General features: G+C 33.2%; 3 protein-coding genes across 3 annotated transcripts in view; 2 read left to right on the forward strand and 1 right to left on the reverse strand.

Moving 5' to 3' along the window:
• Window positions 1-2,969: 2,969 nt before the first annotated feature.
• Window positions 2,970-29,325, forward strand: LOC119835685 (fatty acid synthase-like). Its single transcript, XM_038360658.1, has 37 exons — window positions 2,970-3,050; window positions 4,721-4,913; window positions 5,602-5,722; window positions 6,223-6,426; window positions 6,683-6,799; window positions 6,988-7,166; window positions 7,683-7,825; window positions 9,259-9,462; window positions 9,625-9,811; window positions 9,992-10,154; window positions 10,447-10,616; window positions 10,716-10,867; window positions 11,200-11,383; window positions 12,876-13,024; window positions 13,420-13,601; window positions 13,776-13,895; window positions 14,347-14,456; window positions 16,109-16,299; window positions 17,912-18,072; window positions 18,316-18,558; window positions 19,624-19,741; window positions 19,824-19,920; window positions 20,322-20,581; window positions 21,040-21,189; window positions 21,516-21,631; window positions 21,729-21,879; window positions 22,136-22,307; window positions 23,366-23,478; window positions 23,732-23,896; window positions 24,402-24,574; window positions 25,560-25,668; window positions 26,017-26,167; window positions 26,347-26,497; window positions 26,612-26,759; window positions 26,952-27,131; window positions 27,919-28,021; window positions 28,739-29,325. The coding sequence occupies exons 1-37, from the start codon at window positions 2,988-2,990 to the stop codon at window positions 29,323-29,325; spliced, it is 6,180 nt and encodes a 2,059-aa protein (XP_038216586.1). The 5' UTR covers window positions 2,970-2,987.
• Window positions 29,326-32,628: 3,303 nt separating this feature from the next.
• LOC119835691 lies at window positions 32,629-36,110 on the reverse strand. Its single transcript, XM_038360669.1, has 2 exons — window positions 36,019-36,110; window positions 32,629-35,902 (listed from the first exon to the last, which is right to left on the reverse strand). The coding sequence occupies exons 1-2, from the start codon at window positions 36,108-36,110 to the stop codon at window positions 32,629-32,631; spliced, it is 3,366 nt and encodes a 1,121-aa protein (XP_038216597.1).
• A 16,778-nt stretch (window positions 36,111-52,888) lies between these two features.
• The window catches only part of LOC119835701 (fatty acid synthase-like), a 21,718-nt gene continuing 2,517 nt past the window's right edge, over window positions 52,889-72,089 (forward strand). The window contains exons 1-35 of the mRNA XM_038360680.1: window positions 52,889-52,969; window positions 53,454-53,640; window positions 53,961-54,081; window positions 54,442-54,645; window positions 54,944-55,060; window positions 55,761-55,939; window positions 56,754-56,896; window positions 57,406-57,609; window positions 57,818-58,004; window positions 58,274-58,436; window positions 58,605-58,774; window positions 58,893-59,044; window positions 59,379-59,562; window positions 59,701-59,849; window positions 60,755-60,936; window positions 61,065-61,184; window positions 61,558-61,667; window positions 62,456-62,646; window positions 62,924-63,084; window positions 64,138-64,380; window positions 64,484-64,601; window positions 64,675-64,926; window positions 65,339-65,440; window positions 66,383-66,532; window positions 67,330-67,445; window positions 67,810-67,960; window positions 68,581-68,685; window positions 69,430-69,594; window positions 69,790-69,962; window positions 70,263-70,412; window positions 70,608-70,817; window positions 70,937-71,045; window positions 71,283-71,427; window positions 71,600-71,750; window positions 71,871-72,018. Coding sequence (XP_038216608.1) covers window positions 52,907-52,969; window positions 53,454-53,640; window positions 53,961-54,081; window positions 54,442-54,645; window positions 54,944-55,060; window positions 55,761-55,939; window positions 56,754-56,896; window positions 57,406-57,609; window positions 57,818-58,004; window positions 58,274-58,436; window positions 58,605-58,774; window positions 58,893-59,044; window positions 59,379-59,562; window positions 59,701-59,849; window positions 60,755-60,936; window positions 61,065-61,184; window positions 61,558-61,667; window positions 62,456-62,646; window positions 62,924-63,084; window positions 64,138-64,380; window positions 64,484-64,601; window positions 64,675-64,926; window positions 65,339-65,440; window positions 66,383-66,532; window positions 67,330-67,445; window positions 67,810-67,960; window positions 68,581-68,685; window positions 69,430-69,594; window positions 69,790-69,962; window positions 70,263-70,412; window positions 70,608-70,817; window positions 70,937-71,045; window positions 71,283-71,427; window positions 71,600-71,750; window positions 71,871-72,018 — 5,475 coding nt within the window. The 5' untranslated portion in view covers window positions 52,889-52,906. The remainder of the gene's footprint in view (window positions 52,970-53,453; window positions 53,641-53,960; window positions 54,082-54,441; window positions 54,646-54,943; window positions 55,061-55,760; window positions 55,940-56,753; window positions 56,897-57,405; window positions 57,610-57,817; window positions 58,005-58,273; window positions 58,437-58,604; window positions 58,775-58,892; window positions 59,045-59,378; window positions 59,563-59,700; window positions 59,850-60,754; window positions 60,937-61,064; window positions 61,185-61,557; window positions 61,668-62,455; window positions 62,647-62,923; window positions 63,085-64,137; window positions 64,381-64,483; window positions 64,602-64,674; window positions 64,927-65,338; window positions 65,441-66,382; window positions 66,533-67,329; window positions 67,446-67,809; window positions 67,961-68,580; window positions 68,686-69,429; window positions 69,595-69,789; window positions 69,963-70,262; window positions 70,413-70,607; window positions 70,818-70,936; window positions 71,046-71,282; window positions 71,428-71,599; window positions 71,751-71,870; window positions 72,019-72,089) is intronic.

A 72,089-nucleotide genomic window follows, 5' to 3' on the forward strand; every position in this document is an offset into this window, starting at 1 on the left:
TCTACACTAATATTATAAAGCTTTTATTAGATCCGATTTCCGTTTGTTTGTTCGGACAAGGTAATCTCAAACTGCGACCACATCATAGCATTATTATTTATTTTCCTTTTATTTTTATCCGCCCAAGGTAGAGGATAAAAAATAAAATACTACATAAATATAGAAGTATTTATCTCTTCTAGGGTGTAAGGTAGATAACTTTCGGGAGCGGCAGCGGATTGATATAAGAGAAACTTTTTAATTCGGATTTTACGAATATTTATTATAAGTGTAGATTTTGATACACTGTTCTCTTAAGACTAACTAGATCTAATTCTATTGTCCACCGTTCCAGCGACAGGCGCGATAAAGCATTGCTGACGATGTGTCTCGGACGGTGGCATGATTTTAGGGTTAGACATATATTCATAGGAGGAGCGGTTATGAGAACATAACTAGGTACCCTAGAATATTTGTAAATGTTGTTTATTTGTTTTTAATAAAAATATTTAAATTTACTAAAATCAATTTCTTTAGTCAATTTGTTCAAAGTTAGAGTCCGCTATGGGCCAAAATCGGTATTGGGACTCGGATTTGTATCTTTATAACTAGGCTTGAAAGTAAATTATTCAACATATTTCATAAAACTTTCTCGAACTTAATTATTAATGCACATTAAAAATTCGTTATAGTTCTTACTAATCCCTACTAATATAATAAATGTAAAAGGAACTCTGCCTCTCTCTTCTACACGCCTAAACCTCTAAACCGATTTGACTAAGAAGACTTGAATAAGATTTCGTTTATCTTTAAACCTATTTTCTTCAGAAAATATTATGAATAAAGATGAATAATCGATATAATTATTTATTTTAGTCAATTCATCCATTCATCCTCATTTAAGATCATCAATCATCATCTTCTTCCTTTCTTTCAAAAATCATATGTTAATATCATTGAAGTTTTTTTTTTATCATGTCAACGTCGACTTCGAATTGGAAAGGGATTAAGGAAGGATTGAAGAGAAGACTAAAGGCAGCAATTACAGTTTACAGATTTATGACCTATTGAAAATAACGTAACGTTTGTTGGTCTCTGTCAAATCCATTTTTCAGTAGAAGCTTAAATAGTATAATGTATATTATGGGTTTTATCTTACCAATATGTTGAATGGTATTGGATGAACTGTTACATCGTCTACATAAATCCAGTCGGTACATTATAAATTTTCATTATGTATTTTTGACTATTTCTCGTTTAGACCCTCAGTCTCTGGAAACATATCGCCTCGAGTTAACTACGCGTTCGACGCAACTTTGTTTACTGACGACGTTTGATTGACAACGGTTCGTTTATTGGGAACATTCATTTAATAATCTGATTCATGAAATAATCTGAAACATGACCACGTCTCTCAATTTCGTAAGAAGCTCAAGTGGCTCCCATTCTGTCTTCGCCGGAATGTTCTATGTTATAATTCTAAACCTACGGGTTCAAATTCAATGAAATTTGAAATACACCTTGATTGTATAATATGATTTGTGTATATGATAATTATGTATCGAAAGTAGTCAATATTGGTTTAAATTTTAAACGCATGGATATGGGATACTTAGAGAAATTATTCACTAATAGACGAACATATGGACAGCTAAAAATATTACAATTATTTCTAATTTCCTTAAAAAAAAAGATATAATTCACTCATCTTTGAAAACGAGTCCACGGAAAAGAGCTTGTTAATAGGGTCAAAATTAAAACAACGACCTTTAATCATATTAAATATGTTAATCTATTTTTTTCAATTAGATGGAGTTACTATATAAAAAAGTAGCAATCAATTAATAGATAACAGTTGTATTTGTGATTTTGCGTAATATAGTTTAAACGCGTTACCTCTACAACCTGCAGGTAATAAGAAACATATATCTACGTTAACATCATTTCTATTGTATGCAGCATAGCTAGCAGTAGCTATGTAATTTTGTAACTAAATAATCCTTTGTTTGTTAACTCATGTTCAATTTGTATATTAAAAAAGTAGTGTTTGTTATACTTATTATAACACACGAGAAACTGAACCGATTTGAATAAAATTTGGTACAGAGATAGATTGGGACCCGAGAAAGGAGATAGAATAGCTTCCGATAGATCCCGGGAAACTAACGGAAACTGGAAAACCCCGGGCCGGTCTCTCTCTTCCTTCAACTACGCGGCGAAGCTCAAAATAAGTAATATTACCAAATTATGTCAAAATCCTATCAAACATAAAAACAAATCCTGCCTATCGGCTGAAAGACCACGGAGATATCAGGCGTCAAATATTATTAGGCAAAAGTTATTTAACAAATGATTCGCGGAATTTAAAATTTGAAACGGTTATATGTTTTGTTATTCAAAATATATTATGTTAACACAAGTTTCAATCTCGAACTAAATTATAAACGTATGGGTGTCGTTTTATCCTCACTATAACAGTTCTTAAAATCGTCCATTTACCTGATATTAGTGTTTGTATTGATTAAAATATAATTTTTGTTATTAGTTTCTTGTTTATATAATGGATTAGTTAGATTGATTTAGTTTTTAGTTTTTAGGGATGGATAGATTGTTATTCTGTGGATTTTTGTTAATTATTGATAGAATGATTTATAAATTGCTAAAATATAACTGATCATTTTTAAATAAATTTAGAACGCAGTCCCTTTGTCTATTGTTAGAGGAGTAAAAAAACATGGCTTTTTTGGGACGACACACTGCACTGCACTGCCGTGTAAAAATCTTTCTTTTTTAATATAATACTTACTAAATCAAAATCTTAACATAGAATACTCATTTTTTTCAATATTTAAATATCAAATAGTCTGCCAGAAATTCGAATATTAGTTTCGATTACAAATATTCAAACATATAATAGATATTTAGCAGACAACATGGCACCAAAACCGCAAGTTGTATCCAGCTCAGAACGCCCCGAAAATTCTGGAGACAGGGTTGTGATCTCCGGAATGGCGGGCCTCTACCCTGACTCGCATAATGTTAAAGAGTACCGCGATATTCTTTACAACAAGGTTGGTTGGATTCTTGTTCATATCGTTTATCTTCTTTTCAAATTTATAGAAATAGAAGCTGACCCAGCGAGCATCGTACAATAATAAGTTAACTAATATATTTTTTAGTGAATATTTTCTTTGAAGTTGTCCTGCTAGCTAAACATCTACTTTTTGTTTTGTTTTCATTTTTCATCTCTAACCATAAAAATTGATGAAATTTAATTGATTTGATTTACATCTTAGTATACATATATACAATACCCGGCATACCCTGCTCTACCTTTCTCTTTCTCTTCTTAAATTTCATGAGAATCGGTCTAGCCGTTTCCGAGGAGTATGGTAAATAACATTGTGCCACGGGAATTTGATATATATATATATATATATATATATATATATAGAGAAGATAAATATATAATTCGTGAAAGTTACATTAAGACGATTTCACGTAAATGTGAGGGAGTCGATGACGAATGCGGTGAAACACTATATTTTTCGCTTAGAACTCTTAATTAATGAAGGGCAGGAGCTGATGAGTTGGAATTGGTGAATTTTTATTTTTTTATGCGACTCACCCTTCCTAGTCCAGTTCCTTTATTCCCGTCCTTAATTATTTAAATATCCTTATCCAGCGGCTCTACACCTGCAAAAGTTCACAAGCAGTGGTGATCGCTCACACTGTCGCTATAACATAATATAAAAAAGTGCTTTAAACTAGCGAGAAGCGGTGAATAATTTTTTAACGCCGTCGTAACTCAGGATAGGTAGATGGGTATTCTCAAATAAACATTCGTATGAGTTTTTACTTACGTTGCGTCCGATAAGTTGATATGTTTAGTTCTTAAATGTTTATTTGCCTTAAGGTATTTCAATTTATTGAATTTAGTGTAACTTGATAATTATTGATTGTTCTTTCTTAAAATGCGATATTGCTATTCTATGCATAGAGGACCAATTTTCGATTTCGGGTTTTTCTTATAATGAGGTAGTTCTATCTGAGTCATGAACGACTGCATAATCGGTTTAGGGCTGAATCAGAATTATATTGCATTGTAACATTTGGTCTATTAAGAAACACAATTTTTTTTTCTATGTTGCAAAGTTTAAAAAATTAGGGCTTGTACAGTTAATCCGGAGAGCCAATGTTAAAAAAACAAAGTTTTTTCATCCAGGTATTATTTCTGAACAGCCATAGTAAATATTGCAACAACAAACAGTAACAGTCCTTTTAAATGTAATAAATACAACCTTTTTAAACAATAGCGACGAAAAATGCTGAAATAAATGAATGTTGAGATTTTTTTTTGAAAGAATAGAAAAAATTCGATCACGGAGTGGGATTCAAACCCGCGTTTCATGCCTTACCGTAGCAACGGTTGGAATTTTTTCTATTCTTTTAAAAAATTTCTCATTTATAAAAGCATTTCAATGCTATAAAACTAAAAATTAAATAAATGAATGTTTTAAAGCGATCCTCTCACTCCTGCTCCGATAAGGTTATTCCGGGTACAAACAGAAAAAAATAGTTCTATGTCTTAGAAGATTGGTAGTAATGAAACAAACATGAAAAACCAAAAAAAAAAATGTTTAAACGGAAGTTTGACTTTACATATTCCTTTTAAATCAAATTACTATTTCAAAAAGTAAGTCAGGGGGAAGTAATAGTATAACCTTTTTACAATTAATAGGTAAACCCAACGGCTACGAAAAGTGCTCGTTGGGAGTACAATCACCCGGAGGTCGCTCAATACACAGGAAAAGTACCAGAGCTGCAGTATTTCGATGCGCAATTCTTCAAAGTGCACAATCGCCTCGGAAACTCAATGGACTCCATGGGGAGGAAGATTCTTGAACAAGCATTCGATGCTATTTACGATGCAGGTAAATGAAGTGTTTAATATGATTCTAAACCATGTGTAAGTATATTATATAAATTGAAGAGCATTCGCATGAAGAGGGTATTGATTTTTTTTTAAATAGTTTAAAAGGCACGAAAACACTATTTGTATTGATGTGAAACATCTGTAGCCGCACGTAAAACAGATTTCTGGCGTGGCGACGCATGCCGTGGCGAAGCTTCGCCACGCTAAATGATAGTGTATAATATATACAGTCTATATACAGTAGTGTGTACGGTGTAATATTTTATTTTATCATTATGACATATTTTTAGCGCGTGAGCTTAGAACCGAGGGGTACTGGGTTCTATTGACGGTGGGGACGCAAAAAAAGGCTCGGTCTGGACACAGAAGGCTGATCACCTACTTGTCCATAAAGAAAATCGATCAGTGAAACAGATGTACATCATCTGCCCCATACCCCACTAGGGGACACGGGACTTCACTTTATGACATATTTAGTTCCTATCACAGTCTATTCTTTGCATATTAATTTTATAAAATAATGTTGATGTTTCACATCTACCAGGCGTCCCGTGACAGCTCACATTTTTTTTTAAGTATATACGGTTATATCAGTATTATGCTTTAACGTGTCAAAAGGCTCGTGGGTCCGAAGTAAAAATAAATGAATTTCACAAAAAATGTGTATACATATTATCTGCTTTTAGGTTTAAGCCCAGAGCAATTGTCTGGCACAAAAGTTGGAGTTTACGTTGGTACTTGCTTCTCAGAAACCGAAAAAGCTTGCTTCTATGTAGTTACCTCAAGAACAGGTTTTGGTATACCAGGGTAAGTTTCCTGATTAACCAACATCATCAGAATTGGGCAGGTTTGCACCGGGGAAAGTACCACATAAATCATTTCCTAATTCCTTATCCATAAAAGTTGACAATCCACATCAATTACACAGGCCTCTACAAATGTTTATAATTGGTGCTGTTCGCTTACCATCAGGCGACCCTATGCCAACTATCACATGAAAAATAGATGGTGAAAGCAAGATAAGAAGCACCTTTACTTATTAACTTATACTTATACATGCAACTAGCTGCGCCCCGCGGTTTCACCCGCGTAAGTCCGTATCCCGTAGGAATATCGGGATAAAAAGTTACCTATATATTTTTCCAGGGTATACTACATACTAGGATAGAAAGAAGTAGAATAGGATATGAGTATTCATATTATTTTCGGTCTTATGAAAAAAAAATAGCAATAAGAAAACCAACAAAATTCGAATAACAATGTTATTTTTCTATAAATTATTTTAATAAATATCATATATCTTTCAGATGCAGTAAAACAATGTTTGCCAATCGAATTTCCTACTGGTTGAACGCTAAGGGACCCTCAATGTCTGTTGACCAGGCCTGTTGCAGTTCTACAGTCGCTTTGGATCTGGCCTACCAAGCTATCATGCACGGAGAAATTGATTGTGCTATCGTTGGTGGAGCCAATCTTTGTTTGCATCCACACTCTTCTGTGCATTATGGACGGTAAAAAGTCAAAGTTTCAAATTAAAGAGCCTCTATTTACTTACTTGTGCCGTTTAGGTTGCCGGATTACAAACAGAAAAAAAAATGGTCCAAATCAGTCATTATTAGTGAAAGACTTTTTAAATCGGCTTCGTAGATTGTATGTTGTATTGGATGTGTAATAAAAACAAGCTAATGAGAAAATCTTTATTTGAATCTGCATTCAGATATAGATAAAATAAAATATAACATTAATTTTCCCTGCATGTCTTTTCAGAATCATGCCCATAAGTAAAGATGGAAAAACAAAATCGTTCGATAAGGACGCAAGTGGATGTACAAGATCTGAAGCTATCAATGTTTTGTTCCTACAAAAGGCAAAAGATGCACTGAGGTATATATTAGTGTATATTTATTATTGTTCTGTCGTTGTAGCTTATCTTATCTTAGCCACAGTATAATTGCCTCCTCCATATCTCCCGCCTTCAACATTATAAAGATGTTGATACTTGTTTTGTTCCTTTTAGTTAAAAAAAATTAGCCGTCGTATTTTTTTATCATAAAAGTTCGTTCATTCACTAGGGTATATGCTGAAGTTATTCACATAAAATCCGAATTCAGCGGTTTAATTGAAGGAAAAAACGGACCTAAATATGGTTTTTATCGAGAACCAAATGACTTAGCGGTATTTTTGAATAACTTTTACAAAGAAGCTAATGTGCCTCCTCAAGCTGTCAAATACGTGGAAGCGGTTGGATCTGGTAAGTCCTATTGTGGTTGCAAATCTTTTTTTATTTTTTTTTACAGAAATATTTTCCAAATGCAGTAGCCCTAATTCTATTCATAGCATTAATTTATACATTAAATTAAAAAGTCAAATTATTATATATTAAATATATTTTTAATTGCTGTACAACACGGACAATGTGGATGTTTTATACTTTATTTTATTTATTTATTATCAAATTGTCGGCAGTTTTTCTTTTTTCTGTTTGTCTGTTTTTGACACTCTATTGGGTTTGACTAATATTTGATAAAAATATTCATATTAAGGGATCGACTTTCCATATATGTAACAGGGGTATAACAAATAAATTCGCTAATATAAAATTAAAAAGGCTTTTTGTTAAAATAATAGTTAGTGATACATATGCATCTATAGTAGAAAAAAAAATCATACTGCCTCTACTTTGAAAATCTACGAAGTACAAATGTATCATATAACATTGTTAATGTTGTAAATTTGTATGTATCTATATTTTTTTCTTTTCTACTAGCTACTCCGGAAGCAGACAAGGCAGAATTAGATGCTTTAGATAAAGTGTTTTGCGAAAATCGAGACGATCCCCTATTTGTTGGCAGCGTGATGTCTAACATTGGCTATGGAGAAGCGGCATCTGGAGTGTCTGCTATAACTAAAGTACTAGCTTATTTCATTATTGGTATTAAATGGACATGCAATATGAATTATGCAGAATTTTTTAAACTTTTATTCAAATTTTATACATAACTAACTCAACCGTGCGAAAGCTTGGTTTTGAGAGAATTTTGTGTAAAACTTTAATCAATAATAGCACGATCACCCAAAAAAATACCTTAAGGTAAATAACAGTGCACTTGACACAACAAACTAAACACGCCTCATACCCAGTGTATAATTAATCTATGCGTCATACTGTCGCAGTGTGTCATTAAGAGTTGCATTGTAACGCCTGAAAAAGCAATTTAAGAATGTTGCATTACTCTATTACCAAAAACACCATAAATCCATAAATCCAGTGGTTCGATAACCTTGGGGTACTCAGGAAATTGGTATAAATTATATTGATTACTTTTTATTTCAAAAGGCCCCAAACAGAAAAAGTATGCTAATCAGGTGCAAAAGCACATTTAGTTAAATTGTCTTGAAAACGAAGAAGAATTATATTGTACTAGTTGTTGACCGCAGCTTCGCTCGCGTGATATACTTTCAACTGTACAACTATCGCGTTTTCTGAGATACAACTTAGTGACAGACGGATGAACAGACAGATAGACAGAGGGATAGCGAAAGCCTTTTAAGCGGACGTCTATAACTATCAACTGTCTTAATTTTCAGATTCTAGCAAAAAATGTTGATCTTACATACATTGTTGTGTCAGCCTTTGTATTATTAATTTTTTCAAATTTAACGATAGTAAAGAGCTATCGCTAAATAACCAAGAAAACAAAAAATAATATTCTGCATTCTTCTCTTCTCAAATAATAGTATAAAGAGGCAAGATTTGATTTTTTTTGTTTGTTTATTTGTTTGAAATGAATAGGCTTCTAAACTTGACTATAGTCATTGTAAGCTGTGATATAAGGTACTAGCTGTTGCCAGCAATTTCCCCCGCGCGGTCTATCTTCAATTGATTTAAGATGTTTTATAAAGATACGGAATTAAGGTCAATTTTTTTTATTTGAGACATTCTGAAATATCTAGCTATTTGACAGCAATCGATAATTAATACATTTGAAAGCAAGAGGCTTACATTTTTGTGTACGTTGCATAAAAAAAGCCAACCAAACGCACGTAGCAACGCAATGTAGGAATCAAATGTAGATATTGTATAAATGTATAATCACACGAACAAGATTTAGCTGTGATTTTGTATGTGACCCGTTTAGTGTTATTGTTTTTCGAAGATGTAAAACCTACCTAATTGATGACGCCACGTATAATTTACTTAAAATTTGTTTAATTTATACATGTTAAGATATCATCGCGCTAATGGTTCATTATTAGCATTTTTATAATATGATAACTTCGAAATGAAGTTATAATACCAGTTTCGTTTAATTAACGATATAAATAGGTTTTCACTATTCCAGGTACTTTTGGGTTATGAGAATGGTAAACTTGCAGCTAATCTAAACTGTGAGAATCCAAGAAATGACGTTGATGCATTGCGCAATGGAAAAATTCGCATTGTAACTGAGCACCAGCCCTTTGGAGGTGGTTATGCCGCTGTCAATGGACTCTCAGTTACTGGTGTGAATGCGCATGTATTGCTACGTGGTCTCAATAAACCAAAGGTAAAAACTTTTTTATTGTGTCATAAAATAATTTTTCGTTCATTATACCTACTACATTTCGATCTCATAAAATTACTCCAAATATATTTCATTACCCTTTTCAATAGAAACACATTGAAAAAACCTTAAGAAAAAACGTAAAATTTTGTATTTTGATAATAGGATTTAAATCGTTACAAGAGCAATATCCCTCATCTGGTAACGATATCGGGCAGACAACAATCTGGTGTTGAAAAGATATTAGAGGACTTGAAGAGCCGCCCGATCGATCCAGAAGAACTTGCCCTTTTTCATAACATTCACCAAACTAGAATCAGCGGGCATTTGGGAAGAGGATTCATAATATTAGGTTAGTATATTATAATCAGAAGGAATGCTTCACAATAAAAAAACAATAATAAAAAACTCTCTTTTGACTAAATAAAGACACCCAAATACAAAATAATCAAAGATATACATAATTTCTTTAAAAGACATTTCATTTGATAAAACAGTTAATTTGTAGTACCACAACAATTTGATATTTCAGACACAAATGAGAACAATGAAACAGTAAGCATTAGCCAAAAAGCTAACTACTTCGATGATGCAGCTCGCCCCTTATGGTTCGTGTATAGTGGGATGGGCTCGCAGTGGGCCGGGATGGGTGCACAACTTATGCGCATACCTGTCTTTGCTACAGCTATAAAACGGTATTTTTTACTTTATGCGATTTATGTAACATTGTAATATTACATTTTTCAATAACGAAATTCTTATTTACTATGATACTACTTCAGTGTATTTTTATCAATAGACAAAAACACGTTGCTTCGTTTGTGCTAAGTTAACTTCAAGATACTATAAAATCCTAATTTGAAAGACATTTATAACCATGAAACGTAAATGTAAACGATATTTACGTTTCATGGCAAATTCTAATAAATATAAAATCTACCAACCGTGAATCTATTACGAATTATTTAGGAAGAAATCTTTTTACAGCTGCCATAAGGTGCTTGAGCCGAAAGGAGTGGATTTAATTAACATCATCACTTCATCAGACAAGAAAATCTTCGACAATATCCTACACTCATTTGTTGGAATTGCTGCAACACAAATTGGACTTACCGATGTACTTACAGAATTAGGAATTGTACCTGATAAAATTATTGGTAACTAAAATATTATTTTATCTCTGTTTTCGGTTGTTTTATTATGAATTCTTTATAATAAACATTTTCAATTTTAAAATAACTTCATTTAAAACTCAGGTCACAGTGTGGGTGAGCTAGGTTGTGCATATGCAGACGGCTGCCTTACAGCAGAAGAGACGATCCTCTCTGCCTACAGCCGCGGGCTCGTGTCTGTACAGACTCCATTCATTAAGGGATCTATGGCTGCAGTTGGAATTGGGTACCAACAGGTGCGATATATTGTTGCGTTATGTATAATCTCTCATATCAATCAATTAAATTGCTGAAATTAACGAAAATTATTGGAAATAAACTCTCAAATATTAATTTCCCTTACAAAGATTAAATTTATTCCTCGCTATGTAACTATCACTAGTTCTCCTTAATTTATTCATTCACATAAAAGCTGAGTACATGTACGTGAACTCTCATTATATTATGACCATTTATTCCTAAACCGATTTTTACAACAGATTATATTTCTTATGGTAAAAAAATTGAAAAGGTTTGCCCAGATGGTCTGAGGAGGAGGCTACAATTTTTTTTTTCTTTTTTTTTTTAGATTTCAAAAATGTGTCCACCTGAAATTGAAGTAGCGTGTCACAACAGTTCTGAATCGTGTACTATCTCTGGGCCAGCGGATATTATGAACGAGTTTGTTGAGTCTCTGACCGCTAAGGGCATATTTGCTAAGGAAGTTCCGTGTTCCAATATTGCCTATCACTCAAAATATATTGCTGATGCAGGTAATAACCATGATGCGTTTATAATTTTTGCATGATGTCACGTGAGAACTTTGTTGAAATTCGAAAAAAAAGGTTCTTTAAACGTGACGGTTATTTATTTATTTAACACTTTATTGTAATGAACATTCCGGCGAAGACGGATTGGGAGCTAACCCCGGTAATTAACTGTTATTCAACAATACTAAACAACAAACAGTTAATTTCAGATAAGTGTTTGTTGTTTAGTATTATAATTAAGGTTGGACGATGATGAACAATGCGCGTATAAAGCGACAGTATTAAATTTACTCAAAGAGCAAATATAAGAGGATTTAACAACTCCTAAGGATTTTAAAAACTTCCAGGAAGGGTCACCGTTCTCAACCGAGTTATAGATATAGCGTCTTTGTGAATCTCTAAACAATATTTTGCAGTAATTACGGATGTTTCTTTATTTTTCACGCACTTGATCCGTTATTGTCTTCATTTTATCCTTTGCACGATTTTTCCTAATAATAAGAGACTTAAAGTCCGGTGAAGTAAGTTAAGAGGTATTTGTTTGTCATATAGCGCAATGACAAGATGGTTAATAACACTTACTTTCAAGTTGATTGACTCTACATTTATAACAGTCTTCCAGTCAAAATATAGAAAAAAAATAATAATAATACCAAATTTACCTTTAAACAGTTGTTACTTTATACCGTACCCTCCGGATTACATTTCTTAGTATTAATAAATAATTCAATAATACAAAGAAACAAGAGAAATGTAATAAAATAAACTCCTTGTGTGGCATTGACTAATACCATCCCCAGAGAGTATGTTAAGTGCGGTAGTGGTAGGATTATCATCCTTGGATTCCTGACCATCACACAGCAGTAGAATTGTTCTCCGGTTCCTCATCTCTAGATTGCCGTATAGCTTATAAAGGTAGTCATCTGAGTTTGCAAGCATTGTGAAGAAAGTAATGACAAAAGAGCGGAATGTCCTGAAATCTAATGCTAGCAGAGATGGTGGACTTGCTAATGCAGAAGTTTTCTAAAGCTCTTGTTGGAACTCCAACTCTCCTTTAGTGATAACAAATCTATATTTCTCAAGTGTAATATACGGTTGTATGACAGCCAAACCAATCAGTCACAAAAAAAAAAAATAGTTTGCAGTTCAAGAATTACAAGTTAATTTATAGTTTGTTATAGTTTAATTATAGAATATGCAATGGAATGTGATCCAGTGAGTATATAGGTGCTTTATAGCATTAAATACTTTAATAACTATGATTAAAATAATTATTTACTGAAGAGTAAAAATAAATGCGTGTTGCACTTTTCGACATCTACCCGTGAAGAAAGATCATGGTTATTATGTGTTCTGTTGGATCACCGAAGTTCATTCTTGTCTCTCATGATCAGAACCTTGTTTTCTTATCATGGTGTAAGATAACAAACGCCTGGATGTCAAGGTCGATGCCCCTTGTAATCATTATTTATGAAAATGTATGTGTTTTATTTAGGACCTGGCCTGTTAAAATACTTGAGTGAAGTTATAAAGACACCTCGCCTACGTACCGAGCGCTGGGTATCGACATCCATTCCTGAAGAACGATGGGGCGAACCTCTTGCAAAGTATTCCTCAGCAGAATATCACACGAATAATTTACTCGTGAGTTTTGTTTACCTTTAAACTTAGACACGTTTCATATCATATTTATGTATCTTAACTGCTCTATAATAGCTATTATTTAGAGAAAATTCATACACACAGACTTATACCTAAGGTAAGACTCAAATAACAATTAATTTTGTACCAAAACAAAAACACATTAAGATTTTCTTAGGACAAATTGTGTTTTGTAACGTTTTGTAACGTTTCGTCATAGGTATTGTCATGATGTGTATATTATATATAAAACAATTCAGTGAAACAGGTGTATATCACCTGCCTCATACGCTACTAAGGGACACTTTTATTTTTACTTTTATTGAATATAAAAAAAATACAAATACAAAATCACTTATTGAAATAATTGATTGGATAAATATGTTTGTGTACTCCAGAATCCAGTTCTATTCGAAGAGACATCTCACCACATACCAAAGAATGCGGTGCTCGTAGAAGTAGCTCCGCATGGACTCCTGCAAGCGATTCTGAAACGCTCTTTACCTAACTGTACAAATATTCCTCTCACTCGCCGAGGTCATGCCGATAATGTTGTGCATTTGTTGGAAGCTATTGGAAAGTAAGTTACAATAAACAGTTATATTTGATGATAAAATCTGTAAAGTAATCATAGCATTTTTACTCACACCAGGCAGCCATAATATATTCAGAAGTATATTTTTTAGCAATTTTAGAAATAAGGAAATTTGAATTTTTCATTATCTATATTCATTTTTGTTTATATTATTTTTAGTTTGTACATGGAAGGATACAACCCAAAAGTTCAAGCGCTGTACCCTAAAGTAGAATTCCCAGTATCTACTGGCACACCGATGCTCGGACACTTGATAGAATGGGCGCATGTGGAAAAATGGTATAGAAATGAATATCATAAAATTGTGTATTATGAAATTTTGTATTTTTAATTTTTAGCATCTTTTTCGATAAGAATGTGCTGAGAGCATAAATTTCAAGATCTAGAACACCTGACATGGAACTCCAATAAGCTACACTATAACATACATATCTCTAAAACTTTAGTTTTTTTTTCTTATGTTTGTATGTTTGTAACGTTTTGTCTTAACCTAGTGACATGCCTATATATGTATGACGGGCGAAGAGCTAGTATATTATACTTAATTATACTTATTACTTGATATTTGATTGACTTTGTAACCCTTCATATTTTTATTTCGCCCAATACCTACGCTGGTCACCTCTCTATGAAAGTCATGGGTTTCTGATTCGAAAGGTTTTATCACAAATGCAATTAGTGCTTTAAATAAATTAATTTAGTCTCTGATCCTTGCCATATTTATTTATAGGAATCTACCCTTGTACGTATCTGCTCATAGAAAGATGGCATCAGCCTGCAATTTTGTTCTATCCGTACATGATGATGATCACAGTTATTTGAGTGGGCACATCATCAAAGGTAAGTCTATAACTCGATCTACTCGAGAAAAGCACGTTTTCTTGTCTTAAAGTAAAAAACCGAAGAAATTATCAAATGCATACAATATGTTCATTATAATAATTCTCTCTATACTATAATAAACATAAAAGTGAAGATATTAAGAAAACCAATTTAAATGGGACTGTGTAACCGATACTGTATCTATTACAAAAAAAAAAGAAATTGTCTATTTGTCTGTCTATCGATCTGGTAACATCATAACAGCGTATCAAGCCGAAGCTTATTGTAGCTTATCAATAATGTATACTCGGATTTCATCAATTTCTTTTTTTAATCAAATTTGATTTTAATACGTTTTATTTCGGACATCGTTTTTGTAATTTAAATGTAACTAGCTGCGCCCTGCGGTTTCACCCGCGTAAGTATGTAGTCTGTAGGAATATCTGGATAAAAAGTTGCCTATATGTTATTCCAGTTGTCTAGCTATCTACGTTCCAAATTTCATTGCAATCTGTTGAGTAGTTTTTGCGTGAAACAATAACAACGTACATCCTACAAACTTTCCCAATTGTAATATTAGTAGGTCGGATAAACATCGTAATCAAGGTGATGACTATTTTTTTTGCAGTTTTAGTCAAGTTAGTAAAAAAAGTCAAAAAAAGGAATTTGTATTTTTCGAGTGTGGGACGCTCTAGGAGAAATGCTTAATGTCATTATTTGCCTGAATGTTTTATTATAAAATTTCAATATTTTTTTTTATCAAAGAATAGGGCTGGCTCGGCACTAACACAAAAAACGATACACTAAAAACTATACTAAATTATAATTACAAGAAAATTACATACGACATTTTTTGATTAGCTTTCGCGCGACATATGAAGATCTGTGAAATATCTAGTTCATATATAATGTTGGTTTTATCGTCACCCATTTCATTCTTTTAAAATCCTACTAACTATATTGTAGCCTATGTGATAATGCAGACTGTAATATATTCTTTGTATTAAACTTGATATTTTTTTTTTATGTCATAGCGGGCAACTGAGCTGGTGGTTCGCCTGATGGTAAACGATCACCACCGCCCATGAACATTCGCAAAAGCTCAGACCTGTGAGAATGTGCTGCCCGCATTTAAGGGATAAGGGATAAGGGATGAGGAAAGGATTGATGAATGGAAAAAAAGAAATGGACTGGGAAGGGCTAGGAGAAGGTAATAGGCCTCCGGCTCCCCCACTCACCGTACGAAACACAATAGCAAGCTATTATTTCACGCCGGTTTTCTGTGGAGGTGTGGTACTTCCCCGGTGCGAGCTGGCCCAATTCGTGCCGAAGCATGCTGGACTCCCACAATAGATATAGATCTCAGAGGTTTTTGCGCGATACAGTAACAAACATTTATACATTCTTATTTCTTACATATTTTCGCGTTTATAATTATTAGTAATTTCAAATGTGTAACACAAAAACTAGGCTTTCAAATCGATTGTAGCCCTAGAAGTGTAGAAGTCTCATCGCAAAATTCTTTTGTAGCGGAAGGTGCAGTGGTTTTTGTGATTTCGTAAAAAAATAACGTTTTGAACTCTGAATGAGATCAAAAATTTAAATTTGTTAAGATAAGGAGTTTTAGATATATTAATGGGCATTTAGTTTAACAATCATATTACTGTCAGGTAAAAACTACTATCCCTTCTCTGCTGCCCTGGTAGCAGTGTGGGACACTCTAGCGATGAGTTTGGGGATGAAGAAGAAGAGTATTTCTGTTCAGTTCCAAAACGTGCTGTTTCAAGCTCAGCCTCTGTTACACAACAGAAGACAGCTGCGCCTAAGTGTAGCACTACACAGAGGCAATGGACAGTTTGAGGTAATTTTATGACAGATTATGTTTTTATAACTTTTAGTTGCAGTAATATAAATGGAATTTCTTAAATAGTTCTTATACTTATTTGAGTTACTCGTAACAACGGACGGATGAATGTCTCCTATAACACAGGTCTAGCATGACATATATAGTTCAAAATGTCGCAGTTAAATGTACATGAGTTTTTGTTTCCAGATAAAAATTATCACTTCTTATTTCTTATATCTTACACACATCACACATAATAAAACAATAGAAACTGTGTCTGTACATTGAATATGTTAAAAAATAGTAATTGAAGGGTGTTGAAAAACAATTTAATTGTGGGAGTCGAGCCCGATTTGGCACCTACTGGGCCAGCTCGTTTCGGGGAAGTACACCCTCATAGAAGACCTGCGTGAAATAACATGCTACTGTGTTTCTTAGAGCAAGTGGGGGAGCCGGAGGCCCGTTTCTTTTTCTACACCCTTCCCAATCCATTCAAATTCAAATTATATATCCCTACTAATATTATAAATGTGAAAGTAACTCTGTCTATCTGTCTGTCTGTCAGTCTGTCTGTTACGCTTTCACGCCTAATCCACTGAAACAATTTTGACAAAATTTTGGTATGAAGATAGAACTTAACTTGGGAAAGGACATAGGATACTTTTTATCGCGAAAAAAGGGTAGAAAACGTAGAGAGGGGATGAAAGTTTGTATGAAAGTTCTTTATTGTTAAACCAATTTTGATAAAACTTGGTATGAAGATGGAGCTAAACGTGGGAAAGAACAAACCATACTTTTTAATGCGAAGAAAATACTCCTTACCATGTCGCGCTATATAAGCGAATTCTACGCGGGCGAAGCCGCGGGCGAAAAACTAGTTTTTCTATAAATTATGGCCTAAATCGGAACACCTGATACAGAACTCCAAGAGCGTAGCTAAACTATAAAATGTACGAGGTCGTAGCAAACATTGTTGTATGTACAAACAGTATGAAAAGCATTGTCCGTTGAAATTAAAATGGAAGATTTGGAGCACCTGCTATTGGAATCAAAGCCACTTCACTTATGATTATAATATAACGTATGCTGGGAGTACATACACGCGGTGAAGGCGGTGAAGAGTTTTCTGAATTTCGATGATGATGATTGTATATCATTGAATTTTTGACTACTCTGACCTACACTTCCACTTATTTTGGTTTAACTTCCTCTTTCATTTATCTGCGTGATATGGAAGCCTACCCGCTTACGCAACCCGTCTCATCGTCAACGCTTTGTAATGTGGCTGTTATACATACTGGGTGTGGTGCCGGTGTGGACGGTACATCCGCTCATGCCACTCATCCCTAAGAATTCCCCCTTTCTGTTTAAGCGCACACAGTTCCTTTTGGTTACACGATTTGCTATGATAATAAGCGAGTCACAGGGAAAATCCCTAATGGTGCTGGTGTTGACCATTGGCCCGTGAAGAAAAAACCTAATTAATTGAAATCCTCCAGTTTTTCGCGAATGTTGAGCGATGTTAGCATGAACGAAGGCGCGGGCACCAGCTATAATAATACCAGTTAAGCATTGAATTTTAAAAAATATCGAATATATATTCACTAATAAAAATTAATATTAACAGGTTACTAATGAAAGCATTGCCGTTGCTACTGGGAGTATCAAAATATTTGATAAGGGCAATGACCAACGTTTATACAAGCTTCCAGTTGAAAATAAAGAACCAATGACGCTCCAGGCTGAAGATATCTACAAATTACTTTACACCCGTGATTATCACTACAGGTAAAAGAGAGTAGAGATTCAATAAGTAAATAAATGAAACATAATATAATTAGAAAGTTGTTTACCGGATAATATTCTCGTTATTTTTAACCAAAGGTTCTAAAAACGAAAGGGGTTCCCAATTTGATCGTAATTTTTATCGTGAGTCAACTCGGGCGAAGTCGGGGTAGGCGGCTAGTGAAATATAATGCAATTAGGAAATCAGAGAATGTAACTAAATCATTAATGCGATTTTAATTTTAGGGATGACTTCCGGAGTATTATTGCGGCGAACCAGTCACTAACCAAGGCTAATATTCATTGGAAAAAAAATTGGGTGACCTTTATTGATGGCCTGTTACAATTAAATGCACTGCGGGTAACAAATACATCCGTGTCTCAACTGGACTCTATGAGAAATATGACAATAAATATTGAACAACATAAGATACATGTCGACGCCAACGTTCTAACAGCTGATGTTCTGGAAGTTTTTGACTGTACTAGGTACGTACATAATAAAAGTGCCTTATTTTTACATACTTATAATTCAGAAGTATTAACTGCCTGGAAGAGATTACTGTCTAGCAAAATGACGCCTTTTGTACGAAATATCATTGTGCTATTATTTTGTATAAGGTTAACTTTCTGTTTTGTACCATAAAGTATTGAAAACAAATTTCATCTTGAGAGGTACTAAGTGAAGTAAATATAAATAGCGATACCGATATGATGCCGGAGGGACATGATGCCGGAGCCACAGGGAGCGCAGTTTTGGCCTGAGATGCCTCTCCACCCTTAACTACTCACAATATTATGTTGTCCGCTCATTGGTATTTTACAGTGACTAATTATAGGGCCCTTTGGTGAGGCAAGTCACTGTCCTGCAATAAATGTTTACTAACTTATATGTCGTAGAAAGGCAGACGCAACAGTTCCCATGCATTGCATTTCCAATGCATTTAACAGCTCCGTTTCATAGCCTAGTTTTATTCCATTTCGATTTGTAATATCTCTACATCGACCGACTGCCTATAAAATTTTCTAAAGGGCATCTACGTGTTGCATTCCTGTCCCCACGAATGCCTTCCAAAAGACCGGGCATTATCCTTCTGGTGGTATCTGCGCATTATGTAATATAATATATTAATTTCCGAACCAATAGATGCCATCTACATATAAATATCTCACAAGAATTTGAATCATTATATTTACAATCAATATTAAAAATTGTTGGTGGTGGTTAAAATGCTGAGTCATTATTAACATAACGTTTAGGATTTCGTTCGGTTCAACCGAATTGGGTCAAAATCTAATTTAAAGGGGTGAATTCCATACACACACTTACGAGAATACAAACACACAGGTGAAGCTAATAGAAGCATGTTAATAATTTGACTATTGATGAAGACGGAGATGTCGAAGACCCACGTGAACAAGGTCGCGGGTAACCGTGTAAATAAAATAATAAAACATAATAGTGAATTATTTTATGCTTTTTGATCTTATATACTTTGACCTTTAATGACTGCAGTTAATTTTTGAGATATGAAGTAACAATATTTCTTACAGGTGTGGTGGGATCATTATAGAAAATCTAAGATTCTTTGATTTGCCTATGGTAAAAACGGACGGTAGTGTCATCAATCACTTAAAATTTATACCGCATATTACAAATAACCAGTTAGATGTAAGTGTCAATAGACCAATGAATATTTGAAAGGTTTAAATATGTGTATATGTATATATGTATTTATACTTAATATTTTCAGGAAACATCTGCATTAAGTGTACTCCTTCAAATAGTCCGTGAAAATGTAAATAATGATAAAATTACCGCCATTAAAATATACAACAATTCTATTAACGGTGAAAATTTTGACTGGCTTAATGAATTCTTACAAAAAAAATTTGGCATTGAAATTAACGTCGTAGATCAGGAACATTTATCATTGCAAGAAAGAGAAAAGCTATTGTATAACGTGGACGTTATTTTTGTTAACGACCTATCTACTAGCGATAAGGTAAAGAATTTTCGAAATTTGGATTTTTGTGATTAATTATTGGTTCAAGAATTTACTAAATAATTCTTTTGTGATTACAGAAATGCCAAGAACTATATAAAATACTCCGTCCAAATACGTTTATCATCAATAAAGAATATTGCGCTGAATCTATAACGCGACCTTCCTCATTATACACAGTAATTTGCGACCACGAAATTGGAAACAAGAAAATACAATTAATCAAATGGCATCCAAAAAATTTAGCATCAGGAACATGTGCTGTTACTGTCAAAACAGAATCCGATTTGTCACATCTACGATGCTTAGTGGATTCTTTACCTTTACATCAAAGACTTCTCGTGTTTGCTCAATATCCACCTCTTCCTCATTTGAAAAGTTTGGTTAACCTGTTTAGAATACAGGGGCGCATATTTAATTTATATATGATTAACGAGGAATTGAATGGAGATAATTTAATAGAAGATTTACCTGCATCTGACTTGGCCATTTATGTTTTGGATCACGTACGTATTCTATAGTGTTCGTATTCTATAGTAGTGGAAGATTAATAAATATGGATGTACTAAAACTTTTGTCTGAATAATGAACAAAAATACAAGTACTTCTAATAAAGAAAAATAAGCATAGAGAAAATCTATGTCATAAATTTTATCTAAATATATATAACATAATGTTAAATGATAGTACATTTTCATTTAATTTGAATTTAATGGAATATTGCTATGTATTAAGTGATGCAAAATTACTTTTTTTAAGTATATCTCCCAATACAAGTGCGGAAAATTGTTTGTATGTGTTTTGTCTTTGTTTGAAAATTGTTTGTCCCTTGTCAGAATTCTTGAGTTGGACTCTCATGCGGTTTACATATGTCGTTTGATTTATAAATAGAATAAATATGCTTTCATAAAAGAATTCTTTCGTTTTGTTTATTACTAATCTCATTTACCTATTTTTGTTTTAGGGAGTTTGGGGGGGTAAGTACTATGTTCCAAGAAGAAAACTGTATTGCACGGGCCAGAGCGCTATGTTGCAAAGTTCAATAGTTGGACGTGTCGAGTCATTAAAATGGTTCGAAACACCTAAAGTGTTTGACTCTGGAATGTGTGTTCAGGTGAGAGAAAATCAAAAACTGTTACAATCCGTTTTGTTATGTACAAATTTGGATCAAAAACTTGATTATGTTTGCCGGAATTCTAGAAAAAGAAAGGGTTTTCTAAATTTGCCTCTAAATCTTATATTTTTCTTCTTCCAATTTTTCAAAGTTTCATTTCAGTAAATGTTCTATGTTTCAAAACTTATCTACCCTGGTGAATATTAAACTCAAACTCAAACATTTATCTATTCAATTAAACTTCAATTAATAAGATAAAAAGTATAATGTAACAAGATAAAGCATTTTCCCATATTCTAACATTGTGATGATAAATAATTTCCTAGGTTCATTATGCTGGAATTAATGATCTGGATGTTAAGAGGGCTTTTGGTGTAATTTCATTTGGTGAAAACAATATGAAAAGTTATTATGGAATGGACTTCAGTGGAGTGACACAAAAGTATGTAAAAAATACCACAATAATAATCAAATTAAGTTTTAAAATAAGACAGTGTGATTTAAAAAACATGCGAAATATAAATCTAATTATATTGCAGTGGTACAAAAGTTATGGGCTTGATCAAAGGCGGTTCAGTGAGCAGTCAAATTAAAGCTAATCCAAACCTCTTGTGGCCAGTGCCAGAACATTGGACACTCGAAGACGCAGCAACGGTACCTTTGGCATACTGCATGGCATTTTACGCGCTGGTAAGATATTTGTGTTATTATAATCTTAATTGCAATAAGATAAATCAATATCGTTTTTATTCTATTTCATTACTATTGTAAGAGCCTTGCTTTTTAAACATATATTTTTTTATGTCTGTTAAAGAACAAACAATTTTATTCTTTTTTATTTCGTTTTGATTGATTGGAACAAAATCGACATTATTAAGTAATTGTTTTCTCTCTTTATCATTCACTTTTGTTGCCTAAGTTACTTATTTTAATTATTTGATCGTAGAATAACAGAGCAAGATTCTACCCAGGCATCAGAGTTTTGATTCACTGTGGTACCGGCGCTTTAGGACAAGCTGCTATATCCATATGTTTAGCCCACAATTGTGAGGTTTATACTACAGTTAGCGATTGTAGCAAGAAACACTTCCTTAAGAAGCTGTTTCCACAACTGAAAGGTACTGTACTGTACATGTGTTTTTAGCTAGAGAATCATAGACCTATATATTACATCTTATATATTTTAAACGTCATCATATTGTGCTTAACATTTTTTAATCGCTTACTTAGCATAACATGAAACAGTGAGTACCGTACGAACTAAAACGAAATGTTAGGATTGTTTTTTTTATGTTAGAACGGAGCTAGCGACTATCGAGCTGGTAGATCGCCTGATGGTAAACGATCACTATTCACTACCACCCATGAATATTTGCATAGGCCATTTTGAGGGTTAAGGAATAGAAAATGAATTGATGACATGAATCAAGGAAAGGGCTGGATAGGGTGAGGAATAGGATACGGACCTTTATAATTTATCGTTACGCAACGTAACGCAATTGATGTCATTTTTTAACCCCCGACGCAAAAAGTGGTATAAGTGGTAACAAGGTGTTATTAGTTTGACGTGTCTGTCTGTCTGTGGCATCATAACTCTCGAACGGATGCAGTGAATAAAAGGAGATTAATTTAGATGGGGTCTCAAATAGCTTCGTATGATGAGAAAGTTGTTGGCGGGAATATTAGAATGGCAATCCAATTGTCAAGTGGGAGTATCAATTACTAGATCTCAGTCATTTTGGTCATGGGTGCATTTTCTATCCATCACAGCATGTGCAAACCAAACCTAAATTACATATACAAACTAATAAATAAAAAAATTTAATAAAAAATTTGAAGAACCCCCGAAACAATAACTTAATTGCTCTTAAAAGAGTAAAAAATAATAAAACAAACTTAAGTTATTTTCTAAAAAATACGTACTTACCTTACTTTCTAAAAAAATACGTCACGTTTACACAGCTTCTAAACTAACAATTTAAATCCAAGTCTAATTAAGCAACAAACATAAACTTAAAAACCAATTTTTAGTGCTAGTGTCAGGGGGTTTTTTAAATTTTTAATTTAATTTTTTTATTTCATACTTAATTTGATACCTGAATGATTTGGTATATCCAAATTAATCAGATATACGGAAATGTAATATTATTAAAAAGGTATTTTTTACGATTCGCAGAAGAAAACATTGGAAATTCGAGAGATGTGACATTTGGAGACATGATTCTGTCGAATACTAAAGGCCTTGGCTGCGAAATAGTTCTTGGCGGCCTAAAGGGTGAACTGAAAAATGTTAATATATTTTTTTTATTTTTGTTACATTAATTTGTCTACGTATTGGTTTATATTTATTTACAATAAAGTCAAAACTTTTATAAATAATATGATTAATTTAAATATAAAATAAACCGCTTTCAAATGGACTACTGGAAGGCAGGCTACGAGTAACAAACATATACATCCATCCATTCATACATACAAACTTTTGCGTTTATAGTGTTAGTAGGAAATAGGATTTTCGATAATTATGTTTAAATAATTGTAGGTAAGTTTGAAATGCTGCGCATCATCTGGAATAACAATAGATACAACTTTAATCACTAATCGCGAGGAATTCAATTTTGGAATGCAAATGCTTACAAAAGACAGATCGTTTAAAACAATAAACTTTTCATCAATATTTGAACATGGAGCGGAGCAAGAAATGAAGGTAAATCTAATATATAAAATTCTCGTGTCACAGTTTTCGTTGCCATACTCCTCCGAAACGGCTTGACCGATTCTTATGATATTTTGTGTGCATATTGAGTATGTCTGAGAATCGGCCAACATCTATTTTTTATGCCTCTAAATGAAAAGAGTAAGGCAGAACAGCGTTTGCCGGGTCAGCTAGTCTAATATATAAAATTCTCGTGTCACAGTTTTTGTTGCCAAACTCCTCCGAAACGGCTGGACCGATTCTTATGAAATTTTGTGTGCATATTGGGCATGTGTGAGAATCGGCCAACATCTATTTTTCATACCCCTAAAGGATAAGAGTAAGGCAGAACAGCGTTTGCCGGGTCAGCTAGTAAATCCATAAATTAATGTAATAGCTATGTTTAAAATATGTTTCTTTATGCGATTTTAAGTAACTGTATTCGACATATTTTACTAAAAGAATATAGTTCTCCTGAGCAAATTGTACTGATTACTAAACGTATTAATTGTTTCAGCAACTCCAATTGCAACTAAGTGAAGGTATAAGCCGAGGCTACGTTCGTCCTTTGACTCGTATAGTGTACGCTCCTGACGAAGTGACAAGGGCGTTTAATTTGGTCGCAAATAGTAAACACCGCGGCCGAGTGCTGATTGACATGAAACAGGACATTTGTGTGGAAAAAGCAAGGTAGCATTCCAGAACTCAATAAGTGCAGAATAATGATAAGCATAGAATATATTCTATTTATATTGTATAAATCAATTGAGCTGTCTAGCTGGTAACATAACAAATTTCAAAATCTTTAAGCGAATTTTTGGAACAAGTTTAGTTTGACCGTTAATAAGCGATTTAATTTCAGTTTAATTTACTCTCCAAACAATGGTCACATAGTGTTATCGGATAATGATGTACTAGCCATACAACTTGTTGACCGACTAGTCGACCGAGGAATCCGTAAATTGAATCTTATTTGCGAAGGTCGATCTGAAAGCTTGCAATTTAAAACGAGGTAATGTATTATTAGGTTCGGTTTCGTTTGTGATTTCACTTTCTAATACTTCCTTATGTTATGTTTCTATTAATGCACTCAAAAAACTGTGTTTAACAACGTAAGTTTTTAATTTTATTGTACTGTAGTATTATGTCTGTAAGAACACTTAAACATTATCAGATCGTGGCGAAATGCTGGGGTTGAAGTGAACTTACAAGAAAAAGACGATATTTTCAACAAAAATGAAATTCTTAATATTCTAAAAGACGTAGTAAATAAAAACACAGAAGGAATATATACTATCATAACGAAAGACAGCAGATTTGACAGAATAAACGAGTTTTTGGAAGAAGTGGATTCACAAACGAGAGATTTGTGTCCTGAGCTAAGGTAAAGATATCAATCACGTTGGGTATTGAAATGGTAAATATTATAAAATAAGAAAAATGTTTAAAGCAAAACAACAATCATTAAATAAAGTTTTTAGATTTGTAGTATTGCAATGATTTATAAAAAAATAGAAATTTGTAAAGAATGAAATAAAATTGATCACAAAACGGGGTTTTTGGAAGCCTCAGCAATCTAATTCGGGGCTAGGCGTTGCTACGGCTTGAATAGCTCCTCGTCATATTTTTTTTTCTATTTTACAAAATTTTATGAACAATTATTAAATTATTTCAGGTACTTTGCCGTTATAAACAACGATAATGTAATTGGAGAACAGGTAATATCGACAAGAGAAAGAGATGGTAAACCGGCTACTCTTATAAAACTTCCGTCGCTGTTAAAGGTATTTCAAATTTGCGGTTTTATCATGATTAACTTGATACTAATACAGTAATAACACTAGCACAATGTTTCAACTGTAAACTTTCTTTATTTCTTTTTACCTTTAGTTATTGGATATGGTTAGCATAAAATTCCTCAAATATATATATTTTTTGAATAATTTCTAATTTGTGTGTACATGACATAATATCTCTGACTTAATTTAGTTTTTAGTTTTCTAGCATTGAATGCTTTATAAATAAGACATTTTTATACATATTAATAATGTACATTTCCTACGCTGTGATAAAATGACGGGAATGCGATCCCGCCTCGTTTTCTCTGACAAGCACAATTTGGTATTAATCAGGATAAATATTACGACGGAGAGCATCAAATGTCAATAAGGAGTGCTATTGATGCCGTTGAAGAGGCATTGTTGTCTCAAGAAGCAGTCAGCCAAGCACAACTTGTATCAGCAGATAACAAATCTTTGTTAGACGAAATTACTAAATGGGCTGGTAGGTTAAATTAATTTACATTTATTAAAGCAGTGGAATACGATTGCATAAAAATTCCTTGTAAAATTAAAATAAAAATGTATTCAGTCTTTGTTTGACGTTAAAATATTCTATAGATTGGACCGAAGAGGGTGATCTTATACATCGAACTTGTATATATAAATTATGTATATTTTCAGGAGTAAAACTTCCAACAATACTAGATGAGAACCTTACATTGTCAGACTTTGACATGGATTTAGCCCGAGCACAGCTTGTGCAAGCTGGTTTGAGAAATGAGTACAACATATCCTTCCGTGAAGGTGAAATACCCAATCTTACCATAAAAAGGTAAATTTATTTATACGTAAATTACAAAAATACAGCTTTTAACATAACGAATGTCAGAATCTTGCGGATTCAAAGGTCTTCCACATTACTAAAAATCTTTTGTTATTGTTATAGAATTAGAAAAATAGAAGAAATGCTGTATGCATCAGAGTTTAAGGACACTACGGGTTTGGACACGTTTTATTCTTACGTGGATTCGGATGAACTCCTTGCCACAACTGAGATGGCATTTTTGTCCACATTGACCAACAGTTCATCTATGGTATTTTCTCATCCAATTACTGATTTAATTCAATTTCCACTTTTTATTTTGTTTTTTTCTATAAAATAGTGATATTTTATATAACTTATATTGCTGTAAATTAAAGAAAAGTGTAATTGTCAAAAATAAAAGATATAAAGAATACAAGATATACATGTGAGTCTTTCAACCTAATTATAAATACAATTTTAGCGTCACGAGGAATTCGACTCAAGCCAAAAGTTCCTGTGTATTATTCCCGGTGTGGAAGGACATTACAAGCGCTTCTCAGAAATGTGTGAGACACTGAAATTACCAGCTTTGGTGTTACAACCAGGTTTATCAATGGCTCCAAAAGAAACATTACAAGATATTGCAGTACGCTTTGCTGAGGTATTTAGAATATAATATCAAGATAAATTAGTGTTTCTTATTCATTAATTTTATTTACTTCTTCATTTAATTATATATACTAATGTAATATAATATTTGTATCATGTCATATGCAAAAAATAAGTGCTTTTTCTTTCTTTCATATTGTAACATTCATAGCACTCTGTGAGTTATTTTGTCTTGAAAATAAAATAAAATTGTAAACTCTTTTTATTTAAACTCTTATTTAACAATAAAATTACTGCATCTAAACGTTTATTAAAATTTAGCTGCGCCCCGCGGTTTCACCCGCGTAAGTCCGTATCCCGTAGGAATATCGGGATAAAAAGTTGCCATGCCAAGTTGTTATTCCGGTTGTCAGGCTATCTACGTACCAAATTTCATTTCAATTGGTTCAGTAGTTTTTGCGTAAAAGAGTAACATACACACACACATCCTTAAAAACTTTCGTATTTATAATATTAGTAGGACTAGCCGCGCCCCGCGATTTCACCCGCGTTAATCCGTATCCCGTAGAAATATCGGGATAAAAATTTGTCTATATGTTATTCTAGCTGTTCAGCTACCTACGTACCAAAATTCATTGCAATCGGTTGAGTAGTTTTTGCATGAAAGAGCAACAAACACATACACATCCTTACAAACTTTCGCATTTAATATATTAATATATATATATAGTAGGAAGTAGGAATTAGTAGGATAGTAGGACTAGTAGGATGTTAATTTTAATATCATTTAAATAAGGTATGCAAAAATATTTACAAAATGTGTTACTTCTTCATTCTAGACTCTACTAAAACAGACTGAACTGAAAGATAACTTCTATCTACTGGGTTACGAGTCGGGAGTCATCATAGCTTTAGAAATGGCAGCCATCTTGGAGGAACACGGTAAGATAAAAGAATTAACAATTATAGTATGCCTATTTATTAAACTAAAATAAGGATAGCATTAGGTTCTATCGTGATAATGGTCCCCATTCATTTCATTTACTTTATATTAGGACAAGTTTTCCACAGGCGGTATAACCAACTATTTATAAAAAAAAAAAAAAACAATTTAAATAACCCAATTTTTATTTCTATAGACCTATTAATAAAAAATCCATATAAAATGGAGCCTATAAGTTAGAGGTATTCCTCATATTGGGTTAAAATCATATAAAATTTTGTCAAATTCGTATAAAACTTCCTAGTGCAACTTATAGAAAAAGAAACACATGATTTGTTTACGTTTTAACGAAGTCGTATAGATAAGTTACAACGAATTGATACAAATAAAAGCAGTCACGTTATTTTTCATTATAGGTAGACAAAATATCATATTTCTTTTTTTTATGCTATGACGGGTAACTGAGCTGGTGGCTCTCCTGATGGTAAGCGATCACCACCGCCCATGAACATTCGCAGAGGTAGTGCCTCTGTGAAGACGATTTCAAAGAAGAAATTTACTGGGAATGGTAAGGGAAAAGAAACGGGCATTTATTTATTTAATATAAATACATTATGTAAATATTGCGTATTTTGTAAAATGACACATGGCCATCTAAATATAAGTCCTAAATATTTTTAAGGCCTATTTAAAATGTAATCTATTTTCATACCCAGGTCTGACTGGTGTAGTATATTGCATTGGAGGTGCGCCTAAAGAGATTCAAATGCAATTCACCTCGAAACTCCAACAATTTCAAGACGAGACTTCACTTCAAGAAGCCGTGGGCAGACACATGGTGGAGGTTATGTTGGGACAATGTAGTGCTTCACTAGAAAAATCCTTTGAGAAGGCTCAAACTTGGAAGGAAAAAGTAGACATCTGTGTAAGAGATTTGAGAGGACGAGTCAATCATTCGGCCCAATATGCTAGAGAGCTCATAGAGACGGCATATTCGCGTATTGTACAAGTCAGAAATTATTCATCGAAGCCTCAGAAATTGCGCTCGCTGCTTATTCTGATGAAACCTGATGACTGGTCTACAAAGTTCTCGGATAAATCCTCTTTACGGGATTATTCTTTGCAACCAATTGTTGAATATCAACTGAAGGCACCATTAGCTTACGCAACTCAAGATCTGCGCTGTGCTGGAATAATAAACAGACATCTTGATGAAGAAATACTGAAAGCATTTGAGCACAAGAACACCTGTGAGACATATTTACTTAATGCGGACACTTTTATGACAATAGCAGATGTTTAGCTGTTTATATAACTATATCATGTAAAACAAATAAATGATTTGAGTGTGTTATTTTTAGTTTTATTATTGCTTGCGGTTGCAACAGCGACAGCGTAGTGAAAGAAAATTCCTATTGGAATATTTATTTCACCGCGATAAAAACATCCTATATCTCTCCTCTTCAGCCTCTATTCTAACTATCTCAAGATACAAAAGTCATATCATAAAGGTGCTTCGTTGTAAATTCAAAGACATAAAAAACATGCATATCTATATCTATATTATAATAATTATAATAAGTCCGCAGGGAACCTTAGGCGTAGGAATGTGACGACCCCACCGCCCACAGATAGGATATCTACGTGATATCCCATCTGTGCAATCAGTCAACACCCATCCCCAATAAGTGTTTAACCTTGCTTAATTGGGGATGTCATAGGGTGCTTAAATATATATGATTTACTGACGGTTCCTCGGCAGAAATGGGCAACCCCCGATGGTACAAAGTACAAGGATGTAGGCCTTCGGCTCCTCCACAGCGTACGAAACACAATAAAATAGCATGCTATTATTTCACGCCGGTTTTCTGTGGGGGTGTGGTACTTCGGGTGCGAGCCGGCCCAATTCGTGCCGAAGCGTGCTTGACTACCACATACATATTTGGTATTAAAATGACTTGACCTGTTGTATAGCATTGTTCGACTTACTCCGGATCTTTTACAATTTGATTAAATAATTTAGCTATATATTTATGTGTGTTTGTAAGGGTTTTTATCAATATTAGAACAGAATGGAATAGATTACTCAATGTATGGAACTGGTACAAGCTTATGACATGTAGTCCATTGAAATGTTACATTTTTTAGGCCTAACCTTGCGTTTTTTAGAGGACGCAATTTTATTTTTTTGATGTGTAGAGGGGGTCAGTGTAAAGCTAAAACCAAGTTTGTGGGGTCGTATTCTTATTTTATTTTCACCTAAAGGTTTTTAAACTGTGAAGGCAAAAGGTGTAAAAACTTTACTAGACCGAGCGGTCGAATTTCTGAAGATTTTCGCTTATATCTTTTTTATTTATCGTTCTACGATAAAAAGTTACTGGACCAAAGTTGTAGAGAATTTAATTTGCAATAACATTTGTTAACAATTTTTTTTTATCAAATAAATAGTTTAAGAGATATATCATAAAAACCGTTTCAACCCCTATTTTCAAGATGGCGGCCGTGGGACAAGGGGGCGACCCCACAAACTTGGTTTTAGCTTTACACTGACCCCCCCTACAAATAAAAAAAATAAAATTGCGTCCTCTAAAAAACGCAACCCCAAATGTAACTTTTCAATGGACTAATGTAATAACGTCAGCGTATCGTATGCAAACTTAGTAGCCAAATGTCAATTTGTTCTATTCCATGAAATAAAATTAGACTGTTAGTGTTTGCTAGGGGGCGTTAAATGGAAGCATTTAATATATAATGATTTAGTATTTAGTAGATTAGTAAGGAAATGTGCTTCTTGAATGATGTTATTAATAATGTTAAAGTCGACTGGACCAGATGGTGGTTGGATGGTTCAAGATCCGCCAAAAAATTAGCGACGAGGTGAGTGTTCTAATTTTCTCGTGTTTTAAGTGCAATAAAATATTCCCACTATTTTAAAACTCCACTCTCACTTTGGTATATCCTAAAAGCGAGATTGTTATAAAAAAAGAAAGCTTATCTTTCTTCTTGATGTGACTTCAAAAACGAAAAACGTTCTTAATTCGAATGCTTTTTTGGTTTTGTTAACTTTGGATTGGACGATACGATTATGATGATTCTTTTTTTATTTAAAAGCTGGTACCTCTCGTGATAGTCCTATTTAAATTTGGGCTAGTTCTGACACCACAAAGGTGGTTTAGTTTTTTGTCAAAAGCTATTATAATGATTTTTGTAATGTATATTGAAATTAACTTTATATTTTTAAATAGTGACTCTGAAGAATCTTCTTTTTAAGCTGGCGTACAAATGCATGATGATCGGCGATGAACTGCTACTAGATTTGAACATTTTTATGAGCGGACTGTTAGTGGAGCAAAGCTTTTCACCATTGGGAATTTATACCTTTACTAGGTTTCTTATGATCGCGGTAAATATAATTTTCGTAATTTTTAAGAACTGTCTAAAAACTTGTTCGGGTATTTGTACCATTGTTTTTAAATATCGAATTTTATAAATGTAGCTTCCTATGTATGAATGAAATAATTACATCTTTACTAATTTTATAAGGCTGAAGTGTTTGTCATTTCAAACGTGCTAATCTCATGATCTACCGGACCGATTAAAAAAAAAAATTTCATAGCATTTTCTTGTGTTTGATTTTACGCGAGTATTATACATTTAGAAATTAAAAACTTTTTAACGGATTTTAAACGCGATTTATTCATTATATTATTAACCCGACGTTTCGAACACTTTACAGCGAGCGTGGTCACGGGGAGTCTCTCCGTGACGTAATATAATGAATAAATCGCGTTTAAAATCCGTTAAAAAGTTTTTAATTTCTAAAAAAAATTCATGTTTGCATATGTACATCATCCCTGAATTCTCTCTCGTGTGCTCGTGTATATATATAGTGGGCCCGTGTATATATATAGTGGTTATATGTTTTCTTTCCAGATAACCGGCATTATCATCACGTTTTGCTCAGGGCCCCAAAACCATTCTGTGAGTAGTACGTATTCGCGTATATTAATTTATTTTATTTATTTATTTATTTTAACACTTATATTACACATTAATTATAGAAAGAAGAAAAAAAAGAAAATATAAACAATAGTTAAAGATAATGTATAACGGGGCGGCCTTACCACTTTAGAGTGATTTCTTCACTTTAGAGTGGTGAGGAAGTATTGGAGGCAACAACGTCATATTGGTGGTGAATCTTTATTTATTGGGTGCTCGTCCTGGTCTTTATGTGAATTGTAAATGAAAAGTAATTATTCCAATAGAGGCGGTATGATGACCACATCATTGAAATTTCTAAAAGCTTTGAAATTGTTCAAGTAGTTGCTGAGTCAATTCATCAAATTTCGGAAAAAATCATAAATTTTTTATTAGTCTCTTTTACGCACGGCAGATGCACTTTTCAATTTCCATACAAATAGCTCTCCTTGACGGTATGAATAGTTTGACGATAGTTTTTGTGCTCGCGCTACAGATTATAAAATAAAACGAAATAAATACCGATTTCTATATTTAGTAGGAGTTTTATTAAGATCGATTAAATATAAAATATTTACAACTTATACAAAAATTATTAAATCATCTTTCATTCTATCTTTGCTTGTTTTCAATTCTTTGAGCATACCATTTTGCAATCAAATGTTATTCCATTCGATGGTTCTATATTTATTCTTTGGACTTCTGTAGGAGAAGGTATAACATAATCGTTAGAAGTTGTATCATAATTATTGTTCCTTGAAAGTGGGCGCGATAAATGTTTCGGGGTCACGGTTTCTTTGACCTTGGATAAGAATGTATTTTCAGCTAGATTAGGCAGGATAGTCTTTTTGTTCGACCTTTCTGGACTTGTTTCTGTAGTTGATTCTGAATTTCTACCTCGTGAAGATTCACCTAATGTTTGTGCATTATTTTCGTCGCAATTAGATGTTTTAGGTAATGTTTTCGTGTAGGAAATGTCACTGGGAGAAGTCTTTGGCTCCCTATTTATTTGTTTTCTTGCTGATGCATTAGATTCCGGTAAAATCCACCTGGGTTGATTTGGTATGTTATCTTTTTTCGGTAATGCTATGGAATTTCGAGCAGACAAAGGTTTTAGTTTCGACAACGATTCAACTATTGGTGGTTTTTTTGTAGTAGTAATTGAAATAATACCTTTGTTCTCTCTTGCTAACTTCAATCTTTCACGTAAAGGAAGTGGTCGTTTTGTATTAACTTTTTGACCGGGACGCACCGAGTCAGTCCTCTTGTTTGTCGTAATAGATTTATGCGATGAAAGAGGATTTGGAGCACGGGAATTAAGAGGTGGAAGTGCTGGATTTTGTGTTAAAATAGATCCTCTCGACTTACTATCTTTATCTATTACAGAGCTCAATGATGATTCGGGTCTATTGTCTCTTGGATTAGCAAATAGTGATGTATTTGGGTTGTTTTTTCTATTTACTCTGTTTGGCTGAAGGTCACGGCTCGGCGTGCGTTCGCGTTGTTGTAAGATTGACGGTGACGAAGTTCTTGACTGACTTATTAAACTTTGATGGATTTTTTTTAGTCTATCATTTAAATCTAATTGGAAATTACGCAATTTATCATTAGCATTTCCATGTGCTTCAGCGATTGTTTCAATGACATCAGTAGGATTTAGAACTGTATCTCTTATCAGGGGATAAGGTCTGCTGTTGGCTCCTTTAGCTTCTTTGAAAGTTTTACCTAAACTTTCTTGGACATTTGTGATTGCCTCTTCTGCAAATGATCTCACATTACCGATCATATTATCTGATCTCATGCCTGATCCACAATTATCATCGGAACCAACACCCAGGAATGGTAAATTCAAAATGTTTTGAGCATTACTTTCTAAAAATGATCGAATATCTTCAATGTCTGGAATTCCTAAACCGTTGGGTCCATTTTGTGATGTTCTCATTTTATTGTTTGATCCAAATGACCTTTGTGTTGCATGTGGTTTCATTGTTAATGTGGCACCTAAAATATCACTGCCTTTTCTAATTGCCTTCTGTAATTTGACAGGTTTTAAATCTAATGAATTTGGAATGGGTAACTGCGTTTTATAGGATTTCATGTTAAATTTAGGTAATTGAAGTTTCTTTACACCCTTAACATCTTTAAAATGTGGTTGATACTGAAATATGTCAAGATTTATATCTTCTAAAGGGTCCTCTACCATGGGACTTCTATTAATATTTTTTCTATTTGGAATATTATACAAATATTGATTTGCTCTAAAACGTGTATTGATAGGTTCACTTGCTGCTACATTCATTTCATTATTATCTTTGTAAAACCGCTGTGGATGATTATTTGCACTATCGCGTATGATACATTCAACATTCGTCGATTCTCTTTCAAGATCAAGATTGCTATTTTCAACATTTACGGGCGCTGTGTTTTGGTTGTGATTCATGTTGTCAAAGATCTTATATGATTTTCCATTTGATTTTTGAATACTTTCTTTATTGTTATTTTTAGAGAGAATTTTGTCTGACATTTGCTGTAAGTCTTCTATGCTTAGATTGTATTTGAATGATTTACTTGAACGGTCCTCTTTAAAATGTTTATCCATTGTATTACTAGAAGAATATTCATCGTTCAAAGATTCTTTTTTATCCAAGCTTAATACATCATCTAAGCTAGATCGTAAATTTTCATGTATCATGGCATTGGCTTGCCTAAAATCTTCTAATGTTTTTATCACATTATTTTTCATGGATGCTATACCATTGAAATGCTGTGTATTAGTGCCATCTAATGATGCAGAAGGATCTTCTCTGATATTATCCTGTTGAGAAAGATAACTTTCCGGCTTCACATGGTATGCCTTATTTGCCTCATTTTGTAATGTTAGTATACTTAAACTGTTACGATTTTCTTCAGTCAAGGGATCATGCTCCTCAGGAGAATTTCGACTGAAAGACGGGTTCCCATTAAAACATTCAGGTGATGGTACTAAATTTTTATGGTTGTGGGGTAGTGTGTGTCGATGATTATCATTATCTTCCAGTTTATCAAAATTACTTTGTACTATATTCGGTTCTTGTGATGATGGAACACTGCTCAAAATTTTGGTATGAATATTATTCTTTTGCCTCGATTGACTTCCATTAGGTAAACAATCGTCAGTATCATGAATATTTGATATTTCTGGAATTTTACTCAGAACCATATTGCTTGCATCAATAGCAGGCTCATAAATAGGATTTTTCGTTTTATGAACAATTTCTTCGGTGTGCGGTGGTCTCATAATTGATACTTTTCGCGGGGGAACTAATTCAACATCTCTCAAGTTCATAAGATTACTCAAATCTAAAGGCCTTTGTATAGATAATAACTGTCTTAAATTAAGTGCAGGCTGACGTGTATTTATTGCAAAAGGATTTAATCTATTAGCCGGTAAGAAACCTCGATTTCCAATTGGAGAAAACGTAAGTGCTTGCAGGGGCCTCCTAGGTAATTCTAATGTATTAGGTAAATTAAAATTATTATATAAATTATTAGGCGCAAAGTTTAAATCTAACGCTTGAGACAAAGACTCCCTGCTACTTAAAGGAGAATTACTTCTGCCTAGGATATTATTATCATATTCACCAGACAAAGAATAAGCACATCTACTGTCTTGATTATTAGATGCTTCTGGTACGGTATCTATATCCAAATTTTCTGGTGCGTCTGCTGAATTTACTATAGCGACTACACCGTCTATCAATGCATCTGGTTCTACGCTTTGTATTGCACTTCTCGCAGCATCTCGAACGAGTGCTTCTTTGTACTCTTCTTCGGTAGCTTCCCGTAAAGTTTCTAGCATGGATGACGCAAGGTCGACTTCAGGTTCTAGGAGTGGTTTTAATTCTCCATTTTTTTCAATGTGTCTGTAAATTGAAAAATTTTAAAGTTGATATATATTTTTGTGACTGTAAATTCTATTTAAACGTGTTGATTCATGAAAAAGTGGTTTCTTTATATTTGTTAAGTATAAATACAGTACCTTGCAAGAGGCTTTGTGGAGCTAAGTACCGGTGAAAAAATAGATGACGCTGTTTCTGAATCATCGCTGCGTGAGTTACAAGGACAGGTCATCGCATTAACAATTTCAGATGCACTAGTATCTGTATCACTTTGTCGTGAGGCAGGGCATGGACAACAGTCACCTGCCTTTCGAGCATATCGTGATATTTCTTCTTCATTAGTCACTTGTTCGGAGGTAGCCTTTAGAAGTAGAATAAAAATCTAAATTACAATTATTTACCTAATTTCAGCTTTGTTTATATCGATAGCATTTTCATTTGAAATATAATAAATACTAGCTGCACGCCCCGGCTTCACCCAGGTGAATATTTTTTTTTGTATGTATTTTACAGATGTAAATCTGATTGACTTGATATTTTCTTTTATAAATATAGAATAATTGTGATATATATTTATTAGATAATGTTAATATATGGTTACACAATATATTTAAAAACATAACAATTGCAATTATTTTCAATAGCAATAGAAACTATTTTCTTCGTTTCATTCTAATAAGCAATATTACCTGAACTTATAATTAGTTGCTCATTTGTTACAATTCAACTCAAAAATAGATTGCAATGCAATTTGATACATAGGTAGCTGGACGACTCGAATAACACATAGGCAACTTTTTATCCCGATATTCCTACGGGTCACAGACTTAAAGTTAATAAGAGCTGTTATCAATAAAAAAGCAATTCACACACTACCATTTTAGGATCTTTTTCTTGCTTATTTACAAGGTTATTATGTATGTAGTAAATAGACTCAAATATTTCAGAATTTTTATTACAATAACTTGTGTGTTAAAGCTGTGATAACATAATAAAAATTATGTATATACTCACTAAAATGCACTGCCCCAAGAAGAGCAATAAGCCCAAACACTTCCACATCTCACAAGTCGGTTGCATCCGACATTAATTTTAAATTAAAAATGATAATTTCAGTTCATCCCTTTATTATATAGGAGAGATCTTATCGTCTATCTGATTATTGATTATAAAATGTTGATATGACATCATTTATGTGATTTTAAATTAAAACGTGACTTTTGCGGATTTAACCTTTAAGACTTTTAATTGTTGTGATAATAAATCCGTACCTATGTTATGAATAATATATTTACTTTTGCATTGTTTTGTATTAAGTCATCAAATGATTGATTTTATAGAGGCATTGCCATTTATAAGAATATTGGGTGAGTATCCACGATCTTGAATTATATTGTGGCCGAATTATTTTAATTATTTGACTTCTAATGTAAATTGCATAATAATTGTTTACGGGTTTTTACTGTTTATGCATTATGATTGACATAATAAGATAAATTTAATTCTGGTTAGCATGATAAATAAATTTGACCTACTTTTGGGAATTCTATCATCGTCGTATAACCGTTTTGCGATAGTTGACTACGCATTATTTCACAAGTAATTACTTAATTGTTTTCGGATGTAAAACCGGGAAAATAATAACCTGGTAAACATCCCAATATATTTATAGCACTGAATTTTGGTAATAATTAAAATCCTGTTAAATGTAGAATCCCTAAATTAATCGTTAATAAAATTGCGTGAGCTACTACTAATACCAAAATATCTCCTTCAAATAACTTATTCGAGAAACTCATATTTTTACAATTATTTTAATATATATATTTATCAACATAAGAGGTCTGCACTCAAATCTCGAAGCAGTCCACCACCACCTAGAGACAGAGAGACCGCATATTCCGACAGACGATAGTTACCTAACGTATCCAGGAAACAATCTACAGCATAATTTCCACCCGAAAGCCGGTGTATGTCTTTATACTCGTGAAGACATCTGCGTGCTGTGAGTATATGACCTTGAAAATCCTACTTTTTCAGTTGTTTGGGCATTAGTCGATACGGGCTTGGATAGAATCGTTTATTTCTGTGTTTATCGCTCTCATAGTGGTGATCAGGAGGCAACCCGACTATTCGAATATCTTAGTCAGGCCACTGATATCGCACAGCAAAGGTACCCATCAGCCCAAATGGTATATTTGGGTGATTTTAACGCTTACCACCGGGAGGCTTTTCCCCTACCAGAAGACGGATCACGCTGGGAGAGAGGTGTTTAATTTCGCCGCCTCATTGAACCTGACTCAAATTGTCACGGAAGCAACACGCATACCGGATGTCGTTGGACACTCTGCCAACTTACTCGATGTTCTATTTTCGAGGTTTACCTCTAAATATTTGAAGAACTTGGAGTTGCTAGGAATGTCGCTAACATCTGAAGTAAAAATTGCTGCAAAAAAGTTGGGTATATTAAATAAGGTACGACAGTACTTCACACCGTGACAAATCTTTAAATTATATCAAGCACAAGTCCGGTCTAGTGTGGAGTACTGCTGTCATCTTTAGACCGGTGCAGCAAAATGCCATTTGAAAGCTCTAGACTCCATTGAACGACGTGCCCTCAGACTTATTAATGATCCTTCTATCCTTGGCAGAGGATTCCAAAGCATGGAACATCGTCGCCAAGTTGCTTGCCTTTGTGTATTTTACCGAATACACTTCGGTGAGTGCGCTTTAGGTCTTCACGAGTTGATCCCTCTCCCTTTTACCTCCGTACCAGTAGACGCACTGACAAAACTCATCCTTATACAGTGGATATTCCAACTTCGCGCGCTAAACGCTTTACCATCTCATTCCTTATCCGAACTGCTAAGTATTGGAATTCTCTGCCGGCAGCCGTTTTTCCAAACAGTTATAATCTGGCTGTTTTCAAGGCGAGAGTGAATAGGTTTCTCTCAAGCAAAAAAAAATGTTAACTGGGAAAACAATAACATTTTAAATGAAGTCTTATTACAAAACAGTAATGTGTAATGATTCTATTCTAATATCCTACTAATATTATAAATCGTAAGTTTGTAAGGACGTGTGTGTGTATGTTGCTCTTTCACGCAAAAACTACTGAACCGATTGTAATGAAATTTGGTACGTAGATTGCTGAACAACTGGTATAACATATAGGCAACTTTTTATACCGATATTCCTCCGGGATGCGGACTTACGGGATACGGTGAAACCGAGGGGCACAGCTAGTATTGAATAAGGATAGATTGCTTGCAATAGTTAAATTTGGTTTACAAAATGCACGAGTCGAGATAGCGAAGCGATCGTGACTCGACACCGAAGACGCTGACTATCGGAATTCCAAATTCCATTCGTAATTGTTTTATTTGATCTATTCTAACCAAGAAGCTGGAGAGTAGGTAGGTAAAAAGAAAGAAACACTTCATATTCACAGTCACTCATTCGGTCCAATAAAATTACTCGTATATCGGTGCGGCAACCTTTGGATATTTTTCTTGCATTTCATTAAAATTTATCAAGTAACTTTATGTAAAACGTCATTGTATATAAAGGCAAATGGCAATTTTATGAACGTAGATAAGACGTAGTGCCTAGTTGGTTAAATGCATATTTTTGAAAGGAATATTTGATGTGTTTGCAAACTACACGAACATCCGTAAAAATGTATTAAGTGATCCCGCCTCGTAATTAACTTTTTTTTCTATTCTTTCAAAATTTCTCAAAATACATGCTGTCAAATTATTACTTATCAAGTTATATGTTTGTTTAATGAGATGCTAGTTAAATTATTATTTTTTTGAGTTATTTTTAAATTAACATTTTTCATTACCTTTTTAAATTACAGTGCTCCATAAAAATTTGTGAGACATAATTTCATAATGTTCATTTGCCTTAGTATTTTGAAAGGAGACTTTATTTACTGCTTTTTAGTAAAATTATTTCAAACATAAATATAATACTGTTCTTGACTTTGAGATTTTTTTTAAACCATTATGAAATTCATTTGCGTAATAAATGTCACAATCACGTAAGAAACTCAAAAAATTATAAAATCGAAATGGCCAATTTTCTTTCCATTACTTCCATAATTTGATCGCCTCCTTGGTACAGTGGTTAACGCGTGAGCGTAAGACCGAGGGGTCCTGTGTTTGAATCCCGGTGGGGACGCATAAAAAAAATGTCTCGGTCTGGCAGGACACAGAAGGCTGATCACCTACTTGTCCATAAAGAAAATCGATCAGTGAAACAGATGCATATCATTTGCCCCATACCCCAGTAGGGGACACGGGACTTCACATTTTTTTTTACTTCCATAATTTGAGATGTTACCAAGACTTCAAATCGCATGAAACGTTGGATAAAATATTATAATTAAAAAATATATAATAAAAAAAATTGATAAATAATACTCGAGAAATTTTTATGTGACTAAGGGATACCCCACGCCATCTATTCTATTCTTAGGCACATAAAACCCAAAGAGTAGTAGAAATTCGATTACTGTGGCGGGATCACGGTTCAAATCCCTCCTCGTGATCAAATTTTTTTCTATTCTTCCAAAATTTCTCATTTGTAAGGCATTTAGATACTATGAAACTAAAAATTAAATAGATAATACTTTATTGCACACAACATTTACATAAAAACATTATTTACAGACAGGACACAAACAAAAGAGAGAATATGCACAAAATGGCGGTCTTATCGCTAGGTAGCGATATCTTCTACACTACCATATAAAATATATAAATAAATAAATCTAGAATATATAAATCTAGATACCTATAAACTGCAGTAAAATAAATAAACGAATAAGGCGTTCTAGTTCGTTCAACTGAACTTCCGTCACATCCTCCTGCTTACTTCCTTTAGCTGAAAATCCCACAACAGGGACTGATCTATGAAAATACAGAAGTTTTTTACTTGAGTGCTGTATCCAATCTGTTGTTGTTCCGCAACAAGCACTGTCGATTATGATTGTCTGTGTTTTGGGGAGATTGAGTACCAATTGTGTACTGAACAGTGCTGAAATTCTTGCTCCAGTTTTCAAGTATCGATAAATCACTATTGATTATATTGATTGCGTTAGGCAAGTCTTCCAGGGTTGTAGGTGTAGATCTGGACATCTCTCACTCTACAAACGGGAGATTGTGAACCAAAGACAGTCTTACGTAGAGAAACCAAAGGCGTTATTTTACTACGCAGATAATAAAAACAATCTCGGAGTTTGAATTTATTTGTCAACTCAGGACAGTCAATTTCATTATTTCAGTTATGTTCTTCTTCTTCTTTTATTTTTGAGATAATAATACTCTCTCACAAATACTATAAGCGAATCTCAGTGAAAGAAAAAAATATATTTTTTTGCTTCAGAGGAGCGGCCACGAAATCATTAAAATTAAGTAAAGACGTTAGTTTTTTGATATAAAATGCATCTTTAAGAAGTCTAATTTAATAAATAAATGTTTGTTGAGTTTTAGTTTGAAAAAGTTGATTCATTGAAATAGTAATTTAGAAATGCGCTTGAAATGAAATAAAAACTTTATATAAATTACCGGACGTAGTAACCGCGCTAGTTTTCGTGCTCGCTCCTTAGGTGCATCGTTCGTCAAATGCTTCGCTTTCGTCAAGGGACAGCATGCTAGTGAGATTTTACACGACAATATGTGTTGTAGTTTAATATCCATTTTTGTTTTTGGTTGCTCTTTGATTTTGTGCAATATTATACTGTAATTTATGTTTGTTCAAAGGTTCAGTTAGTGTCATGACACTATAACAGGCGTTAAGTTACAATTAGTTCTAATTAGGTTCACTTTGTAACGAAAAGCGGATTTTAAATGTTATTTTCAATCTTAATAACGGGATAAAAACGTTACTACATAACAGAACAGTAATATTTCACTATGACTTTTATTTATATAAAAAAATATGGCTATAGAAAAACCTGAAAGCCTTATTCATAAAAAGTTAAAGCATTATCATTATCATTACCTGTCCGTTCTTCTGTCACCAGCTTGTATCCCATGAACTGTGATAGTAAAACAATTGGAAGTTCACAGATTATGTATATGTTGCCGCTGTAACAACAAATAATAAACAAGAGATTTTAAGTGACCGATTTTATTTAAGTTGGCACCGTCATTTCGTTGGGTAATTCAAAATGGCGAAACTATGACAAAGGGTTATAAATTTTTTCTTTATTATATATGTACAAGAATCTCGGAATCGGCTCCAACGATTTTCATGAAATTTAGTATATGGGGGTTTCGGGGGCGATAAATCGATCTAGCTTAGGAATCTTTTTAGAAAATGTCATATTCGTGTTTTATTCGTAACTTACTTTTTTAACAAATAGGAGGCGTTTGAGTAGTCCCAAGGCTGAGGTTAGACTAATTTTTATATTGTTTTGTGTCTTCTTAATGCACGTGTTCACTTAAAAATGCCTAAACGATCTTGGAAAAAAAACGCATAATAAAATAAACAATCTAACTTCACGAAGTCGTGTTTCATCATTTTCATCGTATTTATTCATATTTCATCATTTTATTTGTATGTAATTCGTACTTAAATATAATTTCCAAAAAAGACAATTTATAAAAAAAAAAAACAAAAAAATAAAATACCGAGCAAAGCTCGGTCATCCAGGTACTATCACAATTATATAAGCATGGTGAATGGTTGATGGGTCTTCAGATTAAATAGTTCATAGTTAATTTTCTTACTGCAAATAAAAACTCATTTATTTTAGAGGACATTGCGTCGCATTGAAGTTTCCACTTTAAATGTTCGTCCAGTCGTGGTCCTAGAAATTGTATGTTATTTATTATATCATATCTGGCAATTGAGCTGGAGGTTCGCCTGATCTAATCAATTATCACCGCATATGAACATTTGCAGAGGTAAGGTCAAATGCGTTGCCAGCTTTTAAGGGGCATAAGGAAAGGATTTACGGCGGGAATAAAGGAATGCATTGGGAAAAGTGGAAAAGAATAGGGGCTACCGGCTCTCCCACTCACCGAACGGAACATAGTAGTACTCTTTCAGGTGTGAGCTCGACCAATTCGTGCCGAAGCGTGCTCGACTCCCGCACTTTAAAACGATTACTTGTTGTTATTATTCATTATTAGTTAATGTGTACTGAAATTATCTTTATTGGTTGCAGTATAGTATAAGGCATTGTAAATATAAAGAAAAATGAAGCGTATTTTACTTTAAGAATTTTGAATTTGATAGAAAATCCAAGTAGTCAACTTGGAAAAGCTTTCCCTGCAATTTCCATTATCTTTAAATATCATGTTACATTTAAGTATGCTTACTGCTTGAAATTGGTTTAAAGTAATTAATTATTTATTATTTTTCTGAATATCGTATTTGTTTTCGATTAATTTAATGACGACAGAAAAATAATTTAAATTACAAAGTACGCTAAAGTATAAAAAATGACCCCTACGTAAAGCTGGATTTAGGCATAATTAGCATTTTTAAATAGTGCCCCAAGGTCGTGCCTTAATTATTTCAGTCTTTAGTCATGAATATTAATTGCTGATAATGGACTGACATTCAAAGGCGCATTTTTGTTAAGTGTGCTAAATAAACAGCGTTTGACGAATCCCTAGTAATATTATAAATGCGAAAGTAACTCTGTCTGTCTTTGACGCTTCACCACTGAACCGATTTAAATGAAATTTGCTATAAAGATAGAGCTAAACTTGGGAAAGGACATAGGATTCTTTTTATTGCGAAAAAAGGGAAGAAGGGGTTGAAATAGGGGATGAAAGTTAGTACGGAAGTTCCTTATTGTCAAACAGAAAATCATGTAAGATTATTTCACAACTAAACCACATATAATTGCTGACAAGTTAAGTCTTTGTGAAATACTATAGGCTCTTTACCCGTATTATTATACTACTCTTTGCTCTTTACCTTTACCATGTCGCACTATATTACAAATTCCACGCGGGCGACGCCAGGGGTAGAAAGCTAGTTATTTCATATTTTCACATACAATTTATCTGGGATTTCTTTTAGAATGGGATTTGGATATGATATTTGCTAAATATTAAATTGTAATATTTTTTTTTTGTTATTAATCTTTTTTTGGTTCAACTTTTTAATAAAAAGTAAACTAAATCTTAGAAAGTAAGTAAAAGCAGTATTTTTTCTTCAATAAAAATAGTGGTGATTGAACCAAAGTAAATAAATGTATTCGGTATATTATATTATTTAACTAAATTATATAATATACTAGCTGCGCCCCGCGGTTTCACCCGCGTAAGTCCGTATCCCGTAGGAATATCGGGATAAAAAATAGATGTTGGCCGATTCTCAGACCTACCCAATATGCTTACCAAATTTCAGAGGAATCGGTCAAGCCGTTTCGGAGGAGTATGGCAACGAAAACTGTGACACGAGAATTTTATATATATAGATTTTACTATGCTATATTTATTATGCTCTTGATTATTTTCAACTAGACTTCTTTAGGAAGCGGTTTCGATTAAATACAGTAATATATTATTTACCCCCGGTTCCTAAATCAATATCGGCAGAGTAGAATATTTCTTTCAACATATGCAACGAACTAGTGTTCGTTCCTTAAAATACATGAAAGTTGCTGCATTACAGAACAATATCATTGTTAGGCGTTTTTTCGAAAATTCTCGAGAAAATAGTTTATACTCGACTTATCAAGTCTATAGAATCTCGACAGTTCGGTTTCAGATACCAAAATGATACGTCAGATGCTGCAAGCCTTTTAACTTCTATAGTTACTTCACATTTGGACATCAAATACGCATGTCTCAGTGTTTTTCTGGATCTTGCGAAGGCTTTAGACACTGTCTCTATCCCACTTTTGCTTAGAAACTTGATAGTAAGTGTGTAAAAGATCATGCCTTGCTATGGTTCGAAAGTTTTCTGAGAGGTAGACAAAGAGGTGAGAATATGTGTAAAGATTGGAGAGTGTGTTAATGTGTTAGTGAAATGATTCAGGTAAATTCTTAGCTAAAAAACTACAAAAGACAAATTATATTTGGTTTTGTAAGACTGCTGCGTCAGCTTTCTCATTATTAGAAGAAATTAATGTCTTTCCTCACAAATATGCACCTCAATATATTAAAAGAGCTGAAATTATAAATTATTTAGGAGTTCTGGTTGAGCAAACTCTAAGTTTTAAGAATGATATAAATCTTGCGTCTGATTGCGTGCCTAAAATTATTTTTATTATGAAGCAGCTTCACTAGTCGGCTGACTTCAAATTACTTAAAACTGTATATTTCGAGCTAGCCTAGTCACTAATTACATACTGCATTGGTTCGTGGGGAGGTGCGGTGAAGTAATACTTGATTCATATTGATGCGGTATTTAAAACGTATTTATGTTAAAAAAATCCTTTAGATACTCCACTTTTAACCTTAATAAAGAGGCAGACGTTCTTACAGTTCGCCAACTTTTTATCCTTGATAAATGTATATCTACGCATAAATGGAACATTTTTCTTCCAATTATTAAAATTAGGTCCGAAAGCGTATTTAAAAAAATACCAAATATTTTTGTTAATACTGCATTTGCTAAGCGTCTCAATCCATTTATAGGCAGTTGCAATGCAATTTATTTAATAAATGTACATATACGTTTCACCTGTTATATTAATTTTATATTCTATTTGTTACATTTATTTATTTATTTCATATTATCCAGTATACAGGTTTTATTACTCTGTAGCTCTTGAGTTCTAAAATGCTTTTGTTCGTTTTCCATTCAAAGTCTTTGATTGTATCTATGCATACGATACAGGCTAGCCTGTTGTGGGTACTATGGTTGATCATGTTTGGATAATTGTGTTTAAGCCAAGCGAGTCAAAAACGTGCAGTGTGCACCCAAATGTACTGCGATGTACTCTATCAAAAGGTTTTAAATGAGTACATTTTAATTTTCAGAGAAGAAACCACAAGAATCTCGGTAGTAGCACTTTTAAAATAATTTCATTATAAAAAATTACACTGTCTTACATTTTGCAACATTAACTTTGTTTTATTTTGTATAATGTAAATTTTTAATTATTTATACATGTACATTACTATCTTATTATAATATATTATAATCATTGAAATAACACTACAAAATAATGCAAGGCTACGAATAACAATGGCAACAATTTACAAAACGACACGTTTATCATATATATTTAACTATCAACAGTTTTCACTTCTTAACTTATTTCTATACATACCTATGGACTTCGAGCCCATATCAAAAATATTTATGGTGTGATAAAAAGGCATTCAGTTCTATGCCATCATTCAAACTCAAAATAAATCTCGAACATTTGTATATGCAATAAGACTTTTTTAGACGTTTTTAAGCTAGCGGTAAAGATATAACATATATATATTTACCACCAGCCCACGACATTGTACGCGTTAAATCCTACTAATATTATAAATGCGAAAGTTTGTAAGGATGTGTGTGTGTTTGTTGCTCTTTCACGCAAAAACTACTGAACCGATTGCAATGAAATTTGGTACGTAGATAGCTGGACAACTGGAATAACATATAGGCTACTTTTTATCTCGATATTCCCACGGGATACGGACTTACGCGGGTGAAACCGCGTGGCGCAGCTAGTTCCTAATAAAACAATTTCTCTTCCCTATATTGTGAAGATTTTCTGCTGTCTTTGGAATATCTAAACTCATAAATTGAAACAGTGGTGGCTCAGTGGGAGGACCTTGGACTTCAAAATCGATAAGTCGGAGTTCGATACCAGGCGGGCAGGAAATAAATTAATTTTTCAATTTATCTGCACATGTGAATAATATCACCACTGGCCTGTGTCGCAGCAGTGGAAACATATATGGGCTGATGATGATGATGATGATGATGACATGCTGTAAATTAGTTAGGGGCTAAATGTAAATTGTATTTAAGGTGCAAAATTTGATAGAGATTAATGATGTATTGCTTAAAATCGTTTCGTAACTAAGCCGTTATTTCTCGTAAAGAAATAAAGCGTAAGATTTGTTATTTCGGGTTATAAAACTTTTTAAGGTATGCAATATTAAGTACATTACTTTTATCTATTTTGTAGAGTTTGCAATATAAGCGCAAAATTTGTGTTAATTTACGAAATCGCATTCGAAATCTCGTAATTCTTAGTGATTCTCTAATATAGTAAGCATGTTATTTTACATATAAATATTCCTCTTAAATTACTGCATCTAATAAAAAAAAATTATCCAAATCCGTTATGCAGTTTTTAAGATATAATCCCATCTTTAAAACTACACACTTCAGTGGCAGTGATTGACTACCGGCTTGGAAAGGTCTCTACAAGTACTGAAGACGAATTATTTATTTATTTTTTTGTAATATTGACAGGGACACTGCTTAGTCTGAAAACGGAAGTGCAACATCGGTATTTTTGTCAATAACCCTGCCATATTAATTATTATATGCCAAAATAAGTTACCAACAAGTGTTATGATATTATTGTGTGAGTTACTTTTAACTATATCACTGTATACTCTTGAAGATTATCAGAGTTTCGTATTTTCTATTTCTAACATATAATCAATTTAAAAATTAAACATGGTTTTTGAGAAATTTCTAGCATGAAGTAATGGTTCTTTGTTATATTGTTTCGCAGCATATAACTCGCAAAAAACATTCCTACTTCAGTCTATATTATACTCTCACTAAGTAACATATAACGAGTCGGACTCGCGTCCAAATGAACCGGTGAGGATAAAAAAGAGAAACAAAAATTTGTCACTCGTTCAATTTATAATTGTGCCAATCGTTGCTTAACATCGATTTTTTATTTTTTTTTGTTATAATACCCACATAAATATATAATCTCTGAAAATTTTAACGGTTCAACTGTCACGGACATATCGGACAGATAGACAGAAGGACAGCGAAGTCTTAGTAAACACGCTCTACCATTTTGGTTCGTTAATGACGTATTTGTAATTCAATTCAATTCAGTTTTTTATTCAAAGGGATTACATTGCTCAATGACCTTGAAGATTTACTCACTGCATTAGTACTTGTCATTTTTAAGCGCATCCTAGTGGCAGACAACGTTGTTAGACTAAAAGTAAATCAAGATTAAAAGTGTACAAATGTATCATGTTGTGTAGTAATGTGTTTTTGCCAAAATTATGCTTTCTCTCAGAGGCATTGAGGTATTGTATAACATTTTATTATTGGTAAGCATTGTGTACGAATGTTGTGTCACTATCCAATCTTGGACAACCGAGCTATGGCCATTTATTTTATTAAGTACGAAGTTAGGGCGTAGAACTGATCTCACTTACTAAAAAATAACAGAGAACAACTTTCTACGTTATTCTATAGTACGGCCGCTACCGCGTTAAGCTAAATCATGATGTTCTAATGGTATTGATGACCAGATAAACTCTTATGTGTTTTGTTTACACTACAAATACCTACTTTCCAAGTATCCGATAAGGTAAGAGAATATAACGGAAATTTTTTTAGAGTAAAAGACGTTTTTTCTATAATATACGGCAAAACTACACTACTTGAGTAAAAATGTTGAATGGCAAAATTGTAGGTATTTTAAAAGATTACAACTTTTCAAATATCAAACAAACAAAAACACTTTATTGTGCATCAAATGATAAAAAAGTAAAATAATGTATATAATATTATACACATTTAAGGGTACAACAGGCGGTCTTATCGCTAAGGCGATCTCTACCATACAAACTAGTGGTCAAGGACAAACTGTTAAAAGTAAAAATATATGGGCATATCCTCAAATTTAACAGGAAAAGTTTTTGAAACCAACTAACGATAAAACTTCTTGCCAAATTTCAAGATATTTTTTTGTAAAATTTAAAGTTTTCGTACAAATATGCGCAACCCTAAAATGCCCTTATTGCGTAAGCCGTTCTTAGTGCGCGTCTTCTAACTACAAACTAACGTCCTACCAACTTTCACCTTATTACGTTCAGCTGTTTTTTAGATTTCGTGAGGAGTAAGTGAGTGACCTTTTGTTTTTATATACATATATATTTGTGAAGGGCCGAAAATCCTATCCTATCACCCAAGTCAGCTCATATTCTGTCTGATCCGTTCAGTAGTTCCAGTGTGATTGACGGACAAACAAAATTTGACATATATAATATTTGTGTGACATGTTAGAAACCATTAAAAACATGGTCAAACGTTAATATTGAATATAGCACATGAAATGGCCTAAATTAGACCAGTAGGCTATATAAATAAATAAAATAAAATATAATTTATTAGCAAGATCAAATATTAAGTTTTCAACAATGCTCTGCCTTCTGAACTAGATCATTACCTGTATCTCCATGTCTTCTATTAAAATTTCATATACCTAATATTGAGTCTCAGACAACATAAATTGTAATGACATATGGCTAAAGAATTAGAAATAACTAAAATGTACATTACATAATTTAGATCAATGGAGTATGTGTGGGAAACGATGTGCGTGTGTTTGTGCATGTGCACGTGTGTGTGTGCGTGCGCGTGTATATGTAAATGATTGTCACGTATTTATTTGATAATGGTGAACAGATATTCTGATTGAATATAATCAAGGTTTTGAGGCCAATTGACTATGTATATTGTAATTGATTTATTGTGAAATAAATAATTTTGTTGATGTCATTAGTCGGGATATTATTGTATAACTTATAAGCTATGCAATTAAAAAAATTTGCAAAACTCCAACAAACACAAAAAAACTCCACTATTGATCGTTCTTTCCAAAATCTTAGAAAAAGGTGTGTGAAGGTCTGTAGTTGGTGACATCTTGTGTACCCTCCTCTTATTTATAGACTGAAGACAATTCATATTACATACATTCTTTATAATATCCCATGCCATGTCAATCCCAATATTCCATATAATATCTTTCTCACTCTTTTGCAGGTGCATTTGGTAATATTTTTGCTTTAAACATAATAATTTTGTTGCAAGTGTTCCTGTTTAAGATGTGCTATCTATTTGACTATCGTATCGGTAGCAAAATGATACTCTTATGTTCTTTCTTGAACAAATTGTAAATTAATCTAATAATTTAAGTTTATGTCTTTAAATGTTATAATCACTAAATTTTGCGTATAGTCATTGTAGATAAAATTGGTTAGAATTAGAAGTATTTTATGAAAGTAAAAAACTCTGTATTACAATATCCAAAAGATTAAATAAGTTAGTCGGTTTTTAAATCCGCACCGTACCGCAGTGTGTTGTGCGGATGTACGCAGACACATGGGCAGCGAGTGTATACCAAAATTAAGCGCAGCCGTTTACCGATAACGCTCTTAATTGATAGAAAGAGTTATTTGTTTTACCTACTTATTTTGTATTATCATTGTTAGACATTTTTTCTTGTTCTGCTTTTTCATTACCTGGTTTTTTTGTTACATATTAAATCAGTATTTCATACTCAATTATTATTGCTCCAAAATTTTATTTGGTGCCTATTTTATTAATTTTTGTTATGACATAGGGTGCTTCGGGTTTTGATGTTGTTGGGTCTATCGTCCCCTACCGTCTGCTATTTTTAGTGCGAAAAACAACCGTAGTTTTCTGAAGTTCACAGATGAAATACTTAACTATGTACCGAATTGCTTTTCCAAGTTCCAAGAAAATAAAGTCGGAAAATTTTGTTACTTTAATTTTAATATTTTTAAAACTATTTAAACAATTTTCAGTTTGATGGATTTTTTTTACCTTCACTTTTTTTTCTAAAACTAATTTGATCGAACCATTAGCAAAGCGTCATAAGTTTATGTCAATCCTGTTCATTATGATTAATTTATAATGGTATTTATATTCTTCAAGCTTTTTACCCGTCTATCAGCAAGCCTATAATTTTTTTTCGTATCACTTACTATATTTATTAAATACGTAGAATTTAGTTGCACTTATTTATTGTATTTATTCTGAAATTAAATTCGTTAACGACTGACCATGACGTTGTAGAAATGAGTGAAATATCTATATAAATTTTAACATGTTCACGCATGGAAATGGGTGTCTTAGAGAAATAACTAGCTGAATTAAAAAGGAATTTAATCTATATATATAAAAGAAAGTCGTGTTAGTTACACTATTTATAACTCAAGAATGGCTAAACCGATTAGGTTGAAATTTGGTACAGAGATAGTTTTAGACCCGAGAAAGGACATAGGATAGTTTTTATCCCGGAAATCTAACGGGAACGGGAACTTTGTCGGTAACGCCCCGAGTCTATCTTAACCGTAACTACGCGAGCAAAGCCGCGGGCGGAATGCTAGTTTAAGATATAAAATGAAAGATTTCGATATTTTTTATCATACGACGCGTATCGCAATTTACATACTTTATTTATTCGTAGGTAAATTAATATTGTTGCGAAGTTACATTTTTAACATGATAATATATTAATTAAATAATATATTTGCAAACAAACCCGCACCTGCAAGCTAGTGTATTGCGGCAAATAAAATACAATGATTTAAATCAATTAAAAATTTAAATCATTATTGCCTGTGTTTAAATAAATTTCAAAAAGCGCTTATATATTTAAACACACGTATTGAATGAATAGATCACAGTCGCATTTGTGACTTTGCAGAATATAGTGTATTTTCCTACACTACAACCAGCAGGTAAGCAAAATCATATTTCCCTGTAGAGATTAATTCTATCGTATCGTAGAGACTAACATTTATTAAAATTAATACAAAGAAAGAAATTGTTTTTTGACGCTTCATCTAAAGGGGGAGATTGTGTACGATTTCATCTCCACTTAAGCATATATTTTGGAATCTAAAGAAAAATCAAGCACAAATAGATTTATCGGTTGAAACTCTGTTTTTTGTTTTAGGTAATACAGATTTTAAAATAAATCACAGATTTGGTTATTGCTAAATTAGTTCCTACCATGATTAATTATTTTCGATAAGTAATGTTCAAACATTCGTTCCGCGCATATGAAACCTCAAGTATTGTAGAATTATCACTTTTATTTGAAAATGCATAACTTTTATAATTTAGCTCTATGGTGCTGTGGTAATGATATGGAATTAAACACTGGTAATTACTTTGTCATCTGCTTTGCTTTCCTAGCATTTTTCTGTTAAATATTACAAAAATAATATAATTATATTTATATCTAGGCAAATTCTGTCACTTATTGACTATTTGATAGTAAACTTTGTAAGAAATTCTAAAGGATTTCACAATATCACAACTAAGATTACAACAGTCTGGTGTGAGGCATTGTGGAATATTGTTCAGTAGTTTAGACACCACATTACTCTACTTATATTTTAAGACTAGACCGAATATAAAACATTTTTCCTCGACCCCTTGGACCACTGCGCTAAGCCAACGTATTTAGTCGATAGCGTTCCTGGCGGTAGTGTAAGTAGTGAGTAGAGGTTGATGAACAACCAAAGATTTTGAATGTCAAAGATACATATTATACACAAAATTTTTGCGTGTGTTGGTAAAATCTTCGACGTTATGTAAAAAAAAAGTAATGTCCACGATACACTTTCACTTTAAGTAAAATATGTCGATTTTAATAGAGAGGTAATTTTTTTAGTTCAATTTTTTATGTATAGAGGAGTTTCAAGATTAAATAATTTTTTTTTGTCAATAAAACTTAATTAAATAATGTTTTCATGTTATGATGTCACTTTACATGATTTACTTTTTATCGATACTCGTAACGTTTCTTTGTCAAGCATTAGGCGTGATAAATAATTTCATAATTTTAACCGACATCTTAAAAAGCAGTTTGTATTCTATGTTCGTCTTAGACGATATTTTCGACCAAAAAACACAGGAGGAGGAGATTCTATATTCATCTGTATGTAAAAATTATTAATCAACAAAAATAAAATGAATTTATAAGATATAATATAATATTCAACAGTTATCATGGCGCCAAAACCACGAGTTGTGTCAAGCTCAGAACGCCCTGAAAATTCTGGAGACAGGGTCGTGATCTCCGGAATGGCGGGCCTCTACCCTGACTCGCATAATGTCAAGCAGCTACGCGATATTCTTTACAATAAGGTTTGCTTAATCCTTGTTCTTTTTTATCGTAATTTCGTATTTTGTTTCAAACATTCAAAGAATGATTACCATTAGAAGCAGCAATAAACAATTTGAATACGAATATACACAAAGGTACTTACATAATTAAGATAAAATTTGTCTTAAATTGTAAAAATGCACTTCGTTCTAGGCGAAATGTTTCGATTATTTTTCGATTATTCGATAAATAAACTGTATTTCACGATAATTAATTGTTCACTTCAAAATATTAGATCTCGTTATTACACAAATTTCCCAAAAAGACGTGTCACAATAATGAATGAATAGTATAAATATGTTTTGAGCTAAACTTGTATTAATTTATCTTTAATTTATCTCTGTCTTTTTAAATTATCTGACGGAAATAAGGAGCATCTAGCTAAAATATAAAAGAAGCAAGGCTTTTGTTGTAAGGAGATAATAATACATACACATATATAATACAACTTTTTACAATACATAGATAAACCCAACGAAAAATGCTCGTTGGGAGTATAACCACCCAGAGGTAGCTCACCACACAGGAAAAGTACCGGAGCTGCAATATTTCGATGCGCAGTTCTTCAAAGTGCATTATCGCCTCGGAAACTCCATGGACTGCATGGCGAGGAAGGTTCTCGAACAAGCATTCGATGCTATTTATGATGCAGGTTAATAAAGCTTTGTAGAATTAATATGTACTAGACTTGAACTTTTATTACCTATATTTTTTTATAACACCGAAACACTGTTTTTTTTTCACTACGGCTAAATTTATTTTTAATATCATTAGAAGTTATATAGTTGCATGTGTTTCATAATATGTATGGTTTGACGTAGTTTAAATATTCGATTTCAATCAAACTGTGTGTAGATTGAGACTAGGCGGGCTAGCAAAAAAATATGAAACGAAAAAATATAATTATTGTACATCCTATATTTTGTCCTTTGTGTTTATCGAAAAAGTTATTATGTATATATTTGCCCATAGGTGTGAGCCCTGAGCAACTGTATGGCTCTAGAATTGGAGTCTACGTTGGTACTTGCTTCTCAGAAACCGAAAAATCTTGCTTTTACGTATCTACCTCGAGATCAGGGTTTGGTATAGCAGGGTAAGTCATATTGATTTGCCCCCATTAGGCTATTCTATAAAAATTATAGTAGCGTTATGATTTAAAGTTTTGCTTTAATTAAAAAAATCAATTAGTTTATTTCCAAATTGTCTCTGATCAAAAATATGTTTGAGGTTGGACCTAATCTTTGTCTATTAAGGACGCTGGTAAAAGCGCCATTGCTACCAAAAATAATAATTTATGATGATAAAGAACACAAAGTCTAAAATTGCAGCGATATTAATAAATGTTTAACTTAATCCTTGTTACTTACCATTTAAAGCAGGCAACATATTTGTATGATGCATTGGCATCTCGGTTTCTTGTACATACGTTAAAAAATGTTTATCTAACTTTCAGATGCAGTAAAACAATGTTTGCTAATCGAATTTCTTACTGGTTGAACGGTAAGGGACCCTCTATGTCGGTTGACCAGGCCTGCTGCAGTTCCACTGTCGCCTTAAATCTGGCTTACCAGGCTATTATGCGCGGAGATGTTGATTCTGCTATCGTTGGTGGAGCCAATCTTTGCTTGCTTCCACAGTCTTCTGTGCATTATGGACGGTAAATACTAAAAGTTCTTTGGGCCATGTTGATTATGATATTATAATTTGAAAGAAAGAAAAAAGAAAGAAAGAAAAGTTTATTATATATTTGTTTTTTATAAAAGTGCATTTCACCTGCGTAGGGGTTTCTGCAGGATTAAAACATAAATAAAGCAAGGTTAATTTAATTAATTAATGCTATTTCGACTCGTGAAAGCAAATAATCAATTGAAAAAATCAAATAATCTTTCACATATCTGTCTCTTAAAATAAACACAAAATAAAGCAAAAATTATGATCCTTGTTTGTATTTCCAGAGTTGTACCAACAAGTAAGGATGGAAAGACAAAATCATTTGATAAGGACGCAAGTGGATGTACAAGATCTGAAGCTATCAATGTTTTATTCCTACAAAAGGCAAAAGATGCACTAAGGTAAAAAATTAAAAAAATGAGTATAATAAAATAATACCAATATGATTTACCCGACCATTCTTTGTTAGTGTTGAAAATTCGAATTACTATTTGCAATTGCTCTGTTATTACTGGGTTCTGCAGGTACTCAAACAGTAAAACGGGACCCTATTACTTAGACTTCGCTGCCCTTCTGTCTGTCCATCCGTTTGTTAACAGGCTGTATATCAATGTGATAGTAGTATTTTTAAAATTTTCAGAGATGGGCATATTTTCGTTGCCGCTATAATAACGAGAACTTTTAGCAATTATTCTATTCTCTATATTTGATAGGTAAGAATAGTGTTTGAATTATTTTTGCAAATTGTGTATATTTGGTGACGAAAAGAGTTCAATATTATATTTCTTTTTCTTCCTGCAAGTTAGAAGAAGTGAAGTCCTGTATCCCCATACTGGGGGTATGGGGCGGATGATATACACCTGTTTCAATAACCGATTTTCTTTATGGACAAACAGGTGATCAGCTTTTTGTGGCCTGCCAGACCGGGATACATTTTTGTGAGTCCGCACCCTTAGTCAGACCCGGGAACACGGGAGAACCCCTCGATTATACGCTCACGCATTAGCCACTGTACTAGACATACACTTTGTACATATCTACCAATAAAGCTTGTGAGTGAACTGGAACGAATGAACACTATTCTTTTTTTTTATTTAATAGGATATATGCTGAAGTTATCCACGTAAAGTCCGAATTCAACGGTTTAGTTGAAGGTGAAAACGGACCTAGGTATGGTTTTTACCGGGATCAAAATAAGGTTGAGGCGTTTTTGAAAACCTTTTACGCAGAAGCCAATGTGCCTCCCCAAGCTGTCGAATACGTGGAAGCAGTTGGTTCTGGTGAGACTTTTTACCCATTATTTTTCTTTTTTTTTAGAAAAATATTTTCTACTTAGTAGCATGCTTAGGTCTTATTTCCTGCGTTATTTGCTTTCAATTAAGGTCGTAATGCATTTCTATGAGACCTTAAATTGAAGGATAGGGTTAGTAATTGCCCATACATTTTCACTTTTTTATCACTTCAGTTATGTCTCTGTTATTATTACTGAAAATTTTAATCCATCTTCAGCACTTGCAGAAGATGGAGAAGGAACCTTTTTGACCCAAATAAACTATAGGATCATTGCGGTTACCTATTTACTCTCAAAAATGATGGAATCCATCATCAACTGCCTAGAGTATCACAATTTTTTTTTGTGAACACCATTGCCGTTTCCGTTGGAGTTTTTCTATTGGTGATCTAGTTTATCTGTCTCATAAATGGGCATCTGCAATTGAGAGCAAAGAGGAAGCCATGGCAGTCAGTTTAGATATAGTTTTTGAGCCGGTACGAGAGGCTGTTTTCTAAGTTGCTTTTATACATGTTTCTTGCATCGTCGACCTGACTGAGCTAATCGATAGGCTCAGCATACTGATTTTGAGGCTGTGCGTATGTTATCGCGTTTACTGCTCTGTTTTTCAGTTTTTCAAACTTTAAAATTTTATGTGTACTTGAACAAATCTAAAAAAACTATAAATCAGGTGTAAATAACACGACTTTCTATTTACAGATATTCCATAACATTTAAACATCTGCTGAATTTTAATAAAACATTTATTCTTTATTATGTTATTATTTATAAGATTAATAAAATATATTTTTACTTTCCAATAGCTACACCAGAAACAGATAAAGCAGAATTAGAGACTATTGATAAAGTGTTTTGTGAAAATCGAGACGATCCCCTATTTGTTGGAAGCGTGATGTCTAACATTGGTTATGGAGAGGCAGCCTCTGGAGTGTCTGCTATAACTAAAGTACGTGATGAGCAATTGATTTTTAGTTTATATATATAAAAGTCTGTCTCCCAAATACAACCACAGTGCATGCTTATATGGGAATCATGATTATAATATTAGTGTAGATAGAAATTAATCTAGCCTAAATACGAGGTAATTGGTGTATATCGCTGACGAGGTCATTGTCAGTATTTTAGCGTTTTGTTATTACGGTTTCCTTGGAATATTTGATTACCAAAAATCTATTCGTAAACAATTGTCCGCGAACACACATTAAAAATATACACGATCGAATTAAATAACTATCGCCTTTTTTGAAGTCGTATCTCTTATTATGCGAAAATTATTAAGTGTGTATTTGTTACTTTTTCACGCAAAGCTACTGAACCGATTGCAATGAAATTCGGTACGTAGACAGTTGGATAAGTGGAATAACATATAGGCAACTTTTATTCCGATATTCCTACGGGGACCTATGCGGGTGAAACCCCGGGGGCGCAGCTAGTTAACAATATCTTTTATTTCAGGTACTTTTGGGTTATGAGAATGGTAAACTTGCAGCTAATCTAAACTGTGAGAATCCAAGAAATGACGTTGATGCATTGCGCAATGGAAAAATTCGCATTGTAACTGAGCACCAGTCCTTTGGAAGTGGTTATGTCGCTGTCAATGGACTCTCAGTTACTGGTGTTAATACTCATGTATTGTTACGTGGCCTCAATAAACCAAAGGTAAAGTTTTGTTTTTCTCTTGAAATAATTTATTATTTATTATACCTACTATACTATATGTGTGACAAAAGTTGCATTGGGTTTATCGATCACAAAAAAAAATTAATGTATTCATCATTCAATCATTCATGTTAACAATATTAAGTCAAGTCACTTATATCTTACCTTGATGATTTACAGTATATTTAATTTGTTATTTTGGTAATAGGATTTAAATCGTTACAAGAGCAAAATCCCTCATCTGGTAACGATATCGGGCAGACAACAATCTGGTGTTGAAAAAATATTAGAGGACTTGAAGAGCCGCCCGATCGATCCAGAAGAACTTGCCCTTTTTCATAACATTCACCAAACTAGAATCAGCGGGCATTTAGGAAGAGGATTCATAATATTAGGTTGGTTTATACGAAAAATATGTTTTTTTTTGTACTTGCAGTTTAATTTTTATAATCATATAAAAATAATGCTTCACACTCAAAATGTAGTTTCTAATTTAAGTGATTAAAGTAAATAACTAGGTTAAAATTATGCAACGATGTATATAAATAATTTCGTAGTACATATTACATAAGTGTCAATTGAAATGAACATTACAATAAAACGCGAATTCTTATTGCCACACATGTACAGTTCATTTGATCATCGCACAATTTATGTATTGCAGATACTGGTAAAAACAATGAAACAGTAAGCCTTTGCCAAAAAAGTGATTACTTCGATGACGCGGTTCGCCCGCTGTGGTTCGTGTATAGCGGGATGGGCTCGCAGTGGGCCGGGATGGGCACGGACCTTATGCGCATACCAGTTTTTGCAAAGGCTATAGAACGGTACTTTTTAATTTACGTAATTAATGTAACCTTGTAATGTTAATCTTCTTTTGTTCCAAATTGTATTTTGTTCGTGCATGTGTTTAATTTTAACCATCGATTAAAAATATTTAGCCATAAAAACAGTTGGACTGTAGATCTATTTATTTACGAGAATATTTTTTACAGCTGTCAAAAAGTGCTTGAGCAGAAGGGCTTGGATTTAATTAATATAATCACTTCACAAGACAAGAAAATGTTTGACAATATCTTACATTCGTTTGTTGGAATTGCTGCAATACAAATTGGACTCACTGATGTACTTAAAGCATTGGGAATTGTACCTGACAAGATTATTGGTATACGAATTATTCATTTTTGCTTTTGAGTAATGGTTAATTGCTGTATCTCGATTATTAATAGTTGTTTTATAAAAACATTTAGTACCAAAACACAATACGTGTTTTTAAAATGCAGGTCACAGTGTTGGTGAGCTAGGATGCGCGTACGCAGATGGCTGCCTCACAGCGGAAGAGATGATCCTCTCCGCGTATAGTCGCGGGCTCGTGTCTGTGCAGACTCCGTTTATACGAGGTTCTATGGCTGCAGTAGGAATTGGTTATCAGCAGGTATGATATAAGTATCATTACAAGTATTAATAATAATAATTACGAGAAATAATATACTTTTCTAAGTTGAAAAAAGGAAAAGGTAATATCAAACTTCACTACTCATAAAGCAGTGGACCGCCGAATAAATTCCCCTATCTTCCGTCAAATCGCTTATAGAAGCTAAACAATATCCACCATTGTTTAGAAATTTCTAGATTTACTCCACGGCACAAATTACACAATTTTAAGCAACCGTAAAATAAATAATATATCACTTCAGGTAGTGACTATCGTGTCTATACTTTAACGTGTATTTTAATAAAATGCTGCATCATTAATACATTTATTTTAGATCTGCAAAATGTGTCCACCTGAAATCGAAGTGGCGTGTCACAACAGTTCCGAGTCGTCTACTATTTCAGGGCCAGCAGATATTATGAAGGAGTTTGTTGAAAGCCTGACCGCTAAGGGCATATTTGCTCGGGAAGTCCCGTGTTCCAATATTGCGTATCACTCTAGATATATTGCTGATGCAGGTAATAACGATATTATGTATATCAATGATAACTCAAAGCAAATAATATATTTACATGTTTACATATCTGCGAATAGAAAACTAGTAGGATATTTTTTCAATTTTATACATTTCTATAAGAAAAAATTGTTTTATTTAGGACCTAGCCTTTTGCATTACTTGAATGAAGTTATAAAGACGCCACGACTGCGCACCGAACGCTGGGTATCAACATCCATTCCTGAAGAACGATGGGGCGAGCAACTAGCCAAGTACTCCTCAGCAGAATATCACACCAATAATTTACTTGTAAGTTTCCTCACCGATTTACCTAGAGACCTTTTTATTTTCATTTGTTTATACTTCATTATAGACACTAGATTGAAGTGCGACAAAAAAAGAAAGGATACGTGATTTTTGTGTACAATTGTTGGTCTTATGGCTATAAGACGATATGACTATATAATGACGTTGTGTATTAAAGTTTTTTTATGGTAGAGTGGATAATTGAGCTGGAGATAGGCTTAATGTTAAGCAATCAAAAAATTTTGTATGTGGTAGTCGAGCACGCTTCGGCACGAATTGGGCCAGCTCGCACCGGGGAAGTACCACACCCCCACAGAAGACCGGCGTCAAAATAGCATTCTGCTGTGTTTCGTTCGGTGAGTGGGGGAGCCGGAGGCCCATATCCTTTTCCTTACCCTTCCCAGTCCTTTCCTTTATTCCGCTCGACAATCCGGTCTTATTCCCTTCCCAGTTTATAGTCGGCAATCCATTTGTAGAGGCGTAAGGTCTGCAACAAGGAACTTATGCCTCTCCAAATGTTCATGGGCGGTGGTACGCTTACCATCAGGCGTCCCACCGGCTCCATTGCGGACTGTGACATAAAAAAAAAATATAATTACCGTTCATGAACATTTGCATAGGTAGGCCCTCGGAAAATGAGTTGCCTGCTTATTAAGGGAAAAAGAGATAAGGAAAGGGTTGACGACGAAAAAACAAAGAAAAAGGACTGGGAAGAGGATACGGACCCCTGGTTCGGCCGTTCATTTGTATGCTACTGTTTCTCGCCAATTTTTTATGGGGATGTATTAATTCGTGACGAAGCGTGCTCAACACCCGCATATCTTTGTGTCTTTATCCTTTATAGTTATAAAAAACAAACAATTAAATTACTATAAAATGTAGTACATAAAGTAAATTTTCTTTTCCAGAATCCAGTTCTATTCGAGGAGTCATCTCAACACATACCAAAAAATGCAGTGCTTGTAGAAGTAGCACCACATGGTCTCCTACAAGCAATTCTGAAACGTTCCTTACCTAACTGTACAAATATTCCACTCACTCGCCGTGGTCATGCGGACAATGCCAAACATTTATTGGAAGCTGTTGGAAAGTAAGTTAAGAAACTTTAGTTGAAATCAATAAAATATCAAAGTATTTTTTTTTTATCTTACGCCACATTGTAAATTATTCATTATTAAATTTTTACTTATTATGTCTATTTTATTCGTATTTTTTTAGTTTGTACATGGAAGGATACAACCCAAAAGTACACGCTCTGTACCCAAAAGTAGAATTCCCCGTATCCACTGGAACACCGATGCTCGGACATTTGGTGGAATGGGCGCATGCGGAAAAATGGTAAAACGAGTAAATTAAATAAATATGTATAATGGAAATCTGGTATGATGTTAACGGAAATCTAAATTCAAAGCATCTCCTTTGATTATCATATCTTTTGTAAGTTTAACCAATCAAAAACATATGCAAAAAAAGAGCTCTCATGATGGACTCTTGCTATAAAAAGTATTGAAATTGAATAACAATCAAGTCGGTTAATTTTGTATCTATCTATGAATGATTTCCGTGACTACAGATAACCCACTTCCAAAGTTATCGATATTTATTGGTATTCCATATCTTTCTAACCCTTTAACATGTTTATCTTTTTACAAAATAATTTTATTGATTTCATTGCAAATTAATTCCGCTACATTAAATATTTTGATTATAGGAATCTACCTATGTACGTATCAGCATACAAAAAGATGGCAGCGTCCTGCAATTTTGTTCTATCCATTCATGATGATGAACACAGCTATTTACGTGGACACATTATCAAAGGTAAGGCACAATCCATTCGGCCTAATGTAAAACGACACGACGGCGATAATGTGTGTGAAATAAATGTTATTTCCAGATACCGCATTAATATTTCTAAAGGTGCAAATTCTGTAAATGTTGATAATGTAAATAATAGTGCTCTTTTAGGCATATCTACTTCTATATATTATATCTACTTCTACTTCTAATGTTAGGCAGATTTACCAAACTGTCAAACTGTTGAATTTATCCTCCTGGAGATAAAAAGTTGGCAAGAGATATTTTAAATGTGGAGGAATGATACTAGGGTACGTAGCCGAACGTATGCAGTTTGAAAAATAAGGTAGCTCACCTATGTAATTACAGCTAGATTTGGTTTATTTTAGCTATATTTATATTTATTATTTAAGTTTTAAAAACTAAAAAAGCATTCTCTAATGACTGAATTGAATAAACTGTCTCACTTGCTCATATAGAGAGTATACGTTAGTAAAATAGGATAAACCCATGGAATATTGTACAGTTACTGACCCCAAAATAAACGAAAAGATTACAAAACTTGAATTTAAACTATCTTTTTTTTGAGTGAATGAAAATCCTATGAGTTCAAGACTTAATAAAAGATCTGTATTATCATATGTTGAATAATCAATTGTAGAATGTTTTAAAAGAATTCAATGAGTATTTGCGTCACGTTTACTTTACTTTACAATACGGTCTATTACTTTACAATACAATACAGTCTAGCTCAAAAATTTAAATCTTTCAAGAGAACGGGTTCTAGTAAATTAAGATTACATTGTCATCAGGTAAAAACTACTATCCCTTCTCTGCTGCCCTGGTAGCAGTGTGGGACACTCTAGCGATGAGTTTGGGGATGAAGAAGAAGAGTATATCGGTTCAGTTTCAAGACGTGCAGTTTCTGGCCCAGCCTTTGTTACACAACAGAAGACAGCTGCGCCTAAGTGTAGCACTACACAAAGGCACTGGAAAGTTTGAAGTAAATTAATTGTAATTTATGTATTGAATTGAATTTGAAAATAATATAGACTCAACCTGAATTATTGGTAGTCTAAAACATACACATGTATAAATTTACATAAAAATAAAAAAAAAACAAATATGAGTTCCAATTTTTAAAAAATTAACTAATGTCTCACAGAACTCTTTCATTTCAATTATAACAGAATGAATACGAGTTCATATTTATTTTATGCATTGTTCACGATAAAAATACTAACATGGGTGATTTTAGTAATAAAAAATAATGTTTACAGGTTACTAACGAAATAATTGCCGTTGCTACTGGGACTATCCAAATGATTGAAAAGGGCGATAACTATCGACTGTTCAAGCTTCCAATTGAACACAAAGAACCACCATCTCTCCAAAGTGAAGATATCTATAAATTACTTTATACCCGCGATTATCACTACAGGTAAATAAGTATAGCCACAGGTAACATAATACTATACTAGGTATACCCTTACACTCGATAACAAAAACAAAATGAAAAGTAACAGAGATGACGCCAGTAGAAGTAGTTTCTGTGGTTCCAAAGTGAATTTACAATGTGAAATAAATTGAACTGAAATTAAATTTGTCTTAACCGTTATCTCTTTTTTAATGTTGAAGCGGGAAACTGAGCTGGTGATTCGCTTGATGGTAAGCGATCACCGGCTCAGTTTCCGTGATGATATTTTTTTTTTAATCACCGCCCATGAATACTCACAGAAGTAGTTAGTGCCTTTGCGAATGCGCTTCCCGCTTTTATGGGTTAACTTTTAACGGATAAGGAAAATACTAACGACGGGAAACAAGGAATAGACTGGGAAGAGTGTGGAAAAGGAAACGTTCATCGCTGATCCTACGAAATAGAGTTGCATGCTATTATTTAACTCCGGTTTTCTGTGGGGGTGTGGTACTTACTCGATGCGAGCTGGCTCAATTTTTGCCGAAGCATGCTCGACTCCCACATTAACTATATTATCTGCTTAATAGCCTTATGTTATTAATTTAAAAATATATTTCCTCATTAGCACCACAAAATTACATTCACTTCGATATCAATACTTTTTTAATTCTATGTTGCAGTTTGGAATATTAAATTTAGGTGACTGTGTGATTTTTCAACCGACGTCCCAAAAACGGAGCAGGTTCTCAATTTCATTCTTTTTTTTGTTGTCAAATGACTGAGACTAAAAGTCATATATATATATATATATATATATATATATATATATATATATATATATATATATACATATATACTATTTAGATTATTACATATGGCGCTCTCCGCCAGGGACGTCGGTGATCTTTCTAAGTTATCGTTTATGTAGCATACTTAATTAACTTCGACTGCATCGTTAAGGTCGCTTTCTTATTTTGCTAAATATAACACAATACACAATTTAGCTATGTTATATTCTATTCCGTATTCTGGTTGAAATTAAAAGGATAATTAACAATAATATTGCTTTAATTTCAGGGATGATTTCCGAAGCATTAATGCGGTGAACGACTCATTAACTGAAGCTTCGCTTTACTGGAGAAACAATTGGGTGACCTTGATTGATGGCATGATACAATTAAATGTATTACGAGAATCAAGTACAACTGTGTCTCAACTAGACTCCATGAGAAAGATGAATATTAATATTGACATACATAGGATGCATACAGACAACAAAGTTCTAACAGCTAATGTTCTTGATCTTTATGAATGTACTAGGTACAATACGATTCTAACACTCTTTTATGCTTTTTGTATATAGGACTATTTTTATGTCCTTCAATAGTAACGTCCAAATACTAATCTATAGATTTTTTTACAGATGTGGTGGAGTCCTTATAGAAAATCTAAATTTTAAATCTTTGCCTTTGAATAAATCAGAAAGTGTTTCCATCAAACATTTGAAATTTGTACCACATGTTACAAACAATCAGTTAAATGTAAGTGTTAATTAGCCTAAACAACTATTTTAACGTATTTAAATACTTTTTTAATACTACTTGATATTTTCAGGAAACCTCTGCACTATGTGTACTCCTCCAAATAATTTCAGAAAATGTGCAGAAAAACGAAATTAATGCGATTAAAATGTTAAACAATTCTTCTTACGGTGGAACATTTAACTTGCTTAATGAATTCTTACACAAAAGAACTGGTATTACTGTTAATCTTGTTGAAGACGAACATACAAATTCAATTAAAGAAGAAAGTCTTTTGCATAACGTCGACGTTATTTTTGTCAACGACTTATCTAATAATGAAAAGGTATAGAGTAAGGAATGAAAAGGATTTTTGTTAATTAATTATTCATACTTTAATATTTTAACTCGATACATAACACTTATATTTACAGGTATGTGAAGAACTTTATAAAGTTCTCCCTTCAAATACATTTATCATTAATAAAGAATATTGCACTGAATCTAAAATACGACCGTCTTCATTGTACAGTGTTATTTGTGAACATGAAATTGATAATAAGAAAATACAATTAATCAGATGGCATCCAAAAAATACCGCATCAGGAATGAGTGCTATTACTCTCAGAACTGAATCCGATTTATTACATCTGAAATCCCTACTGGTTTCTTTGCCTTTAAATCATAGAATTCTGGTGTTTGCAAGAGATCCAGCAATGCCTTGTTTACTAAGTATGGTAAACCAATGGCGAGCGCAGGGGCGCATCATGAATTTATGTATAATAAACAATGAATTAGATGAAGATCAGTTCATAGAAGATTTACCTGAATCTGACTTGGCCATTAATGTGTGGGATCACGTAAGTATACTTCAAAGTTATTATATAGTTTTCATTAATAAATTAATTTCACATTTTCGTTTTATTAGTAGATATTAGAGGAAACAAAAATCTTTTCTCATCATCATCAGTCCATATATGTTCCCACTGCTGGGACACAGGCCAGGGTTCAGGCCATAATCCACCACTGGCCCAGTGCGGGCTGGCAGATGTCAGGTGTCGTCGAACTTTTTGGTTCTCGGACATGCCGGTTTCCTTACGATGTTTTTCCTTCACCGTTGTAAGCAGTGGTGATGTTATCTACATTCGCAAATAAATTGACAAATCTATTTATTTCCTGCACGCTCGCCTGGTCTCGAAACCCGACTTATCGATTTTGAAGTCCGAGGTTCTCACCACTGAGCCACCACTGCTTTTTTTTTGCTTTAAACCTTTGTCTAATGATACAAAATAATAAACCGGCCAATTGTGAGTCATGCACCGAGGACTCCGTACAAATCTAATTATTATACGATGTAACTAAAAATTATGCATTTCGCAATTTTCCTTCATCCATGCTATAAGACGGTGCTCCTTATCTAATTTTAAAATTCGGAGTTCACGAGACGTATACTGTAGGTCTAGATTCCCTACCCAGTATCGAACATTATCAGCAATATATACGAGTATAATGGCTGTGAATATTTTCATTCCGTTTTCAGTAACGCAAAATTACATTGCACCGGTCAAGTACGTATTGACCTCCCAAAAAATCGTATATCAGTTTTGTTATATGTACCTATGTACTTTGTTTTGTTGCAGTAGATCTTTAGTATGGTTATTATTTATTTATTTAAATCTCTCAATGTAGGAACTCATCGGAGTTAGACTCGCGTGTGGTCCACTCGCGTGTTAATTTCATAAATAGAAAAACACTTCCGCTTCAGAATTACTAGGAGCTAATTATTATTTATTGTATTCTAGGGCATTTGGGGGGGCAAGTACGTCGTTCCAGGAAATAAAACGTCACACACGGGCCAGTGCGCTATGCTACAAAGCTTAAAAATTGGAGATATTGAGTCACTGAGGTGGTTTGAAGTACCTAAAGTTTCTAACTCTGGAATAAATGTTCAGGTAAGAGAAAGTCAAACATTCAACAACATGTATACGTTGGTAAAAATTCGTTATTCATTAGAGCCCCCTTTTTCCCTATTTTCAACTAAACTTTGTTCAAACCTGATTTAACTGTATAATATTGATAAATAAAAATGAAAGCAAATGTAAATACAAAATACAAGGTTTAAAAATTTATTTATTTATTTATTGTTGAGTAATTTTGAAAGAATAGAAAAAAAATGATCACAAGGCACGATTCGAATCCGCGTTTTTTGCCAAACCATAGCAACGCCTTAGCCTCTCCGCCACCCGTGATCGAATTTCTTCTACTTTTTCGGTTTTATGTGCGTAAGGAGCACCCCACGCCATCTATTGAGATGATTAAGAACCATCACAACCAATACGAAACATTATTTCAATGATTACAATATTGTATCGATGGAACGCGGCCTTTGTGAAATATAATTTTTACTTTTATAGCAATGAAATACTATATAAATGAGAAATTTTGAACGAATAGAAAAAAATTCATCAAGAGGCGGGATTCGAACCCGCGTTTTGTCATTTCAATACTATAAAACAAAAAAATAAATTTTACAGTATTGTTGTCGAAACAAATAGATACATGTAGATTTTTATTGCTACTGGCATTATAAAATTGTTTCTAACAAGACTAGTTTATAGTTAAAACTAGTTCCAACAAGGAAAAACGCGTTATAATGAAATAATGGGTTTTAACGGTAACAAAACTATTATCCACACAGATTATTAAAGCTTTCGTATTCTAACATTGTAATTACAAAATAATTTCCTAGGTTCATTACGCTGGAATTAATGATCAAGATGTTAAGAGGGCTTTTGGTCTAATTCCATTTGGTGAACACCCTACGAACAGTTTTTATGGAATGGATTACAGTGGAGTGACACAAAAGTATGTAAAAAATGAAGGTAGTATAATACTAGTTTTTCGTCCGCCTCGCATACGTAATGAGGAGAAAAATTGACAGTCTCGTGCTTGCCCCACGTAGTTTCGTCCCCATGGCATTTCATATTATGTTTCTCCTACTAAGGAGAAACAAACAGATACATCGTGTATGAGAACTACCTCATACACGATATCTGTACCAACTTTTATCAATGACACGTTAAGGCGTGAAGAAGAGACAGGCCGAGTAACTTTCGCATTAATAATATTTGTTGGGATGTCAATAATAATAAAGGGAAGTTTAAAAAAGACTATTGACTTAAATTATTCTATAGGTTTTAAATATCGAATAAATCTACTTTCATTGCAGTGGTACAAAAGTTATGGGCTTGATCAAGGGCGGTTCAGTAAGCAGTCAAATTAAAGCTAATCCAAACCTCTTGTGGCCAGTGCCAGAACATTGGACTCTCGAAGATGCAGCAACTGTACCTTTGGCATACTGCATGGCATTTTATGCTTTGGTAAGTTGTATGTATGTTGCGGTAACAAACTCTTTATTTTTCATTGTAATTACTTAATTAGAATTACGTTTAAAATACATAACTCAGCCTAATAATATTCATCTGATTTTTTTGGTAGAGGTCACTTTCCCACATGATGAGAAACTTCTAAAGGCCGAATCAGATAAACGGTTCTAATATCTGAACTTGATGCACGAGGTTGTCGAAGTGTGGGACGGTGTTTTCACGAAAATTCCCATAGTTGTGTCCACCAATGGGCTTGTTCATAGTTCATTAAAATATTATTGATGGGGTTGTATTTACGAGCCAAGCCCTTTGCGATGGGCGCCAGACTGTAGTTTCCTCATGGCGATGGGCGCAGGACGATGCACTATATATGCTAGTTTCCTTTTCCTGACTTGATTTTTTCTTATCTTTTACCCCTTAAAAGCGGGTAGCGCATTTGCAGAGGAATGCCAATGCTCATAGGCTTTTGTGATCGCTTTCCATCAGGCGAACCACAAGCTTAGTTGCCTGCTATGAGATAAAAAGAATACTTATAACAAATTCTTGAAATTATATAAGAAGATAATTGAGAAATCTTAATGCACTAATAACATATTTGAATGATTTGATTACAGAATACTCAAGGAACATTCTCACCTGGTATTAAGGTTTTAATTCACTGTGGTACCGGTGCTTTAGGGCAAGCTGCTATATCCATATGTTTAGCCTACAATTGTGAGGTATATACGACCGTAAGCGATTGCAGCAAGAAACACTTCCTCAAAAAGCTGTTTCCAAAGTTAAAAGGTACTTGTTGAAATCGTGGATACTTACTTTTATGATATATATTTTAAGCGTTATCATATTGTGTTTGATAGTTTTTTTAATCATTTGTAATACAAGGAGAGAGAACTTTACAATCATTTGTAAAGATTCGTAATGATGATAGATATTAAAATATATCTATCATCATTACGAATTCTAGACGTAAAGTTCTTCGTAAATATCCAGATGAGAAATTAAGATTTCATAAGGTACTATTTCATATCTAAAATAATCTGTTCTGAAAATAGCTTTGTAACGATTTGCAGAAGAAAATATCGGAAATTCGAGAGATATTACTTTTGGAGATATGGTCCTATCAAATACCAAAGGCCTGGGTTGCCATATAGTTCTCGGTGGCTTAAAGGGTGAACTCAAAAATGTAAATATACTTTTAATGTTTTAACCAATTATTATTGTGTATTAGATCATTATTTACAGTGAAATTGATAATGTTTAATAGCTATTTGATATTAAAGTTGCACTCTAATAAAATAGTCTAGTTAAGAGTCCCTACTTGAATTTGTTTAAATTTTACCATTTTTACAATTATTAATTTCAATTTCACAAACGCATGTGTAAAGGAACCTCACAATAACCCCGTATCTCCCATAATTATTGATTATATTACATACCATTAATGTTTTTTCATTATTTTTTAGGTAAGTTGGAAATGCGGTGGACCATATGGTGTAATGGTGGATACCAGTTTAATAAGCAATCATGAGGACTACAATTTCGGAATGAGTTACCTAACAGATGAAAGATCGTTTAAAATGATCAACTTTTCATCACTATTTGATAGTGGAAATGAACAAGAAATGAAAGTATGTATGCATTATGTACAATGAAAAAAAAAAATCTGTAATTTAATAATAGTTGTTAATAAATTTTCTCAATAAATAGTTACAAAATTTATACAATAATGGTTAACGAAATTTTTAATTACAATTTTTTTAAAAGACGATTTGAAAATATTTATTTTACGAATATTTTACAGACTCATTATATAAATGTTTCAGAAACTTCAAATGCAACTAGCTGAAGGTATAGCTCGGGGCTATGTGCGTCCTCTAACTCGTGTGGTGTACACTCCTGACGATGTATCGAAAGCATTTAATTTGGTCGCGACAAGCAGACACCGTGGTCGAGTCCTCATTGATATCCAAAAAGAAATTTGTATAGAAGTACCAAGGTATGTAATGGTCCAAAAAGAGTCCACATAGTTAAATAGTTATAATATACTTTGTCAATGTTATTAATGTTACGTTAATTAATTTATGTTCTGGAAGTTGTCTCCTTTATTAAAATTAATTACAATTTAGACTCTTATAACTCCATAATTCTTTTTTCTTTAAACATATATGTATAATGTCTATGTATATAAACAAGTTTAAGTTTCAATTAATACTATTATGTATGTCTAATTTGAGGAAGTTTGACTCAATTCTCGAAACATTTTTATTGCAACTGTTTATTTACGCTTTTGTTACAGATTAAATTGCTCTCCAAATAATGCTCACATAGTACTATCGGATAGTGACGTACTAGCAATGCAACTTGTTGACCGACTAGTCGACCGTGGAATTCGTAATTTGAGCGTCATTTGCGAGGGTCGATCTGAAAGCTTACTATATAAAATAAGGTGAGGTATAATAATGTTCGGTTTATAGAACATTTTTGGTGTGACTTTGTTTTTTAGTATGGTTGCTTTAATAGAACTGTTGTTGTTTATTAATAGACTCATCTCTGTTGTATAAAGATATTAGTTTTAAGTCGTTATACATTATATTTATTTTGATATATACTATTATGTTAGAAAATACTTTTCTCTAATCAGATTATGGCGGAAGGCTGGAATTGAGGTGAAATTACAAGAATTCGACGATATTTGGCACAAAAATAGAATTTTTACTGTTCTGCAAGACTACAAAGAGAATAACGTAGAAGGAATATATGTTATCTTTACGAACGATAGCAAAATTGACAGAGTAAACAAATTTTTGGAAGATTTGGATTCAAAAACGAGAGATTTATGTCCTCAAATAAGGTATTTATGTCCTCAATTATATCTTCACTTCTAATATTCTAGACAAGTTATCAGAATGATGTTGGAAAATATTTTAAATTATTTGTTGCAAAAAGCCTACATTCCTCATATTTTTTCAGGTATTTTGCCATAATAAGCAGCAATAATATGATAGGTGAACGGGTAGCATTATTAAGGGAAAAACATGGTAAACCGGCTACTCTCATTAGACTTCCGTCGCTGCTTAAGGTACCTACTAAACTTGAGTTTCTAACATAATAATATAGTATATAAACGACTCCAGCATTTTAATTATTTCTTATGGTAGCCTCTGCATATTTATATTGGATATGGCTATTGGGTTGTATAAAAATCCTGAAATATTCATTTTAATAATGGTTAATATAAAGTACCGTATAGATACATATTAATAATTAATCAAATGTAAATAAAAATCTCCTATTAAATAAATTTCTTAATAAGCAGAATGGACATGAACAACAACAAATGCCAATTAGAAGCGCTATTGATGCAGTCGAAGAAGCATTGCTTTCTCAGGAAGCAGTAAGTGAAACACAACTTTTGCCAGTCAGTAACAAATCTTTGATTGGTGAAATTACTAAATGGGCTGGTAAGTTATGTTAATAATGATATAATAATATTATATCATAGTAATTTATATTACTAATAAAATTAAACGATAAATATGCCTTATTTAACCCGGAGATCCAGAGTTACTGTCTTTGCCATGACAATATATTTCCAATTTTCTTATTAAAAAAAACTTAAAAACCTCTTTCCAGGAATAAAACTTCCAACAGTAGGAGATGAGAATTTAACATTGACGGATTTGGGCATGGATCTAGCCCGAGCGCAGGGCGTGCAAGCCGGTTTTAAAAACGAGTATAATATATCCTTCCTTGAAGATGAAATATCAAAACTAACCATAGAGAGGTAATTTGTCTTTTACTTATACAATTTACAAATATTTAAGTGAGAAATGTATTAAAAGGACCCAACAATAGCACAACTAGAATTACTTATTTTAAACTAAAATATTGTTTATTGTTATAGAATTCGAAAAATAGAAAAGCTGCTACTTGAATCAGAGTTTAAAGATGCTACGGATTTGGAAACGTTTTATTCTTACATTGATCCAGATGAACTTCTTGCAACAACTGAAATGGCATTCTTGCCCACATTGACCAACAACATGTCCATGGTATTTTTTGTTTTCATTTAATAATGAGTTTTATTTATCTTTGAAATAACAGGTGCATCATTGTCTCCACC

Source organism: Zerene cesonia, chromosome 2, assembly GCF_012273895.1.
Source record: "Zerene cesonia ecotype Mississippi chromosome 2, Zerene_cesonia_1.1, whole genome shotgun sequence".
NCBI classification, from domain to species: Eukaryota; Metazoa; Arthropoda; class Insecta; order Lepidoptera; family Pieridae; genus Zerene; species Zerene cesonia.

Coding starts and splice junctions, on each gene's coding strand:
- LOC119835685 (XM_038360658.1), top strand. CDS start 2,988: ATGGCGGGCCTCTACCCTGACTCGCATAATGTTAAAGAGTACCGCGAT. Junction 6,427..6,682: donor TCTTCTGTGCATTATGGACG/GTAAAAAGTCAA, acceptor ATGTCTTTTCAG/AATCATGCCCATAAGTAAAG. Junction 18,559..19,623: donor GAAGTTTTTGACTGTACTAG/GTACGTACATAA, acceptor TATTTCTTACAG/GTGTGGTGGGATCATTATAG.
- LOC119835691 (XM_038360669.1), bottom strand. CDS start 36,110: ATGACCTGTCCTTGTAACTCACGCAGCGATGATTCAGAAACAGCGTCA. Junction 35,903..36,018: donor TCCACAAAGCCTCTTGCAAG/GTACTGTATTTA, acceptor TTCAATTTACAG/ACACATTGAAAAAAATGGAG.